The sequence below is a fragment of the Hyla sarda genome, chromosome 1, assembly GCF_029499605.1.
Source record: "Hyla sarda isolate aHylSar1 chromosome 1, aHylSar1.hap1, whole genome shotgun sequence".
Taxonomy (NCBI): domain Eukaryota; kingdom Metazoa; phylum Chordata; class Amphibia; order Anura; family Hylidae; genus Hyla; species Hyla sarda.
Genome location: NC_079189.1, coordinates 15073682 through 15145770, shown reverse-complemented (window position 1 = coordinate 15145770; position 72089 = coordinate 15073682). Strand labels below are relative to the sequence as shown.

Sequence of the window (72089 nt, the reverse complement as noted above, 5' to 3'; positions counted from 1 at the left end):
TAGACCCAAGACCAGACTAACTCTTATGTAAACCCCTAACAGACTACACCTTATATAAAAGAACAGACTCCCACTTAGTACAGATCCCAGACATGTCTTAATACATACCTAAAACCAGAATAATCCTTAACACAGACCCCAGATCAGACCACCTCTTAAAGTGGTACTCTGAAGTAAAACTTTCTTTTCAAATCAACGTATGCCAGAAAGTTAAACAGATTTGTAAAGTAATTCTAGTTAAAAAAAAAAAAAAAGTAAACCCTTCTAGTACATTTCATCTGCTGTTTGTTCCAGAGGAAGTTGAATAGTTCTTTCCTGTCTGACCACAGTGCTCTCTGGTGCCACCTCTGTGCATGACAGAAACTGTCAAGAGCAGGAGAAAACCCTCATTTTGAAGCTCTCCTGCTCTGGAAAGTTCCTGACATGGACAGAGGTGTCAGCAGAGAGCACTGTGGTCAGACTGCAAAGAAATTCGAAAAGAAAAGAACTTCCTCTTGAGCATACAGCAGCTGATAAGTACTGGAAGGATTAAGATTTCTACAAATTTACAAATCTGTATCTGTTTCCTTTTCTTCCACATAATAAATGTGACCTCAACTACATCTCTCATCATGAAGAAAACACGGACTTTTCTTGTTGGTCTCAAAATATGTCGAGCAATGAGAAAAGTAAAATAAAAAAAACTATACAAGTCGTGTTTTTTTTCATGTGACTCAGGGATTTCTACTGAAGAAATTGGGGGGGGGGGGGGGGGGATGCCAATGCAAAACCAACACAGCAGTTTTAGTGCAGTTTTTTTTTACCTTTTTAGAAAAACTGAAGCTGAGCCCAAAAACCACAGAAAAACTTAAAAGAGGAGTAAAAAAAGAAATACCAAAAGAAAAAAATGGCAAGTGGGTTTGGCGTTTCAAGACTTTCAGCTGTGTTATTTTTTTTTTCTTTAAAAATAAAATAGTGGAACCTAAAAAAAAAAATGAATGAATTTCTGAATAATTTTTTCAGAATTTCAAAATTTTTCTATGCAAACATCTATTAACGAAGGGCCTAAAAGGCCAAATAAGAAAATGGCAATACTAATACAGACAATTTGGGGGGGAATGACAAAAACTGCGTCATGGAAGAGAAAAATGAGGGGCAGTTTTTTGGTGACTTTTTTTTAGGCAAAACAAAAGTTGTGTCTGTTCATAACCGGACATGTAATATTAACCCTCCCCCCCCCCCCCCCAAAAAAAAAAAAAAAAAAAAAACAATAGAATTCTGCCAAAACTAAAACCCACTATTTTTGAAAAAACACCACAAAAACTGCAAAATAACAGGGCAGTTTTTTTGTGGCATTTATTTCAGGTAAAAAAAAAAAAGCCAGAAAAAAAAAATAAAATAAAAATAAATAATAATAATAAAAAAGAACAACTGGAAACCTTGCCTTCTGGTGTTTTTTATTTATTTTTTATTTTTTTATTTTTAATACCTGTAGAAGTTTATGGGAGCAAAAATGCTAAAGAAAAAAAAAATTAAAATAAAAAAGGCAACACACCAAATCAAGAGCAGGCTGTGATTATGAAAAAACAAAACAAAAAAAAACATCAATAAAGGGTTAAAAAACAAACACACCGCAAAAAGCCATGTAGGTATGGCATATCATATTTCTCTACTGACCCCCGCCTAAGGCTGGGTTCACACTACATTTTAATCAATACCGGCCCGTATGTAATGTATTTCAATGAGCCGACCGGAGTCAAACACTGACTGGGGTCGGCTCATTTTTGCCCCGTATACGGTTTTCCCACCGGACCTAAAACTGTGGTCTACAACGGTTTTAGGTCCGGTTAGAGAACCGTATACGGGTCAAAAATGAGCCGACCCCGGTCAGTGTTTGACTCCGGTCGGCTCATTGAAATACATTACATACGGGCCGGACGTGGCTGGGATACGGGAGCGCCCGGTTTTCGCTCCCCTCCAGCCGTATACGGTCCCGTATTGCTAAAAATGTGATGTGAACCGGCCCTAACACCTGGTCGTAGAGTTTTTGGCTGAGTAAAAAAAAAAAAGTAATGCTGTGTTAAAGGGGCACTCCGCCTACAGACATTTTATCCCCAACCCTAAAAGATGTCTGATTGTGGGGGTCCCCCCACTGGGACCCCCGCGATCTCCGTGCAGCGCCCGGCATTCTAAACATTATGTTTAGAACGCTGAGTTCTGGCGGCCGGAGATGTCATGCCACGCCCCCTTCATTCATGTCTATGGGAGGGGGCATGACGGCCGTCATGCCCCCTCCCATAGACATGAATGAAGGGGGTGTGGTGTGACGTCATAAGGGGGGGGGGGGGGTTCACGTCACGTCTCCTGCTATTGGAACCCAGCATTTTAAACATACTGTTTAGAACAGGGGTCTCAAACTCCCGGCCCGCTGCCCATTTGCAGCCCGTACCAGGGACATGCAGTTCCAGGTGCCCCGTCACTAAACTGCTGGAATGCCGACGTCCTGTGCAGCGGGTGCGATGACGTCACTTATGGCGTGCACCTCCGCCAGGAAGTCCCCGCAGGCAGATATAAGTAGCGCAGTCCATGTGGGGAATCTGTGCTACCTAATGTGGGGAAACTATGCTACTTAGTGTGGGGAAACTATGCTACCTAGTGTGGGGAAACTGCTACCTTCCTAATGTGGGGAAACTGCTGCCTACCCAATGCCCCACCCCCAGCAGTAGCACCCCCATCATCCGTCAGCTCATGCTATTACCACAGGGGGTAGGGGGAATGGGGGGGGGGGTTCCTGGTGGATGATGAGGGGCGCATTATGGGGGCATTATATGTAAGGGGCGCATGCGGCCCAGCCTCACCCAGCCGCTACCTCCAGTGGCCCCCAGATAATTTGAGTTTGAGACCCCTGGTTTAGAATGTTGTGTGCTGCATGGAGATCGCGGGGGATCCCACCGGTGGATCCCAGCAGTGGGTCCCCGCAATCAGACATATTCCCTATCCTATGGTAGCCCTTTAATTTTAATACAAAAATGTCATGTTTTTAGCCATCAGGTCATCATTTATTTTTGGTGCAATTTTTACATTTTGAAATATACAAACATTAAACAAAAAAAATAATGTTTTGTTTTGTTTTGCCAATAGGAGAAGTGTTTATTTTTTATTTTTTTTTAATTAAAAACCACAATTCTTATTTTTTTTATTTTTTAGATTTATTTATTTATTTTTTTTACTTTTTTTTGTTTTAGTCTTATTTTGTAGCATACTTTGAGGATCAGTTCATATTTTCGCCTTGGTTTCTGTATACTGCCGCACTGCTGGACTGTGACGCGGTGAACACCGCCGACAGCCGGAGGATCTTACTGACTAATAATGGGATCCACTGGATCGTGTAGGGAAAATCATTGAAATAGTGAGGCAAATCTGAACAAAGCTTCGGGGTCAAGGACATTACGTGTGAAAATCGATCAGAAATCAGACTACACATCAAAGTTGGCTGGAAAATACAGAATATTGGATTTTATTCAAAAAATAAGGGTCGAATTGTAGAAATGTAAAAAATGACAAGAAAATATAAACATTGTAATACTTTAAAAGATAAACTAAAATTTGTATTAAAAACATAAAATAATCTGACAATAAAGTAGATGTCAGCTGACTATAAACCTAGTTGTAGCGAACACAGCGTTCTTAGTACAATGCTGCCCCCTGGTGTCCATATGCAACTATTATACCAAATGTAGTCCCCTGTTAAGCAGAATTTTTAGAGATTATATTGCCACCTTGTGGTCATGAGTGGTAGCGTTATGGTCTGCAATGTTCTATCCTTTATTGCATTCACCCCTCAAATAAGATACATGCAACGTTTCAACTTATTATTTATTGAGTGTATATATTGTATAATATAATGTATCAAGTGTAAATAATGTATAATATAATGTATCAAGTGTAAATAATGTATAATATAATGTATCAAGTGTAAATAAGGTATAATATAATGTATTATGTAATATATTTAGTGTATATAATGTATAAGATAATGTATTAAGTGTATATAATGTATAATATAATGTATTAAGTGTATATAATGTATTATGTAGTATACTTAATATATATAATACTATATAATATAATGTGTCAAGTGAATATATTGTATAATATAATGTTATAATATAATGTAATAAGTGTATATATTGTATAGGATAATGTATAAGATAATGTATTAAGTGTTAATAATGTATAACATAATGTATTAAGTGTATATAATGTATCATACAATGTATTAAAGGGGTACTCCCCTGGAAAAAAAAATTAAATCAACTGTTAAGCAGAAAGTTAAACAGATTTGTAAATTACTTCTATTTAAAATTTTTAATCCTTCGAGCACTTAACAGCTGCTGTATGCTCCACAGATGGTTCTTTTCATTTTAAATTTCCTTTCTGTCTGACCACAGTGCTCTCTGCTGACACCTCTGTCCATTTTAGGAACTTTCCATGTCAGGAGCAAATCCCCATAGCAAACCTCTCCTGCTCTGGACAGTTCCTGACATGGACAGAGGTGTCAGCAGAGAGCACTGTGGTCAGACAGGAAATAACTTCCTGTGGAGCATACAGCAGCTGATAAGTACTGGAAGGATTAAGAATTTTAAATAGAAGTCATTTACAAATCTGTATAACTTTCTAGCACCAGTTGATTACATTTTTTTTTCCAGTGGAGTACCCCTTTAAGTATATACAATGTAGGCATATACTTTGTTCTAGTTACAGGACTGTGTTTGAGTCTTTAGGTAATAGAGGGGGATATTATTTGGATCCCATTTCCCTCCTGTCACCTAGTACTCTTGAAGTTGTTTTCATTCTAAGCTATTTACATTATCATGGGGTTTGGTCTACCTGGGGATCACCTGAGAATAAATATACTATGAGCACCTCTGTATAGTCACACTGGGGCCATAATATCACTAGGGTCTTCTGCTGGTGTTCCAAGTCCAACCTGAAGGGGACAGTCTTATTAAAGTGTACCCTCTGTAGAACCTTCATCAGGTGATAGAGACTTATATATTGTTAACTTTATTTTGTCATGATACACCAGGATACAGCTAGTATACAGATGGATCCTGGTTAAATGCTGCAATCAGAGCAATCGTGGCCCTTTACAATTTTTGGCACACATCCATGATGTCTAGTGGTCCGATCAGAACCCCTGCATATGCATTACATTCATCTATATGAGCAGTTAAAGGGGTATGCCGGTGGAAAACTTTTTTTTTTTTAAATCAACTGGTGCCAGAAAGTTAAACAGATTTGTAAATTACTTCTATTAAAAAATCTTAATCCTTCCAGTACTTATTAGCTGCTAAATACTACAGAGGAAATTCTTTTCTTTTTGGAACACAGAGCTCTCTGCTGACATCATGACCACAGTGCTCTCTGCTGACACCTCTGTCCATTTTAACCCCTTAAGGACTCAGCCCATTTTGGCCTTAAGGACTCAGACAATTTAATTTTTACGTTTTCATTATTTCCTCCTCGCCTTCTAAAAATCATAACTTTTATATTTTCATCCACAGACTAGTATGAGGGCTTGTTTTTTGCGCGACCAGTTGTCCTTTGTAATGACATAACTCATTATATCATAAAATGTATGGCGCAACCAAAAAACACTATTTTTGTGGGGAAATTAAAACGAAAAACGCAATTTTGCTAATTTTGGAAGGTTTTGTTTTCACGCCGTACAATTTCTGGTAAAAATGACGTGTGTTCTTTATTCTGAGGGTCAATACGATTAAAATGATACCCATTATTATATACTTTTATATTATTGTTGCGCTTAAAAAAAATCACAAACTTTTTAACCAAATTAGTACGTTTATAATCCCTTTATTTTGATGACCTATAACTTTTTTATTTTTCCGTATAAGTGGCGGTATGGGGGCTCATTTTTTGCGCCATGATCTGTACTTTTTTTTGATACCACATTTGCATATAAAAAACTTTTAATACATTTTTTATAATTTTTTTTTTAATAAAATGTATTAAAAAAGTAGGAATTTTGGACTTTTTAAATTTTTTTTCGTTCACGCCGTTCACCGTACGGGATCATTAACATTTTATTTTAATAGTTCGGACATTTACGCACGCGGCGATACCAAATATGTCTATAAAAAATGTTTTTTACGCTTTTTGGGGATAAAGTAGGAAAAAACGGACGTTTTACTTTTTTATTGGGGGAGGGGATTTTTCACTTTTTTTTTACTTTTACTTTTACATTTTTTTACATTTTTTTTTACACTTGAATAGTCCCCATAGGGGACTATTCATAGCAATACCATGATTGCTAATACTGATCTGTTCTATGTATAGGACATAGAACAGATCAGTATTATCGGTCATCTCCTGCTCTGGTCTGCTCGATCACAGACCAGAGCAGGAGATGCCGGGAGCCGCACGGAGGAAGGTGAGGGGACCTCCGTCCGGCGTTCTGAATGATCGGATCCCCGCAGCAGCGCTGCGGGCGATCCGATCGTTCATTTTAATCGCGAACTGCCGCAGATGCCGGGATCTGTATTGATCCCGGCACCTGAGGGGTTAATGGCGGACGCCCGCGAGATCGCGGGCGTCGGCCATTGCCGGCGGGTCCCTGGCTGCGATGCCCGCGGTTATGCTTAGGACGTAAATGTACGTCCTGGTGCGTTAAGTACCACCTCACCAGGACGTACATTTACGACCTGCGTCCTTAAGGGGTTAAAGGGGTACTCCCGTGGAAAACGTTTTTTAATTTTTTTTTTTTAAATCAACTGGTGCCAGAAAGTTAAACAGATTTGTAAATTACTTCTATTAAAAAATCTTAATCCTTCCAGTACTTTTTAGGGGCTAAATACTACAGAGGAAATGCTTTACTTTTTAGATTTCTCTGATGTCATGACCACAGTGCTCTCTGCTGACCTCTGTGTCCATTTTAGGAACAGTCCAGAGCAGCATGTGTTTGCTATGAAGTTTTTTTCTCTCCTGCCCTGGACATTTCCTAAAATGGACACAGAGGTCAGCAGAGAGCACTGTGGTCATGACATCAGAGAAATCTAAAAAGTAAAGCATTTCCTCTGTAGTATTTAGCCCCTAAAAAGTACCGGAAGGAATAAGATTTTTTAATAGAAGTAATTTACAAATCTGTTTAACTTTCTGACACCAGTTGATTTAAAAAAAAAAAAAAAGTTTTCCATGGGAGTTCCCCTTTAAGAACTGTCCAGAGTAGGAGAAAATCCCCGTAGCAAACATATGCTGCTCTGGACAGTTCCTAAAATGGACAGAGATGTCAGCAGAGAGCACTGTGCTCGTGATGTCAGCAGAGAGCATTGTGTTCCAAAAAGAAAAGAATTTCCTCTATAGTATTCAGCAGCTAATAAGTACTGGAAGGATTAAGATCTTTTAATAGAAGAAATTTACAAATCTGTAACTTTCTGGCACCAGTTGATTTAAAAAGAAAAGTTTTCCACCGGAGTACCCTTTTAAAATACTGAGTTAGGTAACAGAACCTAACTGAAGGTGTCTCCAGCTGTTGCAAAACCACAACTCCCATCATGGGGCCAGACCGATGGACGAATCTACATAGTTTCCCTCTGCTGTGGTCGCACTGGATTGAAAAATACTGCAGTATTACTATAACAGATTGCCAGAGTTATGTGAACCAGGGATAATACACTTTGCAACAAGGGGGGCTCCACCTATATAAATGTATAAACAAGGGTGCTACTAACATATGTGACACAAAGAGAGCTATTACTGTACAAAGAGCAAAGCACAACATGGGAGAGGGGCCATGAACCCCCTCTATCCCGTCTTCCAATATCATTCATAAATGGTGACTGCTAGTCCTAGATGACCCAATCTGCCCTGATGTTAGTTAATAAATGCACTGTAGTATGGACAAAGCATCTGAATATAACAAATGAATAAATTCATCAATGTAGTAATCACCACATACATCTACGGCATAAAACAAGTTGTAAACAATATAGCAAACCACAAATGGAGGAACAGCCAGGTGCATGGATGGATAGGAGGGGACACCACAGGCCCCACGCATTCCGTCACTGGTGGTGACTTCCTCAAGGGTTTTCATTCGGTATATTCAGATGCTTTTACAGTGCATTTATTAACTAACATCAGGACAGATTGGGTCATCTAGGACTAGCAGCCATCATTTATGAATTATATTGGAGGATGGGATAGGGGAGAGAGGGGGTCCAGGGATAATACAGACGTCTAGAAAAGGGAATACCAACCTGTTGCTCTCCAAAAGTGGCAAAACTGCAACTCCCCAGACAGTCAAATGCATGATGGGAGTTGTAATTTTGTGCTAGCTGCAGGTTAGAGACCACAGTTCCTCAAAAGAAAAGTTTGTTTGGTACAAGTTTGCCCGGTCTTCCTACCTAAACCTTGTGGGAGAGGAAAGGAACAATGACTCTTCTGTCCTAATATCTCGATCTCATCCTCATATCCCGTCCTCATATCCTGTCCTTATATCACATCCTCTTATCCCGATCTCATATCCTGATCTCCTATCCCGTCCTCATATCTCAACTTCATATCCCGACCTCATATTCCATCATCATATTCCATCCTTATATCCTGTCCTCATATCCTCACCTCACATCTGACCTTATATCCAGACCTCATATCCCATCCTCATATCCCGTCCTCATATCCCATCCTCATATCCCGACCTCATATCCCATCCTCATATCCTGTCCTCATATATAGTCCTCATATCTACTCCTCATATCCCGTCCTCAAATCCCTATCTCATATCCCATCCTCATATCTCATTCTCATATCCCGTCCTCATATCCCATCCTCATATCCCATCCTCATATCCTGTCCTCATATCCCATCATCATATCCCATCATCATATCCCATCATCATATCCCATCCTCATATCACTTCCTCATATCCTGTCCTCATATCCCATCCTCATATTCTGTCCTCATATCCCATCATCATATCCCATCATCATATCCCATCCTCATATCAGTTCCTCATATCCTGTCCTCATATCCCATCATCATATCCCGTCCTCATTTCCCATCCTCATATCCTGTCCTCATATCCCATCATCATATCCCATCCTCATATCAGTTCCTCATATCCTGTCCTCATATCCCATCATCATATCCCATCATCATATCTCATCATCATATCCCGTCCTCATATCCTGTCATCATATCCCATCCTAAGGTGGGGCTGAGCTGTGATTAGTAGATTGTAGTTGAAGGACCTGTGATGTGGGTTTATCAGGTAAAAAATAGTTTTTTCAGGCTTTAGCCAAAGAAAAAAAGGCCCCAAATTTAAGGGGTGTGGCTTGTGGGAGGGGCGTGGCTTGTAAGCTGGACTGACACACTCACCAGGAGATGCAGAGGGGAGCTAGTTCCTGTAGTGGAGCTGATACCAGAAGTCACTAAGACTTGTATGGGACTTTAGACAAAAAAAACACCCTCGCAAATGGGGAGTAGGGTAGGGTTCATTTAACTATCCTATATTTTTAATTGACATGTAAGTAACATTCATATCACGTTTCATCGAAATATCTCCAGCCATTTAGAAGTTATGCTGGAACAAACATATTTATATATACATATATACATACGTACACACACATTTGGGGAGATTTATCAAAACCTGTGCAGAGGAAGAGTGGTGTAGTTGCCCATAGCAACCAATCAGATTGCTTCTTTCATTTTCCACAGGCCTCTTTAGAGGCCTGTGGAAAATGAAAGAAGCAATCTGATTGGTTGCTATGGGCAACTGCACCACTCTTCCTCTGCATAGGTTTTGATAAATCACCCCCATTGTCTCAGATTTACCAAAGTGTGTGTGAGTGAAAAACTGTTCTGATTTTTCCTTAGGAACCAATCACAGCTCAGCTTTTACTTTACCAGAGCTGAGATTGGTCGCTATGGGAACATCTCTTTAGTTTTTCACATTTTGATGAATATGGGCCATTGAGTTTTATATATATATATATTTAGAAAGAGAGAGAGATTTTTTTGAAGCATCCATTCATGACCTTGTGTTTGGTCAGTCGGATGGAAAACTTTCCCAGTTCCTCAGCTGTTCGGCCATCTTGGGAGTTGTAGTTTTGTAACCACAGTAGATCCGCAGGTTGGAGATCACCATTCTGGAATGACTTTATCATCCGACCATTTAAAAAATAAAATGTTGTGAGCACTTGTGTCTGGCCGGCCGGAGGGGAATCATAAAGCGATCTTTTTCTATTCTGTATTTGCTGCACTTTGTAGGGAACCGGATCACAGTGGAATTTACGAGGGAAAGACGATCGCTCTCCTACAGTACATCGCTCTAGAGGCCGCAACACGTGGTCCCTGAAGCAGGTGTTTCCTCAGCGGGGGGGGGGCAGCCGAGGGACTCAATAAACACAGTAATCTTTATTTTGTGACATTATAAAATGGTTAATTGCTCTTATTAAGCTAAGCGGCCATTCACCGAGATACGGCGGACTAGAAAGCCCAGGTCAGGTGCATCGTAAAACTGACTTCACTTAAAGAGGCCTGATGGGGAGAAGGACAAAAGGCCAGGAAAGTGACCCGGGTAGCAGATGCATCCAGGAAGGAAGAGAACAAGTCAGAAGACAAAGGCCGATCTCCAAGACGACTTCCCATGGATCAAAACAACAAGTGTGACCTTCAAACAAGCGTCTTAGGTCTTCTCCGTTCCTCCATTGAGTGGACAGTTTTACATGCGCAGGTAACAACCTCCAGACCAGACTGAAACTGAGGAACGACCATGAACCAATACTAGAGGAGACCACACAAGATGAGCTGAAGGGACAACATAGAGTCCTAAAGCCCCTTTATTGTAACCACCATCTAAGTACTTATTATTTCACCAATGGTGCAAGACGTAAATTCCATCACCAACGAGCAGTGCTGTATCTGGCTAGATCTTTGTTGGTGGACTTAGCAAAGTTTTTAGGGTGCTGAGCACCATTCACCTGTCCATAACACAAGGACATCTACTGTGATGTGCTGCTGGAGGCCGTCGTGCCTCTGACTGACTAATCCTCCATTCTGTCTGTTGCGCGTGGGTTCATTGACCACATGGCAGGCTGATCACACAGACAGTGGTTTCGCATAGTAGCGAGCGCAACTTCCAGCCTTGTAGGCTGGAAGAAGCGCACGCTACTGCGGGAAACCACCGGCGATCGCCTCGGAGCGCCCCACGCCAGATCTGAGCTTCCCGTCCTCCAGTAATTCTATGTAGGAACTCAAAGAATCAAGTGTGTATGTCTCCTAGCACCATCGCCAGGCTCGGCCACTGATTGCATCCACCTGCTTTGCTGGTCGTTGTTGTTCACTTTGCGCCGAGGAATCTCTGTGGAGCCGCCTGTAGCCCTTCTACCACACACATTTTGACAGTTTCATGAAGTCTTTCCAGTCAATAGTTGGAATGATAAACTGAGCAGTCAGTGAAGTCAAGAACATTGGTGGTTTGACTGGTGGGGAAGGGGGTGCATATTGCCCCCAGTCTGGTCCCTCATTGTCTATTCAGGGCCATGGCTGACAAACAAGCAGTTAGGGGAAGGGGGGCTCTCCTGGGAATCTAAACCACCTTTCCTGGATTTCCAGGCTACTAGGTTTGCAACTGTCTCTGTGTTGTTAAAGGGGTATTCCAGGCCAAAACTTTTTTTTTATATATCAACTGGCTCCGGAAAGTTAAACAGATTTGTAAATTACTTCTTGTTACGCCGAGCGCTCCGGGTCCCTGCTCCTCCCCGGAGCGCTCGCGGCGTTCTCCTCTCTGCAGCGCCCCGGTCAGACCCGCTGACCGGGAGCGCTGCACTGATACTGCCGGCGGGGATGCGATCCGCATAGCGGGACGTGCCCGCTCGCGGGTCGCATCCCAATCTCCTCACCTGTCCCGTTCCCCAGCTGTCATGTCCTGGCGCGCGCGGCTCCGCTCTCTAGGGCGCGTGCGCCGGCTCTCTAAGTTTTAAAGGGACAGTGCACCACTAATTGTGGCCTGGCCCAATCAGTGTAATTAGCTTCCCTGCTCCATGCCTATAAAAACCCACTTCCCCTTCCTGTCCTGGCCGGATCTTGTTGCCTTGCGCCAGTGAAAGCGTTTTGTGTATGTCCCAAGCCTGTGTTCCAGACCTTCTGCTGTTGCCCCTGACTACGACCCTTGCTGCCTGCCCTGACCTTCTGCTACGTCCGACCTTGCTCTTGCCTTGTCCTTCTGTACCACGCCAGTCTCAGCAGTCAGTGAGGTTGAGCCGCTACCGGTGGACACGACCTGGTTGCTACCGCCGCAGCAAGACCTTCCCGCTTTGCGGCAGGCTCTGGTGAATACCTATGGGGATATTCTCCCATCATGCACAGCTCCCGGGACGTGACATCATCATTGAGCAGAAAACTTCAGAAGCTAATAACTATTGAAAGGGCTAAGATTTTTTAATAGAAGTCATTTACAAATTTGTTTAACTTTCCGGAGCCAGTTGATATATATAAAAAAAGGTTTTGCCTGGAATACCCCTTTAAGATGCAGACACAGTTGAAATAAAGCACGCAGCGACTGTGTCAGCATCCAAAACTTCCCATAGTTTCGATTTTGGGGACACTATGCCGCGAGGAAAGAGCAGAGCTGTGGAGGAACAGTGTGAAAATGTGGGGCCTAACTACTATATGGGGACACAGAGGCGGATCATATACTACATGGCAGCACATAGGTTGGCCTAACTACTATATGGCGTACAAAGGGGCCTCATACTATATGGGGCACAGAGGAGGTGTTTCTACTGTGTGATGTCCTTAACCCCCTAATGACTGAGCCCTTTTTCACCTTAAGGACTCAGCCCTTTTTCGCAATTCTGACCACCGTCACTTTAAGCATTAATAACTCTAAAACGCTTTTACCGAATATTCTGATTCTGAGATTGTTTTTTCGTGACATATTCTACTTTATTTTGGTGGTAAATTTTTGGCATTACTTGCATTCTTTCTTGGTGAAAAATCCCCAAATTTCATGAACATTTGGAAAATTTAGCATTTTTCTAATTTTGAAGCTCTCTACTTGTAAGGAAAATGGATATTCCAAATACATTTTATTTTTCTTCACAAATACAATATGTCCACTTTATGTTGGCATCATAAAATCGACATATTTTTGTTTTTTGAAAAAATTAGAGGGCTTCAAAGTAGAGCAGCAATTTTCAAAAATTTCATGAAAATTGCTAATTCTGAAGGGACAGATGTTACAGAACTACAACTCCCAGCATGCCTGGGCGGTCTAGGCATGTTGAGAGTTGTAGTTTGGCAACTGTAACAGTGGTCACCAAACTGTGACCCTCCAGATGTTGCAAAACTACAACTCCCAGCATGCCCAGACAGCCTTTGGCTGTCTGGGCATGCTGGGAGTTGCAGTCTGGCCTTCTTAGTGGTTGCCACAGTAAAGATCACTTTACTTTCACTTTCAATTCCCCCCCCCCCCCCCCCACCATTGATTCCCTACCTGAGCCGTGATCTCGTCTGGATGTCTGCGATGATCTCCGGGTCCCACGCATCTGGTCCTCAGGTAAAGGCCTCCATCTTCACCATCGTTCACCATCGTTCTGCCCGACATCCAGGGGTGGGCAGAACGGGGGTTTCCATGGCAACCCCCTGTCCTGCGCTGCCATTGGTCAGAACTCAGTTCTGACTAATGGCAGGGGATAGGAGGAGATCGCAGCACTGCGATCTCACTCCTATCCCTTAGGATGATCGGGGCTGTCACTGACAGCTCCGATCATCCCTATTTTCTGGGTGATTGGGTCACCAGAGATTCAGAATTGGAGAAAATCGCATGTCTGAATTGACATGCGATTTTCTCCGATCGCCGACATGGGGGGGTCTCAGGACCCCCCTCAGCGATGTACCGGGATGCCTGCTGAATGATTTTAGCAGGCATCCTGAACCGGTCCCCAACCGGCTAGCGGCGGGGACCGGAATTCCCACGGGCGTATCCATACGCCCTCAGTCCTTAAGGACTTTAAAATGGGGGCGTATGGATACGCCCACCGTCCTTAACAGGTTAAACTAAATGGGGTCTAGATGTGGACCTTACTACTAAGTGGGGCAAAATGTGGGGTCTAATTAATAAATGAGGACACATAGGGGACCTCATACTATTTAGGTGCACAGAAAAGTACCTAATACTATATTGGGCCACAGGGTTGGCCTACCTACTAAATGGGGGCAGAAATGGGCACTATAACTATGTGGTGTATTACACATGGGAGCTTTGTATAGAGGTGAGGACAGTGCTGGAACAAAGAGCCTAACATGTTTTTCTGTCAGATTCTGTGGAGATAAGTTGTGGCCAGAAGAAAAGACAAAGGTGAAGAAAAATAAAAGTTAACAATGCCAAACAAAGAATATGTTACCTGTGACCACTACACGGTCACTGTTTGTTGGGCTACATTTCTCCTTGTATACTGGTAATATGTATGGTGATAATATTCTTCCTTGTATACCTGTATTATTGGTAATATTGGCCTCAGTATACAGGATTTGGTCAGTAACAATGTGATGGTAATATGTATGGTGCAAGAATTTAGGTGCACTACTGTGGTAGATGTATACAATGACATTGGCTATCCCTCAACACTGATGTTAAAATCGAGACATTCGCCAGTGTATCCTTATATGAAGGACTTACCAGAGCCCGCACACCAACGCCAAGGTTTCTCAAATGGCACGGGACCTAGCGCTAAACCTACCTGTGCGTGATAAGCAAAACAGGGGCCAGTGGGCAATTACAGCAGCATTAGGCCGACTTACAGCCTCCTCCCAGTTACCTCCAGTGTGACTATGCACACATACAATGGGAGGGGGAGACAGACTACAAGCCCCACCTAAATTGGCTGGTATGTGTGCCGGCCTCACAGGTGAACCTTAATGCTACCTTAATAGTGATCAAGGTGCATTAAATGTGGAGTTTATAAACCTTCAAGTTTTAGATTTAAACAACAACAAAGACGTGGTCTCAAATGGCAGGAGGTGCTCAACCCCAAATGTAGTTGTGCATATATGCTGGGGGAGCAGATTCTGCCCTTGTGGTCCATTGCTAAGGGTGATCCCCAGCATAAAAATGCATACAATGGAGGATGCCTGCAACAGACTACAAGTGCCACAATGGCATCCTACACCAGATAAGCGGTATGGATGTGTAACAATTAGAATAATACAATGCAAGAATTTAGGTGCACTACTGTCGTCGATGTATACAATGACATTGGCTATCCCTCAACACTGATGTTAAAATGTATGGTGATAATATTCCTTCTTGTATACAGGCATTATTGGTAATATTCATCTCAGTATACAAGATTTGGTCAGTAACAGTATGATGGCATTGTGTATGATAATAGTCCTCCTTGTATACTGGTATTATTGGAAATATTGATCAGTAGACATGATTTGGTCAGCAACAGTATGGTGATAATATGTATGGGAATAATATTCCTCCTTGTATACTGGTATTATTGGTAATATTGGTCTCGGTATACAGGATTTGGTCAGTAACAGTGTGATGGTCATATGTAAGGTGATAATATTCCATCTTGTATACTGGTATTATTGGTAATATTAGTCTCAGTCTACAGGATTTGGTAAGTAACAGAAACTTTCGGTTTCCCCGTTCTGCCCACCCACAATAGGCGGGGCAGAACGGGGAAACCCACGTGGACTGGCGCCAGAGTCCACTTACCGCGGTGGAGGCGACGATCAGCGGCGGGAATCAGTGGCAGCAGAGGACGGCGATGCGGCTCCCTGGATCCTACGGAAGACGGTGAGTTGCCTAGCAACGTCTGGAAGGCTGCAGTTTGAGACAACTAGCCCTCCAGATATTGCACATCTACAACTCCCAGCATGCCCAGACAGCTGTTTGATGTTTGGGCATGCTGGGATTTGTAGTTTTGCAGCAGCTGGAGGGTCACAGGTTGGAGATCACCGTAAACCCCCGCCAGTGCGAATGTACCCTAAAAACACTACACTACACTAACACATAATAAAGGGTTAAACACTACATATACACCCCCTTACACTGTCCCCCCCTAATAAAAATTAAAAACATATTGAACGGCAGTGTTTCCAATATGGAGCCTCCAGCTGTTGCAAAACAACAACTCCCAGCATTTCCGGACAGCAACTGACTGTCCAGGCATGCTGGGAGTTTAGCAACAGCTGGAGAATACCACTTTGTCCACCCCTATGCAATCCCTAATTTAGTCCTCAAATGCGCATGGCGCTCTCTCACTTCGGAGCCCTGTCGTATTTCAAGGAAACAGTTTAGGGCCACATATGGGGTATTTCTGTACTCTGGAGAACTTGCAATACAAATTTTGGGGGGCTTTATCTCCTTTTACCCCTTATGGAAAGGAAAAGTTGGGGGCTACACCAGCCTGTTAGTGTAAAAAAATTAAAAAATGTACACTAACATGCTGTTGTTGCCCAATACTTCTAATTTTCACAAGCGGTAAAAGGAAAAAAAGACCCCCAAATTTATAACGCAATTTCTCCTGAGTAAAGAAATACCCCATATGTGGGCGTAAAATGCTCTGCGGGCGCACAACAAGGCTCAGGAGTGAGAGCGCACTATGTACATTTGAGGCCTAAATTGGTGATTTGCACAGGGGTGGCTGATTTTACAGCAGTTCTGACATAAACGCCAAAAAGAAATACCCCATGTGACCCCATTTTGGAAACTACATCCATCACGAAACATAACAAGGGGTATAGTGAGCCTTAACACCCCACAGGTGTTTGATGAATTTTCGTTAAAATTTGAATGGGAAAATGAAAAAAAATAATTTCACTAAAAGGCTGGTGTTACCCTAAAGTTTTCATTTTAACAAGGGAAAATAGGAAGAAAGTCCACCAAAATTTGTAACCCCATTTCTTCTGAGTAAGAACATACCCCATATGAGGATGTAAAGTGCTCTGTGGGCGAACTACAATGCTCAGAAGAGAAGGAGCACCATTGGGCTTTTGAAGAGAAAATTTGTCTGGAATTGAAGGCCACGTGTGTTTTACAAAGCCCCCATAGTGCCAGAACAGTGGACCCTCCCACATGTGACCCTATTTTGGAAACTGCACCCCTCACAGAATGTAATAAGGGGTACAGTGAGCATTTATGCCCCACAGGTGTCTGACAATTTTTCATTTGCACAGCCCACTGTTCCAAAGATCTGTAAAACGCCAGTGTTGTGTAAATGCTCACTGCACCCCTTATTAACCTTTTAAGGATGCCGGGCGTATGCATACGCCCTGCATCCGAGTCCTTAAGGATGTGGGGCGTATGCATACGCCCGTGGGAATTATGGTCCCCGCTGCTAACCGGCATCCTGGCACATCGCCAAGGGGGGTCAGCCAAAGGCTGTCTGGGCATGCTGGAAGTTGTAGTTTTGCAACATCTGAAGGGTCACAGTTTGGAGACCACTGTTACAGTAGTGCCTAAACGGTAGTCCTCCAGATGTTGCAAAACTACAACTCTCAGCATGTCAAGACTGCCCAGGCCCAGGGAGTTGTAGTTCTGTAACATCTGTCCCTTCAGAGTTTGCAATTTTCTTGACATTTTTGAAAATTGCTGCTCTACTTTGAAGCCCTCTAATTTTTTCAAAAAACAAAAATATGTCCATTTTATGATGCCAACATAAAGTGGACATATTGTATTTATGAATAAAAATAAAATGTATTTGGAATATCCATTTTCCTTACAAGTAGAGAGCTAGAAAAATGCAAAATTTTCATGAAATTTGGGGATTTTTCACCAAAAAAGGATGCAAATAACGCCGAAAATTTACCACCAGAATAGAAGAATATGTAGTAGAATATGTCACGAAAAAACAATCTCAGAATCAGAATAATCGGTAAAAGCTTTTTCGAGTTATTAATTCGTAAAGCGACGGTGGTCAGAATTGCGAAAAAGGGCTCAGTCCTTAAGGTGAAAAAGGGCTGCGTCTTTAAGGGGTTAAATTTTGTCAGGGATCTAGTTTCAAAAATGGGGTCACATTGTGGGGGGGGGGGGGGGTCAACTGTTCTGGCACCACGGGGGCTTTGTAAATGCACATGGCCCCTGACTTCCATTCCAAACAAATTCTCTTTCCAAACGCTGAATGGCGCTCCTTCTCTTCTGAGCATTGTAGTGCGCCAGCAGAGCACTTGATGTCCACACATGGGGTATTTCCATACTCAGAAGAAATAGGGTTACAAATTTTGGAGGTAATTTTCTCCTATTACCCCTTGTAAAAATGTAAAATTTGGGGGGAAAACTGCATTTTAGTGAAAACATTTATTTTTTATTTTTATTTACACATCCAACTTAAACATAAAGTCGTCAAACACCTGTGAGGTGTTAAGGCTCCCTGTACCCCTTGTTACGTCCCTTGAGGGGTAAAGTTTCCAAAATAGTATGCAATGTGTTGTTTTTTTTGCTGTTCTGGCACCATAGGGGCTTCCTAAATGCTATCCAAAAGCCGAATGTGACTCCTTCTCTTCTGAGCATTGTAGTTCGCCCGCAGAGCATTTTACATCCTAACATGGGGTGTTTCCATACTCAGAAGAGGTGGGGTTACGAATTTTCGGGGGCATTTTCTCCCATTACCCTTTGTAAAAAATGGTAAATTTGGGGAAAAACTTAGTGAATTTTTTTTTATTTACACATGCAAAAAAGTCGTTAAACACCTGTGGGGTGTTAAGGTTCACTGGACCCCTTGTTACGTGCTTTGAGGGGTGTAGTTTCCAAAATGGTATGCCATGTGGGGGTTTTCAGCTGTTCTGCCACCATAGGGTCTTCCTAAATATGACATGCCCCCCAAAAACCATTTCAGAAAAACTCACTCTCCAAAATCCCATTGTCGCTCCTTCCCTTCTGAGCCCTCTACTGCGCCCGCCGAACACTTGACATCCACATATGAGATATTTCCTTACTCGAGAGAAATTGGGTTACAAATTGTGAGAGGATTTCTCTCCTTTTACCTCTTGTAAAAATTAAAAATCTGGGTCTATAATAACATGCGAGTGTAAAAAATGAAGATTTTGAATTTTCTCCTTCACTGTGCTGCTATTCCTGTGAAACACCTAAAGGGTTAACAAACTTACTGAATGTCATTTTGAATATTTTGAGGGGTGCAGTTTTTATAATGCGGTCATTTATTGGGTATTTCTAATATGAAGGCCCTTCAAATCCACTTCAAACCTGAACTGGTCCATGAAAAATTCCGATTTTGAAAATTTTGTGAAAAATTGAAAAATTGCTGCTGAACTTTGAAGCCCTCTGATGTCTTCCAAAAGTAAAAACATGTCAACTTTATGATGCCAACATAAAGTAGACATATTGTATTTGTGAATCAAAATATTATTTATTATCTTTTTTCCTTACAAGCAGAGAGCTTCAAAGTTAGACAAATGCTAAATTTTCAATTTTTTCATCAAATTTTGGAATTTTTCACCAAGAAATGATGCAAGTATCGACAAAATTTATCAGTAACACAAAGTAGAATATGTCACGAAAAAACTTTCTCGGAATCAGAATGAAAGGTAAAAGCATCCCAGAGTTATTAATGCTTAAAGTGACAGTGGTCAGATGTGCAAAAAATGCTCTGGTCCTACAGTGAAAATTGGCCTGGTTCTTAAGTGGTTAATTACTGTTATTTGGTAATTTTATGATTTATTTAGAGATATATGTCATTATGTTGTAAAATATTTAGTTCTATACCCTATTAGACAGAATTAAACAGTGCTGTGTGCTTGTCCCCTTCGGGCTAAATTTTTCCAGCCCTCCTCTGGTCAACAAAGAGCAATACTGTTGTTTCTTATTGCACGTGGAAATTGGGAAAGACTTACCTTCCCCCCCCCCCCCCCTATAAGTATGGTAATAATAATAAACACTGTTAGGGAAAATAATCCCCGCTCCTACACCCAGGGCGAATGTTCAATTAGATTTCAGTAGAGACTGGTGATGTAAATACAACAACCCATTCATGTGCACCAGGTAGGTTCCATCATCGGGGTCAGTTTACTTTCTATTGCTTTGTTTATGTTTTTGTTAACCATTCGTTTACATTAATACCTTTCAAGGTGTTGAGCTAACAATACGGTTGACTGTAGGAATAAGGGTTTACCACATTCCAAGCTGTAATTATTGGGATGAAAATTCTAGAACATTTTATTTGATCTCCGATTACATTAGAAGATCTGATTGCTGAATCCTGGGATTCTGATTACATGTTAGATCTGATTGGTGAATATCATCTATTTACATCTTAGATGATCCGATTGGTGATTCCTGTGATATGATTTCGGGAATCTAAATGATAAATTCTGTGGTCCCTGATTACAGGTTAGAGGATCTGATTGCGGAATTCTGCATTTTACACTTGAGGAGAGCTAATTGGTGAAATCTTTGATCTCTATTCTTATTATGTTGCGTGATTGTTGTATAGGAGTAAATGTATTTTCCTTGGCTATATCTATCTCTCACAAACGTAATAACTATGTTCATCTATATGAGTAACTGCGAGATTTACTGTATTATTGGACAGGTGGGACATTATACTTGCTTAAGAAATGTTAATGTACCCTTTTTTTTATATTGTCTACCTTCTTCCTTTTTTCTATTGTAAACTTGAAAAAAAAACCTTCTACTGTATAAATAAACAGTTATATAAAAAAAGAAGAACTGATTTTATATATATATATATATATATATATATATATATATATATATATATATATATGATTGGTGATATCTTTGATCTCTGATTATATATAGGAAGATCTAATTTGTGAAATCTTTTATCTCTGATTATAGATAAGATCTGATTGGTGAAAACCATGGGCGTGCACAGCCTGTTGCATTAGGGTGTGTACCCTAAAGCACAAACTCACGTCACGTGCGTATATATATATATAAATATATATACAGTATATATATACACATAGTTAGTATAGTTCCCCCACATTAGGTGCAGTATAGTTTCCCCCACATTAGGTGCAGTATAAGTCCCCACACATTAGGCTGGCAGTACAGTTCCCCCACATTATGTTGGCAGTACAGTTCCCCCACATTAGATGCGCAGTACAGTTCCCCCACATTAGGTGTGCAGTACAGTTCCCCCACATTAGGTGTGCAGTACAGTTCCCCCACATTATGTTGGCAGTACAGTTCCCCCACATTAGATGTGCAGTACAGTTCCCCAACATTTTGTGTGCAGTAAAATTCCCCCACATTAGGTGTGCAGTACAGTTCCCCCACATTAGGTGCAGTATAGTTCCCTACATTAGGTGCAGTATAGTTCCCTACATTAGGTGCAGTATAGCTCCCCCACAGACATACAGCCTTCAGCCATATACAGTGTATGGCTGGAGGCTGTATGTCTGTGTACTGCCCCACTTCAGTGTTCTGACCATCGCTCATCCGGTCCGATGACCCCAGGGACCAGGGTCACGATCTACTGTTATGGCCTATAGGCCATAGCATTAGGTCTCAGGGGAGGAGCGGTGGTTGGAACACCGAAGATGACTTTCAACTTACCATGCGTGCGCTCGCGTCATCCTCCTCCTCGATGCGCTGCTCCACTGTTCCTATGGGTGTACACACGGGACATCAGTGACATCCCTGCGTGCGCTACCTTCCGGCAGCTTCTGCATTTTTAAAGTTAACGCAGGGCCACAGAAAGGTAACTGGGACATAATTGTGTCCTGAAAAGATCTTTCGGGACACAGGGATGTCCCGAATTAGACACCTAGCACACCCTGTGCGCAAGCCTATGGTGAAAACTTTGATCTCTGATTATATATAAGAAGATCTGCTTGGTGAAATCTTTGATCTCTGATTATAAATTAGAAGATCTAGTTGGTGAAATCTTTGATCTCTGATTATATATAAGAAAATCTGATTGGGGAATTCTATGATTTCCAGTCACATGTTAGAGAAGCTGAAATCTCAGGTTCAATGTCCAAGTGTGATGGGGCCAACTTAGCTTTTTTGCTTTCTATGCACCACAATGCTAACCCATAGGACTACCCCTCTGTTATGTAAACCTTTGGTATATAACTAGTAAAAATTTAACATTTGGTTTTGTTAGTTTTGTTTTGTGAAGCACATTTTTTATTCTGTTTTGTGTGTGTTTTTTAAATTTGTGATTCTGAACTTTTTAATATTTACACTACAAAGTGTTTTTGTTAAGTTTAGGATATTTAATTTAGTGTAAATTGAATTCTTGAATAAATATCTATTTGTTACAAAATGCATTGAACCTTCTAAACTGTACCTATTTTGAGTTTGAGGCACCCTGGCCCTGCCTGGGAGATTTGTGGTAGCCATAGGTGGTCAAGAAGCTGAAAACAGCTTTAATATGTGAGATTTGTTTCCATAACTTGAACAGGGCTGGGGGACCCTCGATCTTGGGATCCTTGTTGGTCCCAGAGGTGTATCAGACATTTATGGCATATCCTGTAGGTATGCCATAAATGTCCCAGATAGGAGTACTCCTTAAGGCTGTACTAACAATTTCTTAAGGTTATGACGAGATTATACACAGTATAGGTGACAAGTTTTGATCTGTGGGGGAGGCAGGCACTTCGACTTCTGCTAATCATAAGAAATGGTTCCCCTGTCCACTTATGAAATGGAGTGATGTATGAGTATGCACACGTCCACACCATTGACTCACTATGGGACTGCTAACTATAGTTGAATGCTCTACTTAGAGAAGGTCCTGGTGGATAGGAGACAATTTATCATCTTGGAGTAGCCCCTTTAACTTAATGGGTTATCTGGGGATAGAAAATCATCCCCTTTCCACAAACTTGGATTAAGTGATCATGAGGGATCCATTCATCAATATAAAGCCCATATTCTACCTCGGCGCGCTCCGGCCTCCACCTACCGAGACGCACTGGTCTCTGGAGTGAAGGCCAGCTCTGCCAAACACCTGTCACAGCGATGTCCTGTCCACATGGAGTAGGCCATCACTTCTAAGACCAGTTTGTCTCAGTAAATGGGGGCCAAAGTCCTCTGAGGTAGGAGACAGGCCCCATTTTGGAGATCATAGCGGATCCCTGTGGTCAGACCCCCCCCCCCCCCAATCATACACTTCTCCCCTATCCTGTGGCTAAAGGGATAAATGTTATTCCCTGTATAACACTTTAACATAGGTATAATTTTTTTACTATATGATAGTGTAACATAATGGGTCTTATCATTAGAGACAATTCTTGAATCCAACTAGACACAGAATACACAAGACAAAGTAGTTAGACAGCCATTACAGGTTGGCCATCAGGTTTTCTGTCTGTAGTGAGACTGTCCCATCAAATCAGACACTTAATACACACTGAAATGAAGGACTTTTGTAGAGAAAACATCTTCCCTGACCCACCTATGGAGTTCTTCATGGCCTCAAGGCTCCTCCGTCCTAAAGGATCTTCCCATCAATCTAGACGCGCAATACACACTGGCCAGAATGTTCCATCTGCAGAGAGGGAGAGAGGATATTTCCATAAGCATCAAGCAGAGAGAAATTCGAGGCTTTGATAATGAGCATTTGTAGGGCCAAATAAACCGAACCAAAAGGGCTATTGTGGTGCTATTGAGGAGACCACAATGGAAAATGTACCTCTCAAAGTTACCCGGCTTCAGGATGAAAGAGCTTCAATACCTATTTGTTGAAGTGTTTTGAGAGGTTAACTAATTCACTGCTTGAGAGGGGCTTCCAGCTGGGAACCTAACAGGTTAATCACTTAATGCAGAGGAGTAGAAAGCCTACGTTTCAGAAGACCATTCATGGTCCAGATTAGAAAGGTTTTGAAAGAATACAAGATAAACACTGAATGCCGTGGACATGTAAAGCTTATTAAAACTATGAAAAACGTTTTTTAACTAAAAAAATTATAAACATTAAACACTTATCCCCTATCCACAGGATGGGGGCTAAGTGTCAGATATTGGGATACTGACCTGACTCAGGGATCACGTAAGTCCTGCCTCGTAATGGAGTAGCGAGTCACGTATGTGCGCCATTACTCCATTCATTGTCTAAGGAGCTGCTGATAAATGTTTTGAGTTAGAATGCTCCAAAAAAAACCTCTATTTTTTACTTTTTGTTACCTTTCATTTATATAGAATTTATATTTTTCTGTTCTATTTTTTTCATTTTGTATTATAGTATTCTTTTTATACTAAAACTCCAATGCTAATAATAAAACAAGAGGTTTTCCAGGAAGAAATATCAAGGGCCTATCCTCATGATGAGCCATCAATATCTGATTGGTTGAGGTCTGGCTCTTGTAGGTGGCCCAGTCATTCCATATCTTTTTCATTGGTTACCAGGTAGAGCTCTCCATGGGTTTGGTACTAAGTGTATCTGATATTGTAGCTCACTCCCTCTGACCATTCAAGTAGACTGAGTAGCAATACCAGACGCAGTCAAAAGTTGTGTCTGGTAAACAATAAAGTTGGAACCATTGACCCGGCACTCCAGAATTCATCATGAACCAAAGTATTGGCCATTAGTTTTGGAATCTCACTTTATGTTATCCAATCCTACCTGTATATATTTGAAATGTAACAGAAATTCATAGCAAAAGTTACCGTAAAGCACAACTGCTGATGGTTTGGGTGGCCGATATCAACCTCAGTTTTTCTATGAAACGTGCACATTAAATGGGTTATCCAATGGATTGGGGATAACTATCTGTGAGGGTCCAACCATGAAGACCTCAGCCGATCAGGACAATGGAGGTGAAATGGAGTGGCAATGCACTTTCTCGATCTCTATTCCATTCACTGTCTATGGGGTTTCCGAACATTGCCAACATGTTCATAAGTGCTTTAGATGGTTAGTGGAGCAGTGGCCGGACACTGCACACTGTAACTCCATTCACTCAGGAGATATTTGACCTTTGATCTCATGATTGTTGGAGGCCCCCACGTTGGACCCTCACAGATCAGCTAGTTATCCCCAATCCTGTGCATCTATCTGAGCCAGAAAATCTCCAGCCAATTGAAAGTTATGCTGGAACACGCACACACACACACACACACACACACACACACACACACACACACACACATATATATATATATATATATATATATATACACATATATATATATATATATATATATATATATATATATACACATACGTTAAGTTTCATTTAGATACATATATTTCACATACAACCTTTCTGTTTGTGTAACCAAAATGTATTTTCCCCAAATATATCTTCTTCCTGCAATGTTGACAATGGGGCCGCAGCTCTGTCATATTGAAATGGACTTTTCACACCTATGACATTAGCCCGAAACTCTTAAGGAATTTAAATTTGAATGGTTCTCACGAATAATCATTTACTTATCACAAATTTGTGTCACTTACAAAGGGTTAATGTGAAATTTTCGGCAGCCCGATGTTGGGGATTGAGGGTCATTAAATGTTTTTAAACAAAAATGATCTAGAAGTGAGCTAGTCAATTATAATTTGGTTAGAGTTGCAGTTGAGGTTTATGGTACTCTGGTGGAATTACCGTTAGGTATGAAATAAAGATGACATTTAGGATGATAGCAGCTACAATACAACAGAAGCTTAAAAACTCATTTCCTTATCAGTAAGTACCTGAGTTCTTTGCATTGTCCGATCTCCCTTCCTAAACCTTGTGGGAGAGAAGAAGCAACAATGACGCTCTTGTCCTCATATCTTGTCCTCATATCCCATCCTCCTATCCCATCCTTATATCCCGTCCTCATATTCCGACCTCATATCTTATCCTTATATCCCGTCCTCATATCCCTTACTCATATTCCGTTCTCATATCACATCCTCATATCCTGTCCTCATATCCCGATCTTATATCCTGTCCTCACATCCCAACCTCATACCCCATTCTTATACCCTGTTCTCATATCTTGTCCTCATATCCAGTCTGTATATCTCGTCCTCATATCTCGTCCTCATATCCCATCCTCATATCCCATCCTCATATCCCGTCCTCACATCCTGTCCTCATATTCCAACCTCATATCCCATCCTTATATCCCGTCCTCATATCCCTAACTCATATTCTGTTCTCATATCACATCCTCATATCCTGTCCTCATATCCCGATCTTATATCCTGTCCTCACATCCCAACATCATACCCCATCCTTATACCCTGTTCTCATATCTTGTCCTCATATCCAGTCCATATATCTTATCCCCATATCTCGTCCTCATATTCTGACCTCACACCTCGTCCTCATATCCTGCACTTATATCCTAACCTCATATTTTATCCTGATATCCCGTCATCATATCTTGACCTCATATATCGTCCTCATATCCCATCCTCATATCCAGTCCTCATAACCTGTCCTAATTTCACATTTTCATATCCTGACCTCAATTCTCAACTTCATATCTAGTCGTCATATCTCAACCTCATATCCCGTCCTCACAACCCGTCCTCGTATCCTGACCTCATATCCCATACTTATATCCCGTCCTCGTATCCTGACCTCATATCCGATCCTCATATTCCATTCTCATATCCCGACCTCATATCTTATCCTCATATCCCTTCTTCATATCCCATCCTCATATCCCGTCCAAGTATCCCATCTCCATATCTTATCCTCATATCCCATTCTCTACACTAACTATTCTTTGCACCTGTCCCAGCAGCCAGAGAGTGCCATGATCAGGGGATGTAGCGGAGTTCCCATAGACTTGCATGAGACTTCAGACAAAACCTCACACCCTTGCAAATAGGCTTGGGTTAGGGTTGATTAAAATGCTGTTTTTAATTGACATACACGTAACATGTGACCAAGTTTTATAAAATTATCTCCAGCCATTTGGTAGTGATGCTGAGACATACACACACATGTATATACGTACATACATAGGCACACATTCTGTACATACATACGTTGAGTTTTATATATATTTATAGATAGATTTCCCATACAATGTTCATGTATCACATAAATTAATAAGTTAAGTTTTATTCACTTTTCTACTAGTTTGACTTTTGAAGCAGCTGGAGGCCCCCCGCTTTTTTTGCCCTCTTTTTCATCACATAAATCACACATTGCAAATCGCACATTGACCATTCTGTTTGTGTGAGCATAATGTAGGCACCGTATATCTGTCTTCACTTCCTGCAATGTTGACAATGGGGCCGCAGCTCTGTCATATTGAAATGGGCTTTTCACACCTATGACATTAGCCCGAAACTCTTTAGGAATGGAGACATTTAAATCTGAATGATTCCCAACTATGATCATTTACTTATCACAAATTTGTGTTGCCTAGAAAGGGTTAATGTGATATAGAAGGTGAATGGGTTTGATGGTGCCTTGCTTTATGTCAGGGTCTATTTGGCCAAATACATCTGCTTCCTTGAAGCTCTGGCTGCCCGGACATGTTAGTAGTTTTGTGATATTTGGAGGCGTCCTGATTGGGAAACACTAATATAGTGGTATTCTCCCCTTCTAGGTGCACCATACAAGTGCCCGCTACTCCATTATTCTAAATGTAGGTACTACGAGACACTGATAGAGCCCAATGCCAGTAACGGAGGAAGACGTGGTGAAAGACACAGCAACAGAAGACTCAAGCGGCAGTGTGGTGGAAGGGAGCAGGAAGACGACCACTGAAAATGGTGGGCTATCGGAATATAACACAGAATGGGAACATTTTGGTCCTTTCAATGGCCCCAGATGCAAAATAGCGGTTGAAATGCAACGATACCAAGATATCAAAGAATGATGTAACCATTTTTCCCTGGTTGACCCCATAGTCATATTTGCCATAGACATTAATAGGGTTGACCGGTTTACGAAACCCATTCTTCCATACTCTATTAGGTGGGGTTCAGACTGAGGAATTTCCAAACTTAGAAATTATGCTTGGAAATTCTGGTGCAGCAGAATCCCATTGCTGTCGAGGAGATTCCGCTGCACAGTCCACACTATGGACTGACAGAATTGACAGACTACTCATGGAATAACATGTAGTGCAAGTCTGCGTGGTCATAGTGCCGATTCAGTCAGTGCAGGGCGCCCTCAGATCCTGGCTGGAGAATTCGCAATGTGAAGCTAGCCTTAGGGTATACTGAGTTAATAGAGGTGGGTCCCTGTTGAGGATTCTCATGGAGAACCATTATGTTCTGGAGGACCTATCTTGAAATAACTCATTGATATAATAGGGAACTAGGTAATACTTATTTTCTCCTGTGGTGGCACTGCAGGGAAATTGAACACTTACTGCCAGATTTCTCCATAGATGACAATTGATCACTGAAGGTCCCAGCAGAGGAACACTTTGTGATAGGATGACTGTCAAGAGACCTTTCTAATAAGTAGGAATTCTCAGAAGTAGACAACCCCTTCAGATTTTAGGTGTTATACATGTGGGCAACTTTGTAGATAATAGTCATGATTCTTCTACTCAATCAGATCTAGGGCCAGTTAGGTCCCAAATGACTAACCTACACGGACACCTTGACAGGACTCCTTATTTGGAGGTATTCAGACCAGACGGGGAATCCACATACTACTCTACCCAGACTGTCTGAGCGAGCAACCTGCCCGGTAGCTGAATGCTTTGCTAATGACATTCATTGCCTGTAATTACTCATCAGTCCCACTGAGACCAACATTCTCAATAACAAAAGTCAATGGTCTCCTGTCCCCGAGGAGGTGTGAGAAAAAAAGATATTGAGGGAAGTGAGGACCCAGTGCCATTATCTTAATTCATGGAGATAGTGATTAATGACTAAGCAATCAAAGGTAGTAGGGGAAGTCGTTGCCTATCTGTAAAAGGGTGAGAAATTGACGCCGATTTTGGAAATCCGTGCCTAATATCTCTTCAACACATTATCACCTGGGTTCAATTATTTTAGCTAATTTCTGTATTAATGATGTGCCAAATAGCAGAGATCCCTAAATAACCCAGTTAGGCGCCTTTCACAAAACCATCTCAAAAATTCACCACACTCCCGACATTTACACAGGTGGTGACGGATAAGAGAACAGATACTCCTAACACCGGCTCTTGCACTGGTGTGCACTATTTTGCAATTTACACAGATTTTTTACACAGGAAATGGAACAGTCTACATAGGACCAAAAAGTTTAACAGTCATAATTCATTCAATTTAAGGTGGCCATGCACATTAGAGGAAAGTTAATAAAAATAGTTTATTCTGAAATCAATGCAAAAACATTGGTCCATCACATGAGTTTACACTTACACGGGGGTCCATTACAGTTCTGTTAAGGACTGTAATAGTTGGAAATGCGTAACACTTGTTTATTGGACCAATATTTTACATGTTTTATGCAGAGGTCCCCAACCCAGTCCTATAGGCCCAGCCACAGTCTAGGATTTGACATTTTTGCTGTTATATTCCAATAGAGTAACTAAAAAAAAAGAAACACAAAATGTTGGTGGGCCTTGAGGACTGGTTTGCAGACCCATGTTTAGTGGATGAACAAAATCTTTTAGAATTTTTACCAAAATGCTGGTTTTCTTCTGGATCTACTGTAAGTGGTAGAGCAGTGAAGGAAAGGTAGTTGCTTCACAGATACTTGTGTTCTGAAAGGTTAACTCACTAGTCTTAAATCACTAGTCCATCCTTAAAGGAGTACTCCACCCCTAGATATATTATCCCCTTTCTAAAGTATAGTGGATAACATGTCTGATTGTGGTAGAGTGGGGGATGGTGGGGTGTCAGGCCGCTAGGACCCCCCTCGATCTCCGTGACTCGATCTTGTGCACTATCCTTTGGATAGGGGATAACATGTCTAGCGGCAGAGTACCCTTTTAAGCTGCCCATATATGAGAAAACCAATCCTTTTTGGAATATTTTATACATGCTTGCAATAGACCCATCACTGAGATGATGACAGTTCATGGGTGGGGTCATCTGCTCAATTTATGCTTGTAAGATGTGATATGGACAAGATCAGTTAATAATTATGAAATCATCCTTTTGGAATATTGACTCTTGGATTGTTCATTATTAAGGTGGCCAGAAACATTAAATTAACTTTAGTTGAGTAAGATTATTTTAGCGGGACTGGCTTACTCTCTATGTATGTCCCAACTATCCCTTGATGGCAGATGTCGGCAGGAGACAAGTATCGGGCTGTGGCTTTTCTTGGGGGGAATAAGCTGATGTCTTGAAGTGGTTTACTTCCCTCACCCCTTTGAGAATTCTCTGCCATGCATGCTGTATGGAGGGTTGGGCTGTAAAGCTGTTGGACAAACAACATTTTGGCCAACAGCTACATGAGTACCCCTTTAAGTCTTACTAAAATTGCTGCTTAATGCACAAACAGATTTTTTGCACTTCAGCTAGTAAAATATTATTGGAAATTACTATAGTTATGATGTTTTAGGGAGTGTTCCTTGGAATTGGGCGATCGGTTAGTAATTTTCATCCCCATTCATATTTACATGTATAAAATTCTTAGTGTAATCAATAAACTTGATTAGATCTTTGAACCGTCTCTTATGTTAAAGGGGTACTCCGCTGCTCAGCGTTTGGAAAAAACTAAAGTGCATGGCCACCTTATTTTTGTGTGTGCAGCTAGCTGTACATGAGCAGAAATTCATTACATCCTGCCCTTTTATTATAAGAATTTGTGTTTTTGATTTTGTGTAGTCAATAAAAAATATTCCAAGGGGCAGAGAAGGTCCTACCAGCATGTACCTCCTGACTGGGAGCAGAAAAGGTCCTGCCTGCTCTGTACCCCAGCATCTAGCCCTTATTCCCTGCCTGTCTTGGAATTCATGATCGTTTTGTGTGTGAATCAATATCTGCACGTGTATACCAATAGCTCAAGGATATTGTTGCAACTTCGCCGACATTGTTCAACTATTGTTAATTTCATACAGGCATGGCTTTTCCCTCACGTGATGATCATAACTGGCACCTGTCCCCCCCACTTCTCGGAGGGTATACTTTGAGACAAGCGGGGGGTAAAGGTAAGTGCCGGTGAGAAGAACAGGTAGGACCATTCACAGGCCCTCAGGTGTTACTTGATGCTCCTGGCACGAATGCAGAATCTATGCAGGACCCACACCCATCATGGGCCCTTCATAATACTGATGTCTTTTTATGTTATAGAAGAGTCTCAGATACCTTTGAGGCACCATGACCTGGACGCAACCACTGTCTCTGCACACCCTATACCTACACCCCTTTAATGGTCTTCAACATGCCTCAAATGACTATTCATGTTCATACTTGTGGGAATTGCTGCCATGCTAAACAGGGAGTCAAACACAAATACTTTAAGGCTTTCATAGGGAAATTTGCAACACATTCACAAGTGAAGATGTTTTTTTTTATTTATTTTCATGACTTGGACTATAGAAATCTCTATTGTGTTCATGTAACCTACGATTGTGTATTCATACTCTCAGGCTTATAGCTGAGGTGTCTATGTATATGACATCTTCTCACCTCTGGTGGTGTCCACAATGGAGCTGTCCTATTGAAATGGACTTTTCACACTTCCCGACATTGGCCTGAAACTCTTCAGGATTCGAAAAATTTGAATCTGAACAAATGCAAGAATGTGTGGGACACTTCCATCTACTTACCTCCCATTTACATCCTTTAGTAAGGGTTAATGTGTAATTTTTGGCGGCTCAACATGGTGATTGGGGGTCATTTATAATGTTTTTAGACATAAATGACAAAATAAGTGATGGTATCTTGGGGACACCTCGATAAAGACAAGATGTTGGACTCTGTGTCAGGTTCTTTTGTCAAGTTCATCAACTTCTCAACCTGATGAAATACATACATGAATATAAGAAAAGAAACATGGTGGTCTGGGCCACCGCAACCAGTCAGGTGGTAGCATTTTTGTCTAAATTGTCCAAATTTTTAAATTCTACCACAAAATATTTTGACTTTGTAGTTGTAAATCTTTTTACAAAAAAAGAAGTGTATTATCACCTGACACAGAAGGGAATGGTGTTTAATTTGTGTCCTAAACCACAGTAAATCTGCAGTATTGAAAGCTGAAATTCGTTGCAAAAATTCGAGCGTATGCCCCAGGTTCATGCTGCAGATCTGCAAACAATTTGTCCTACAGAAAAAACTACCAATATCAAAATAATTCTTTATTTTTATGAATTTTATATGTATTAATGTATATTATTTTATATCTATTTATTGTATTATCTTTTTAGATCATTTTATATTTCTTTAGTCATAGTGGGGAGATTTATCAAAACCTGCCCAGAGGAAAAGTTGCTGAGTTACCCATAGCAACCAATCAGATTGCTGCTTTCATTTTCAGAGGCCTTTTCAAAAATGAAAGAAGCTATCTGATTGGTTGCTATGGGCAACTCAGCAACTTTTCTTCCGGACAGGTCTTGATCTCCCCCATTCTTTATCTTACCTAGTAATCATATTTTGCACTTTTTTCAATGTATTTATTTCTTTACATATGTTTATTATATTATCTTTCTATGCCCTTTTAGATATTTTAAAATCTAACATATTTATATCATTTTACATTTCTTTATGATATTATTCGTTATTTACATCATTTGAATGTATTTATTTACATTGTTTCGCTGGAATTATCATAATGTCCTTTTCATATAATTTTACATGTTGCTTAGGTGCATTTATTGTTTCATCTATTTATATTATTTAACATTTCGTTTAGAGGCATCTATTACGTTTGTATTGATTTAGATTTACTTGCTAGAATATGTTATTTTTAAATATTTTTGAAGTATGTATTTCATTATGCGTTAATACTATTGTAGATTTATTTAGCTATACTATTTTATATCATTTAGATATATTTATTACATTTTCAATTTGCATTATTTTAGATTTATTTTGGAATGTTATTTTATATAATTTTGCAGCATTTCTTACATTATCTATTTATACTATTGTCAATTTATTTAGCTATTTTATGTTATGTTATATAATTCAGAGATATTATTTTAGATTTATATAGATATTATATGCAATACAGATGTATTCATTACATTTTCTATTTATATTCTTAAAGATTTATACAGATATATGATTTTATATAGTTTAGATGCGTTTCTCACATTATCTATTCACATTATTTTAGATTTATGTAGATATGGTTATTATATAATTTATATTTGATTTATTTAGATATATTGTTTTATATAGTTTAGATGTATTTATTACATTTTCCATTTATATTCTTAAAGATTTATACAGATATATGATTTTATATAGTTTAGATGCATTTACCACATTATTTTACATTTTATTTAGATATGTTTAGTATATCATTTATATTTGATTTATTTTCATATTATTATTTATGTTTCGTATAGTTTAAATATATTTATTACCTTATCTAGTCACCTTATTGGACATTTTATTTAGATACAATTATTATAGAATTTTTATTTGATTTATTTAGATGTATTATTTTATAGTTTAGATGTATTCATTACCTTATCTATTTACATTATTTTAGACTTATTTAGATATGTTAATTGTATAATTTATATTTGGATCTATTAAGATATTATTAATGTTTCATATAGTTTAAATGTATTTATTACCTTATCAATTCACATTAGTTTAGATTTTATTTAGACATGTTTATTTTTTAATTTATAACTGACTTATTTAGATATTATTATTTATGTTTCATATAGTTTTAATGCATTATTACCTTATCTATTTCCATTATTTTAGATTTATTTAGATATCTTTATTATATAATTCATATTTCATTTATTTATAAATTATTTTTATTTAGTTTAGATGTATTTATTATATTATCTGTTTACATTATTTTAGATTTATTAAGATATATTTTTTTATATAGTTTAGATGTATTTATTACCTTTTATTAACATTATTTTAGACTTATTTAGATATATTATTTTATATAGTTTAGATGTGTTCATAACCTTTTCTATATACATTATTTTAGACTTATTTAGATGTATTTATTATATAATTTATAGTTGGATCTATTTAGATATTATAATTTATGTTTATCACACCTTAAGAATTTCTACCTATAACCGTCCCCTCGTCCTTCCTGGGTCGTCCCCTCCAGGATGTTTGTACGTTTTTGGTACACATGATTATCTGACTGTGTACTCTTCCTAATAGCTGTGTGTTTCTTCATGGGGATGTCAGAGAAGGGGAAGCTGTTTGAAAAGCTGCAGCGGTGGCTTCATAGACCCGGCCCTGGCAGCGTTTGAACTTGTTAAACAAGAGAGAGATGAGAACATACAGCCAAAGAGATGAGGACAATAGGAAGTGGTTTGAGTAAAGTTTGCTGAGCTGTATGGAAGGGTCTTACATGACAAGAAGGAGAAAGTTGTGTGTAATGAGACAAGGAGAACTCCGAGAGGAGGGGGCCGCTGCCTTTTCATCCTGAGCTTTTCAAGTCCGTAATTAAGAACTAATTATTGCAAAGCTGGACGGCAATGGAAGGCTTTCATCTCGGCCTTAACCATTTCTGTGGGACCCAAGGCACCTGCAGCTGAAAGGGTTTCTGGGATTATCAGGGCAAAACAGAGTTTATCACAATAAAAAGAAAATATCCATTGGGTTACTCAACCTATTCTTTAGTGGAGAAGGAAGCTTAAAGGCTCTAGAGGTCATTAAGATGGGGACAAAACTCTCCAGCCATGTCTGATTCAGTCATTTTGCCTAGAGATGAGTGAGCCAACCCAGTCTAGCCCAGAATGGTAGGGTAACAAGGGCTAGTTGAACTTTCTAACATTGCCATTGCTAGGGTGAGCCCTAGAACGGCAGTAATAATAGCAGAAGGGATCACATGGCATTTTAGCACCTAAATGAAAGAAGGAAGCACTAGGAACATTGACATGACTTCAGAGTAGCCCAGCATACCTTGCCACTATCAGCAAGATCACATGACCCCAGGTTATCCAATCATTGCTATGCAGTATGTGCCATACAGCTCCCAGGCCAATGAGGACACAGCATAGGAGTTGGGCCAAGAAGCTAATAAATCCCTATGCACTCCTTTGCGGACATCATTTTAGAGAGAGAAAACTGAAAGAGACAGCACGGACTACTGATCCCAGAAACCTTCACAATTCCTATATAATTCCAAAGAAGGCTGAACAAAGCATCACTCAGTGGGCTGATCTCAGACAGTGACCTCCTGTTACCTGCAGTGTTGTGTCCAGTTGGTGCACTACAAATTCCAGCCAGCAGTGAAGGAGCCCGCAAAAGCTATCATATTACAAACAGAGCAATGCTTTGATCAGTGTACTGACCTCAGACAGTGACCTCCTGTCACCTGCAGTGTTGCTGTGTCGAGTTGGTGCACTACAAATCCCAGCCAGCAGTGAACAAGCTCATAAAAGCTACCACATTACAAGCTAAACAAAGCATTAATCGATGACCTGATGTGAAACAGTGATCTCCTATCACCTGCAGTAATATGTCTTTACAAATCCCAGCAAGACATACAAGCCCAAAGGGATAAAATATATACAAAATCCGCTAGCGCAGAGTTTTTTTAAACAAGCTGTTAGTTACCATGGGTTACCGCATGTCGGCATAACTTTGACACTCCCTTAAAACCCCTTTAAGTGAACTTAAATACATTCCTAGGTGACCCTAGCAGTGTTTCACAGGGCTTTAGAGCTCTTAGGTAGTGTTATACATGTGTTTTGAGGGTTATTTCTTTGCAGGTTCACAGAGAACCTGTTTGTCGCAAAACAAACTTTTTCACCAAACATTCGGAGATAGAGGACTAACGGAAGTTAACACAGAATACCAATATCATATCCAACAATTCATAATTGAGCTAAAAGAAGAAAAAGAACAGGTGATATATAAAATTTTCAAAATCAGAATTTTTTTTGGGACCAGTTCAGTTTTGAAGTGTATAAATGACGCCATTATAAAAACTAGGGATGTCCCGATACCAATTTTTTTAAGACCGAGTACGAGTACCGATACTTTAATTCAAGTACTCACCGATACCAAGTGCGAGTACTTTTATTTTAAAGGGAATCTGACAGCAGGGTGACGCGGTTTCTGGCGCTGTTTACCGTATGATGTGGGTCCTTGTTGTGTACAATGGAGGCGGCTGCTGTAGTATGAGCCAAGATTTCTCTCTTCTCCATTGGACAGAACAGGGAATTTGCATTGGCGGTGAAACCGATGACCACCTGGTGAGCAGCGGTAGAAACCGGGTCACCTGCATCTACCTATAAATTGAAGTTAGTGCAGGTGACTCTGCTGTAAGATTGCCTTTAATAGTAGGGAGTATCCCCCTTTAGACATTAGCAGGGCCCCCCTTTAGACATTAGCAGTCCCCCCCCTTTAGATGTTAGCAGCCCCCTCCCCCTTTAGACATTAGCAGGGACCCCCTTTAGATATTAGCAGCCCCCTCCCCCCTTTAAACAGCAGGCCCCCCTTTAGACAGCAGGGCCCCCCTTTAGACATTATCAGGCCCTCCCCCCTTTAGACAGCAGGACCCCCCTTTAGACATTAGAAGCCCACTCCCCCTTTAGACAGCAGGGCCCCCTTTAGACTTTAGCAGGGCCCCCTTTAGACTTTAGCAGGGTCCCCTTTAGACTTTAGCAGGCCCCCCTTTAGACTTTAGCAGGGACCCCTTTAGACTTTAGCAGGGCCCCCTTTAGACAGTAGCAGGGGCCCCCTTTAGACATTAGCCAGGCCCCCCCTTTGGACATTAGCAGGGGCCCCCTTTAAACATTAGCAGGGCCCCCCTTTAGACATTAGCAGGGGCCCCCCTTTAGACATTAGCAGTCCCCCCCCTTTAGACAGCAGGACCCCTCTTTAGACATTAGCAGCCCCCTCCCCCTTTAGACAGCAGGGCCCCCTTTAGACTTTAGCAGGGCCCCCCTTTAGACTTTAGCAGGGCCCCCCTTTAGACATTTCCAGGGGCCCCCTTTAGACATTAGCCGGGCCCCCCTTTAGACATTAGCCGGGCCTCCCCTTTAGACATTAGCCAAGCCCCCCTTTAGACATTAGCCGGCCCCCCCTTTAGACATTAGCAGGGCCCCCCCTGTAGACATTAGCAGGGCCCCCCTGTAGACATTAGCCGGGCCCCACCTTTAGACATTAGCAGGCCCCCCCCTGTAGACATTAGCAGGGCCTCCCTGTAGACATTAGCAGGGCCCCCTTTAAAGGGGAGCCCTGCTTATGTCTAAAGGGGGCCCTGCTGTCTAAAGGGGGGTCCCTGCTAGCTGTCTAAAGGGGAGTCCTGCTAATGTCTAGAAAGCTAGCAGGGACCCCCTTTTAGACAGCACGGCCCCCTTTAGACATAAGCATTGCCCCTTTAGACATAAGCAGGGACCCCTTTAGACATAAGCAGGGACCCCCTTTAGAGATAAGCAGGGACCCCCTTTAGAAAGCTAGCAGGGACCCCCTTTAGACAGCAGGGACCCCTTTAGACATTAGTAGGGCCCCCCTGTAGACCGCAGCCCTCACCCTTGTAGACAGCTCACCTGGAGCTGTCTGTCCTCTGTCGGCTGCTGTCGCTCCGCTGCTCCGTCCTCTCCCCTCGCATCATGGCGATCTATGGAGGAGCATGTGACATACACGTCACTCTGCTTCCTCCGTAGCGTTACGCTGGGCGTAGAGGAGGAGGAGTGATGTGTGTGTCACATGCTCCTCCATCGATCGCCATGATGCAGACGGGAGAACCGGTAGTGAAGATCGGGACACAGAACGCATCAAGACACAGTTTTCTTCACTACACCGGGCAGCGGAGCGGCAGCAGGTATCGGACATGGTATCGGGGACATTGAACGAGTCCCCGATACCGTGGAAATGGCCAGTATCGGCCCCGATATTAGTATCAGTATCGGAACATCCCTAATAAAAACTGCAGCCCTCAAAGGATACAAAATTACATTCAGAAAGTTAGTTAACCCTTTAGATGTTTAACAGGAATAGCAGCAAAGTGAAGGGGAAAATAAAAAATCTACATTTTTTTTACACTAAAATCTTCTTGTATGCCCTGACCGGCCAATGGCAGGGGATGGGAGGAGGTGGCACCCCTGCCACCTCACTCCTATCCTTTAGGATGATCAGGGCTGTCTCTGACAGCTTCAATCATCCCTATTTTTTGGGTCATCGGGTCACCAGAGACCCAATCAGCCCGGAAAAGCTGCGATTCTCCGGTCAGAATTGACCTGCGAATCATGGCGATCGCCGACAAGGGGGGGGGGGGTGGGTATCTCAGGACCCCCCAGGGGTTTGCACAGGGTGTCTGCTGAATGATTTCAGAAGGCATCCCGGGGCGGTCCCCGCCCGGCGAGTGGTGGGGAACGGAATTCCCACGGGCGTACAGGTAGTGAGTGCTTAAGTTACAGGACGTTACGACGTAACTGTACGCCCTTGGTCCTTAAGGGGTTAACTATATAAATAGCAAAAAGTTTAAAAATGAAAGTGTTGGCCCTTTAAAAAAAATGATGAGGAAGAAATTATAGACAGGGATCAGGAAAAAGCAAATATATTAAACAAATTTTTCTCCACTGTATTCATACAGGAAAATAAAATGGCAAGTGAAATACAGCGAGATAAGGTAAACTCCCCAGTACAGGTCACCTGTCTAACCCAGGAAGAAGTACAGGTCACCTGTCTAAGCCAGGAAGAAGTACAGTGCCACCTTCAAAAAATCTAAATAGACAAATCAGCAGGTCCAGATGGCATTCACCCCCCCGTGTTCTAAAGGAATTAAGTAATGTAATAGACCGCTATTTTTTATATTCAGGGACTCTATAGTGACAGGGAAGGTTCCCCAGGACTGGCGCATGGCAAATGTGGTGCCAATATAGAAAAAGGGGTAAAAAAGCAACCCGGGAATTGTTGGCCTGTTAGTTTAACCTCCGTTGTATGTAAATTGAGGGTTTTCTGAGGGATGCAATTCTGGATTATCTTAATAAAAATAAATGTATGACACCATATCAGCATGGCTTTATGAGGGATCAGTCCCGTCAAACTTACCTGATCAGCTTTAATGAGGAGGTGAGCTCCAGACTGGACCAGGGGCAATCGCTGGATGTCGTATATCTGGATTTTCCCAAAGCATTTGATACGGTGCCACATAAAAGGTTGGTACATAAAATGAGAAGGATTGGGCTGGGGGAAAATGTGCTGAAGTGGGTAAGTAACTGGCTCAGTGATAGGAAACAAAGGGTGGTTATTAATGGTACTTATTCTGATTGGGTGACTGTTACTAGTGGGGTACTTGGGTCTTGGGTCCTATTCCATTTAAAATATTCATCAATGACCTTGTAGAGGGGTTGGATGCTAAAGTAGCAATATTTGCAGATGATAATAAACTCTGTAGAGCGGTCAACACAATAGAGGACAGTGCACTGTTACAAATGGATCTGGATAGGTTGGAGGTTTGGGCTGGGAAGTGGCAGATGAGGTTCAACACTGATAAATGTAAGGTAATGCACATGGGGAAGAAAAATACGGGCTGGGATTATGTATTAAACGGGGGCAGACTTGTGATGACTGATGTGGTAAAGGACTTGGAAGTCTTAGTTAATAGTAAATTTAGCAGTAGTGACCAGTGTCGGGCAGCTGCTGCCAAGGCAAATAAAATCATGGGGTGCAGCGATAGGGGCATAGATGCCCACGACAAGGAAATAATTCTACCGCTGTACAAATCACTAGTCAGATCACACATGGAATACGGTGTACAGTACTGGGCACCAGTGTACAAGAAAGATGGAGCTGGAGAGGGTTCAAAGACGGGCAACGAGGGTAATACGGGGTATGGGAGGACTACAGTACCCAGAAAGATTATCAGAATTTGGGTTATTTACCGTAGTTTAGAAAAAAGAAGGCTTAGGGGAGACCTAATAACTATGTATAAATATATCAGGGGACAGTACAGAGATCTCTCCCATGATCTCTTTATACCCAGGACTGTTTCTATAACAAGGGGGCATCCTCTACGTCTAGAGGAAAGAAGGTTTCTACACCAGTACAGGGGTTCTTTACAGTAAGAGCAGTGAGACTATGGAACTCTCTCCCGGAGGAGGTGGTCATAGTAAACTCGGTAAAATAGTTCAAAAGGGGTCTGGGTGCATTTTTGGAGAATAATAACATTACAGGTTATGTATACTATATCTATAGGGACAGAAGGTTAATCCAGGGATCTATTCTGATGCCATATTTGGAGTCGGGAAGGAATTTTTACCTAGAGTTTGAGTTTTTTTTGCCTTTCTCTGGATCAACTCAGTAGAGACTCATTAGGGTTATAGGTTGAACTCAATGGATTCTGGTCTTTTTTCAACCTTATGAACTATGTTACTATGATGAGACCCCGAACTTCCCAGTAAAATGAGGCAGGGGATGTGCACGCTTAGCTTGTTCTCTCCCAGCTCTGTGTCACGTGACCAGCATGGCATCAAAATGTATGTGTATGGGACAGTCCTGCTCGTATACCAAGCATTCGACGCATACTCAGTACTTAGCTGGAGCCCCTTTGACAGTGATTCTGGCCTCCAGTCTTCTTGGGGATGAGGCCACATGGTTTACACACCTGGATATTTGGGTATTCTCAGCCATTCTTCTCTGCAGATCCTCACAAGCTTTGTCAGGTATCTTTAGAGATAATTTATTGGGTTCAAGTCAGGGCTCTGGCTCGGCCACTCAAAGGCATTCACAGAGTTGTTCCTAAGCCTGACCAGTCTCCCCATCTCCACAGCATGATGCTGCCCCCACCCATGCTTTACTGTAGACATGGTATTGAGCAGGTGATGGGCAGTGTTTGGTTTCCTCCAGACATGATGCTGCCTCCACCATGATCACTGTAGGGATGGTATTGGGCAGGTGATGGGCAGTGCCTGGTTTCCTTCAGATATGATGCTGCCCCCACCATGCTTTACTGTAGGGATGGTATTGGGCAGGTGATGGGCAGTGCCTGGTTTAGTCCAGACCTGAGTCTGTCCCCACCATGCTTCACTGTAGAGATGTATTGGGCAGGTGATGGGCAGTGCCTGGTTTCCACTAGACATGATGCTGCCCCCACCATTCCTCACTGTAGGGATGGCATTGGGCAGGTGATGAGCAGCGCCTGGTTTCCTCCAGAAATGATGCTGCCCCTCACCATACTTCACTGTAAGGATCCTGTTGGGCAGTGCCTGGTTTCCTCCAGACATGATGCTGCCCCTCACCATACTTCACTGTAGGGATGTTATTGGGCAGGTGATGGGCAGTGCTTGGTTTCCCCCAGACATGATGCTGCCCTTCACCATACTTCACTGTAGGGATGTTATTGGGCAGGTGAGGACAGTGATGGGTTTCCTCCAGACATGATGCTGCCCCCACCATACTTCACTGTAAATATGGTATTGGGCAGTTGATGGGAAGTGCCTGATTTCCTCCAGACATGATGCTGCACCCACCATGCTTTACTGTAGGGATGGTATTGGGCAGGTGATAGGAAGTGCCTGGTTTCCTCCAGACATGATGCTGCCCCCCACCATGATCACTGTGGGGATGGTATTGGGTAGTGCCTGGTTTCCTCCAGATATGATGCTGCCCCCACCATGATCACTGTAGGGATAGTATTGGGCGGGTGATGGGCAGTGCCTGGTTTCCTCCAGACATGATGCTGCCCCCACCATGATCACTGTAGGGATGGTATTGGGCAGGTGATGAGCAGTGCCTGGCTTCCTCCAGACATGATGCTTCCCCCACAATGATCACTGTAGGGATGGTATTGGGCAGGTGATGGGCAGTGCCTGGTTTCCTTCAGACATGGTGCTTAGAAGTGAGGCCAAAAACATTCATCAGACTAGAGAATCTTGTTTCTAACAGTCTTTTTTTTTCTTTTACAAAAACCTACAGGGATTTCATGTGTCTTTTAACTGAGAAGAGGCCTCTTTTTAGTCACTCTGCCACGTGTGGAGTACTTCAGTCATGGTTGACCTTCTGGAAGTTTCTTTCTGTACAAAGAATCTTTGCAGTGACCATTGGGTTCTTGGTCACCTCTTTTATTACTTAGTTTTTTGGGGCTATAGGAACATTCCTGATTGTTCCAAACCTCTTCTATTTAAGAATTATGGAGGCCCCTGTGCTCTTGAAAACTGAGCATCAGAAATGATATTGTCCTTTTCTCCGGATCTGTGCCTCTGTACAATCCTGTCTCTGAGCTCTACAGGCAGTTCTTTCCACTTCATGACATGGTTTTTGCTCTGATATACATTGTCAGCTGTGAGACCTTATATAGACAGGGCTGTGTCTTCCCAAATCCTGTACAATCATCTATATTTACCACAGGTGACTCTAACCAAGGTGGAGAAACATCTCAGAGATGATCAAGAGAAATAGGAGGAGCCAGATATAAATGTCATATGCCATAGCAAAGGGTATGAATATTTATCTACATGCTTTTATAATTTTATTAATTAATTTATTTTTCAATACATTTGCAAACATTTCTGAATTTTTATTTGCACATTCTTAGTATGGAGTATTGAGTGCAGAATGATATGGGGGAAATATAGATTTTTATTTTTATTTTAGGCAAAGACCGCAACATTACAACATGTGGAAGAAACAAAAGGGTATGAAGACTTTCTGATTGACACAGAATGAGGAGTGAAGCCCCTTGTTCAAATTTATAAGAAATATACAAATGATATTCCAATAAATAATAGTGTCATATAATGCCAAATAAATAAGCAATACACAAATGAAATTCCCATAAATAATACTGCCATGGAGTTCTCATTTACATTTTAATAATTCTTTATTATCTATTTACTGGCAGATTTTATTTTGCTTTTGGGGTTTCTATATGTGTGATCCTAGATTGTTTTACAATGTTTCCTCCTACTATACTATATATCGGTGACTTTATAGAACCACAATGCATCATGTTATTCCGGAACTGAATTTACGCTAATTGATACATTCTGCCCTAGTATATGAAGATCCCACTTGTTTCAGTTTTTTTTAAAACAAAAATGTCCAGATTACTGATTGGCATTTTGACTGGCTGATACAGAGCCGTATGACTGGCAATGCAGAGCGGAGGCTTGTGATGCCACGGCCATGCCTCCTGTCTATGGTAGGGGGTTTGATGCCTCTTCCCATAGATTTGCATTGAGTGGGAGTGGTCGTTATGTCACAATCGGGGCAGGGCCGGGACATCACGAGCAGCAGGGAGATCGCGGGGGTCCTCAGCGGCAGGACCAGGGCCAGATTAACAAAGGGGCTGATAGAGCTGCAGCTCCAGGGCCCTACCTTAAAATAGGCCCAGCTGGCCCCCCACCCAAAAAAGAAAAAGGGGGGGCCGAAATATAGGGGCGTGGTGTCAGAGACTGGGCGTGGCAACACAGAAGGGGTGGAGCTTGCTATTCACGTGTCAGGAATTTTCAGCATGGGCTGGACACTTGTAAAGGTTAGTAAAGTTGAAGTGCACCATGGTGGGAGTTATTGTTTGGTGTCAACTGCAAAGCCATAAGCAATATCAGAGCATGCTGGGAGTTGTAGTTTGTTACTAACTGCAACTCAACTCCCAGCGTGCCTTGACACAGCCTATAGCTTCGCAGCTGACCAACCCAAAACTAAAACTCCCAGCAAGTTGCATTATATGGTAGTATAGTATAAGTCATAGTGCAACATGCTGGGAGTTGTAGTTTTGGTTTGGGTCAGCTGCAAAGCCATAGGCTGTATCAGGACATGCTGGGAGTTGCAGTTTTGGTTTGGGTCAGCTGCAAAATCATAGGCTGTATCAGGACATGCTGGGAGTTGCTGGGATTTAAATCTGTAGCTTCAAATCTGCGTATTAAAAACGCAGCAAAATACGGCATGTGTGACCCTACCCTTATAAGGGAAAACATATTACCACTATATGGTCCTGTAAATAATCACTTTTATGGTATACAGATCCTATGTACAGCCTGTATATACCTCAATATGGTCCTGTATATATAATCACTTATATGGCATACAGATCCTGGTATCTACCTCTAAATGGTCACTGTATGAAGGAATAATAGTCTGTGTGCAGTGGTTTTATTCAGTAACAGTACAGTCACTGTGTGATGTATAGTGTGTTCCTGATGCATTAGTATTATTTGGCCCTTGTATTATTTGTATACTGGTGTTATTGGTATTGTTAGTCTGTGTATAGTGATTTTTACTCAGTATGGTGTTGTTATCCAGTCTTTGTGTGGTGGTATAATATGTTCCATGAATACTGTTTTTGGTAACATTGGTCCCGATACTCTGGACTAATTTGATCATTAACAATATGATGGTAATAGGAAGGGTGATAATATTCCTCCTTGTATACTGGTATTATTGGTAATATTGCTCTCAGTATACAGGATTTGGTCAGTAACAGTATGATGGTAATATATATGGTGATAATATTCCTCCTTGTATACTGGTATTATTGGTCTCAGTATACAGGGTTTGGTCAGTAATAGTATGATGGTAATGTGTATGGCAACAATATTCCTCCTTGTATACTGGTATAATTGGTCATGGAAAATTATCTTAAGTATCATGCTGAAAAACTTGTCTCCTACCCAAAGCACCTCCAGCGATCTTCTGTACGGGGCCCCGACTAGTCCACTTAATGCTCTAAAATAATGGCTATGGGGACATTTTGGTTGGTGTAATTTTATAGCTAACTACCTATCTACCTGGCTACCTACCTAGCTAACTAACAACCTACCTAGCTACCTACCTTCATCACATTGTGTGTATTGTGCTTTGCTGCACATGATGTAAGTAAATAGAGTTACACTGCAACCCACAAATGGCTGCAACCCATATGATGGGTCGCGGCCACTTTTAGGACCATCAAACTCTTCAGCACCAGCCCATGGTGCTCTTAAGAGAGGGACCCCCACGATCGGGGATAAGATGTCTGTTACGCCGAGCGCTCCGGGTCCCCGCTCCTCCCCGGAGCGCTCGCAACATCCTCGCTACTGCAGTGCCCCGGTCAGATCTACTGACCGGGTGCGCAGCGATACCGCCCCCAGCCGGGATGCGATTCGCGATGCGGGTGGCGCCGCTCGCGATGCGCACCCCGGCTCCCGTACCTGACTCGCTCTCCGTCGGTCCTGTCCCGGCGCGCGCGGCCCCGCTCCCTAGGGCACGCGCGCGCCGGGTCTCTGCGATTTAAAGGGCCACTGCGCCACTGATTGGCGCAGTTGGTCTAATTAGTGTGTTCACCTGTGCACTCCCTATGTATACCTCACTTCCCCTGCACTCCCTCGCCGGATCTTGTTGCCATTGTGCCAGTGAAAGCGTTTCCTAGTGTGTTCCTAGCCTGTGTTCCAGACCTCCTGCCGTTGCCCCTGACTACGATCCTTGCTGCCTGCCCCGACCTTCTGCTACGTCCGACCTTGCTCTTGTCTACTCCCTTGTACCGCGCCTATCTTCAGCAGTCAGAGAGGTTGAGCCGTTGCTAGTGGATACGACTTGGTTACTACCGCTGCTGCAAGACCATCCCGCTTTGCGGCGGGCTCTGGTGAATACCAGTAGTAACTTAGAACCGGTCCACTAGCACGGTCCACGCCAATCGCTCTCTGGCACAGAGGATCCACCTCCTGCCAGCCGAATCGTGACAGTAGATCCGGCCATGGATCCCGCTGAAGTTCCACTGCCAGTTGTCGCCGACCTCACCACGGTGGTCGCCCAGCAGTCGCAACAGATAGCGCAACAAGGCCACCAGCTGTCTCAACTGACCGTGATGCTACAGCAGCTACTACCACAGCTCCAGCAATCATCTCCTCCGCCAGCTCCTGCACCTCCTCCGCAGCGAGTGGTCGCTTCCGGCCTACGACTATCCTTGCCGGATAAATTTGATGGGGACTCTAAGTTTTGCCGTGGCTTTCTTTCGCAATGTTCCCTGCACTTGGAGATGATGTCGGACCAGTTTCCTACTGAAAGGTCTAAGGTGGCTTTCGTAGTCAGCCTTCTGTCTGGGAAAGCTCTGTCATGGGCCACACCGCTCTGGGACCGCAATGACCCCGTCACTGCCTCTGTACACTCCTTCTTCTCGGAAATTCGAAGTGTCTTTGAGGAACCTGCCCGAGCCTCTTCTGCTGAGACTGCCCTGCTGAACCTGGTCCAGGGTAATTCTTCCGTTGGCGAGTACGCCATCCAATTCCGTACTCTTGCTTCCGAATTATCCTGGAATAATGAGGCCCTCTGCGCGACCTTTAAAAAGGCCTATCCAGCAACATTAAAGATGTTCTGGCCGCACGAGAAATTCCTGCTAACCTGCATGAACTCATTCATCTAGCCACTCGCATTGACATGCGTTTTTCCGAAAGGCGTCAGGAGCTCCGCCAGGATATGGACTTTGTTCGCACGAGGCGTTTTTTCTCCCCGGCTCCTCTCTCCTCTGGTCCTCTGCAATCCGTTCCTGTGCCTCCCGCCGTGGAGGCTATGCAAGTTGACCGGTCTCGCTTGACACCTCAAGAGAGGACACGACGCCGCATGGAGAATCTTTGCCTGTACTGTGCCGGTACCGAACACTTCCTGAAGGATTGTCCTATCCGTCCTCCCCGCCTGGAAAGACGTACGCTGACTCCGCACAAAGGTGAGACGGTTCTTGATGTCAACTCTGCTTCTCCACGCCTTACTGTGCCTGTGCGGATATCTGCCTCTACCTTCTCCTTCTCTACTATGGCCTTCTTGGATTCCGGATCTGCAGGAAATTTTATTTTGGCCTCTCTCATCAACAGGTTCAACATCCCGGTGACCAGTCTCGCCAGACCCCTCTACATCAATTGTGTTAACAATGAAAGATTGGACTGTACCGTGCGTTACCGCACGGAGCCCCTCCTAATGTGCATCGGACCTCATCACGAAAAAATTGAGTTTTTGGTCCTCTCCAATTGCACTTCCGAAATTCTCCTTGGACTACCGTGGCTTCAACGCCATTCCCCAACCCTTGATTGGTCCACAGGAGAGATCAAGAGCTGGGGTACTTCTTGTTTCAAGGACTGTCTTAAACCGGTTCCCAGTACTCCCTGCCGTGACCCTGTGGGTCCCCCTGTAACCGGTCTCCCTAAGGCTTATATGGACTATGCTGACGTATTTTGCAAAAAACAAGCTGAGACTTTACCTCCTCACAGGCCTTATGACTGTCCTATTGACCTCCTCTCGGGCACTACTCCACCCCGGGGCAGAATTTATCCTCTGTCCGCCCCAGAGACTCTTGCTATGTCTGAATACATCCAGGAAAATTTAAAAAAGGGGTTTATCCGCAAATCCTCCTCTCCTGCCGGAGCTGGATTTTTCTTTGTGTCCAAAAAAGATGGCTCCCTACGTCCTTGCATTGATTACCGCGGACTTAATAAAATCACGGTAAAGAACCGCTACCCCCTACCTCTTATCTCAGACTTCTTTGATCGCCTTCAAGGTGCCCACATCTTTACCAAACTGGACTTAAGAGGTGCTTATAATCTCATCCGCATCAGGGAGGGGGACGAATGGAAAACTGCATTTAACACCAGAGATGGACACTTTGAGTATCTAGTCATGCCCTTTGGCCTGTGCAACGCCCCTGCCGTCTTCCAAGACTTTGTTAATGAAATTTTTCGTGATCTCATATATTCCTGTGTTGTTGTGTATCTGGACGATATTCTGATTTTTTCTGCCAACTTAGAAGAACATCGCCAGCATGTCCGCATGGTTCTTCAGAGACTTCGAGACAATCAACTTTATGCCAAAATGGAGAAATGTCTGTTTGAATGTCAATCTCTTCCTTTCCTAGGATACTTGGTCTCTGGCCAGGGACTACAAATGGACCCAGATAAACTCTCTGCCGTCTTAGATTGGCCACGCCCCTCCGGACTCCGTGCTATCCAACGTTTTTTGGGGTTCGCCAATTATTACAGACAATTTATTCCACATTTTTCCACTATTGTGGCTCCTATCGTGGCTTTAACCAAGAAGAATGCCAATCCTAAGTCCTGGTCTCCCCAAGCGGAAGACGCATTTAAACGGCTCAAGTCTGCCTTTTCTTCTGCTCCCGTGCTCTCCAGACCTGACCCATCTAAACCCTTCCTATTGGAGGTTGATGCCTCCTCAGTGGGAGCTGGAGCGGTCCTTCTACAAAAAAATTCTTCCGGGCATGCTGTTACTTGTGGTTTTTTTTCTAGGACCTTCTCTCCGGCGGAGAGGAACTACTCCATCGGGGATCGAGAACTACTGGCCATTAAATTGGCACTTGAGGAATGGAGGCATCTGCTGGAGGGATCAAAATTTCCAGTTATCATTTACACCGATCACAAGAATCTCTCCTATCTCCAGTCTGCCCAACGGCTGAATCCTCGCCAGGCCAGGTGGTCGTTGTTCTTTGCCCGTTTTAACTTTGAAATTCATTTTCGCCCTGCCGACAAGAACATTAGGGCCGATGCTCTCTCTCGTTCCTCGGATGCCTCGGAAGTAGAGGTCTCTCCGCAACACATCATTCCTCCTGACTGTCTGATCTCCACTTCTCCAGTCTCCATCAGGCAAACTCCTCCAGGGAAGACCTTCGTTTCTCCACGCCAACGTCTCGGGATTCTCAAATGGGGTCACTCCTCCCACCTCGCAGGCCATGCGGGCATCAAAAAGTCCTTGCAACTCATCTCTCATTTCTATTGGTGGCCGACTCTGGAGACGGATGTTGTTGATTTTGTGCGGGCCTGTACTGTCTGTGCCCGGGATAAGACTCCTCGCCAGAAGCCTGCTGGTCTCCTTCATCCTCTGCCTGTCCCCGAACAGCCTTGGTCTCTGATTGGTATGGACTTTATTACAGACTTACCCCCATCCCGTGGCAACACTGTTGTTTGGGTGGTCGTTGATCGATTTTCCAAGATGGCACATTTTATTCCTCTTCCTGGTCTTCCTTCAGCGCCTCAGTTGGTAAAACAATTTTTTGTACACATTTTTCGTCTTCACGGTTTGCCCACGCAGATCGTCTCGGATAGAGGCGTCCAATTCGTGTCAAAATTCTGGAGGGCTCTCTGTAAACAACTCAAGATTAAATTAAACTTCTCTTCTGCTTATCATCCTCAATCCAATGGGCAAGTAGAAAGAATTAACCAGGTCCTGGGTGACTATTTACGGCATTTTGTTTCCTCCCGCCAGGATGACTGGGCAGATCTTCTACCATGGGCCGTATTCTCGTACAACTTCAGAGTCTCTGAATCTTCTGCTAAATCCCCATTTTTCGTGGTGTACGGCCGTCACCCTCTTCCCCCCCCTCCCTACTCCCTTGCCCTCTGGTTTGCCCGCTGTGGATGAAGTGACTCGTGATCTTTCCACCATATGGAAAGAGACCCAAAATTCTCTTTTACAGGCTTCATCTCGCATGAAAAAGTTTGCCGATAAGAAAAGAAGAGCTTCCCCCATTTTTGCTCCCGGAGACAAGGTATGGCTCTCCGCTAAATATGTCCGCTTCCGTGTCCCCAGTTACAAACTGGGACCACGCTATCTGGGTCCTTTCAAAATCTTGTGCCAAATTAATCCTGTCTCTTACAAACTTCTTCTTCCTCCTTCTCTTCGTATTCCCAATGCCTTTCATGTCTCTCTCCTTAAACCACTCATCATCAACCGTTTCTCTCCCAAACTTGTTTCTCCCACTCCTGTTTCCGGTTCTTCTGACATCTTCTCCGTGAAGGAGATACTGGCCTCCAAGACGGTCAGAGGGAAAAAAATTTTTTTGGTTGATTGGGAGGGCTGTGGTCCTGAAGAGAGATCCTGGGAACCTGAGGACAACATCCTAGACAAAAGTCTGGTCCTCCAAGAAGAGGGGGAGACCCAAGGGGGGGGGGGGTACTGTTACGCCGAGCGCTCCGGGTCCCCGCTCCTCTCCGAAGCGCTCGCAACATCCTCGCTACTGCAGCGCCCCGGTCAGATCTACTGACCGGGTGCGCTGCGATACCGCCCCCAGCCGGGATGCGATTCGCGATGCGGGTGGCGCCCGCTCGCGATGCGCACCCCGGCTCCCGTACCTGACTCGCTCTCCGTCGGTCCTGTCCCGGCGCGCGCGGCCCCGCTCCCTAGGGCGCGCGCGCGCCGGGTCTCTGCGATTTAAAGGGCCACTGCGCCACTGATTGGCGCAGTTGGTCTAATTAGTGTGTTCACCTGTGCACTCCCTATGTATACCTCACTTCCCCTGCACTCCCTCGCCGGATCTTGTTGCCATTGTGCCAGTGAAAGCGTTTCCTAGTGTGTTCCTAGCCTGTGTTCCAGACCTCCTGCCGTTGCCCCTGACTACGATCCTTGCTGCCTGCCCCGACCTTCTGCTACGTCCGACCTTGCTCTTGTCTACTCCCTTGTACCGCGCCTATCTTCAGCAGTCAGAGAGGTTGAGCCGTTGCTAGTGGATACGACCTGGTTACTACCGCCGCTGCAAGACCATCCCGCTTTGCGGCGGGCTCTGGTGAATACCAGTAGTAACTTAGAACCGGTCCACTAGCACGGTCCACGCCAATCCCTCTCTGGCACAGAGGATCCACCTCCTGCCAGCCGAATCGTGACAATGTCTATGAACAGAGAACCCCTTTAAGCGCCCAGATGCAGGGGAAAAAAAAGGCCACTGTTTTTTTTTTAAAAGGGCCACAAAAATTGCATCTTGGGAGTGCAAAAGGAGGTGTCAATTTTTTGTGGCCAAGAAAAAAAAAGCCATAAATAAGTTGTGTGAAGACATAACCTAAGGTATCTGCTCTGTCTCTTTGCAGCACCAAGATGGGGACTTGCTCCTCACCAGCCTCGTAGTTTGGTTCCACAGCACATAACACCTACGTGGTAAGTGAATGTCTCTTCAGCTGTGTCAGTGTTTGGAGAGCAAGAATATTGGAGTGGGAGATCTGACGGCTCTGGGGAGGGAAGTGTCACCTTACTAACTATGTGGACACCTCTGCATAATCTGGGGGCAGATCCAATAATGAAAGAACATGAGTGTGACTCTACACCTCACTTTCTTCTCTCCCATTAACGTCAGTCTGCCTACTTAGAAAACATTGCGCTCCTTACGGATGTTATACAAATATTGACCTTTCACTGAAGCCGGGTCCTCAGGATACTTATAAAATGGTTTGTCAATGTCGTGCTACATTTGTAACTTTGCTCAGAAACATAGCACCTCATATGTTACTGGAAGTCGTTCTCCTTCCTGGAGATAATGCCAGCCCTACGTACTGCTGGGCTTAGGTCTGAGCCATTAGCCACCAAAGGCTTCTAGAGGCTAAGTAATATCTCAAAGTAAAACCTTTTCACAGAGGGGTAAGGTTGGTCGTGTTTTACTTTTGATTAAAGGAGCAAAGTTTTAATTCACCTGTGAATTTCTGAGAATGAACTTCAATATTGTTGACCTCTCTCATTCCTTTAAGGAGATGGGGTTCAATTCAAAAATTAACCCTGATGGTGTTCAGCCTGCTATAAATACATGTGTTCTATAAGAGGAAAAGGAAGGTTTAACAAGTCTTAAATATTATTAAACCCTTGGAAGTGATTGATAACTCCTCATCAATATTGGCCTGGACATCATATGGTTCCATCAATGGTGGCCTGTACATCATACGGTTCCATCAATAAAGGTCTTGACATCTTATGGTTCCATCAATGGCGGCCTGGACATCATACGGTTCCATCAATGGTAGCCTGGACATCTTACAGTTCCCTCAATGGTGGCCTGGACATCTTATGTTTCCATCAGTGGTGACCTGGACATCTTACGTTCCTATTAATGATTGCCTGGACATCGTACGGTTCCATCAATGGTGGCCTGGACATTTTACGGTTCCATCAATGGTAGCCTTGAAATCTTACGTTTCCATCAATGATGGCCTGGACATCATACGTTTCCATCATTGATGACCTAGACATCTTACGTTTTCATCAATGATGGCCTGGACATCTTACGGTTCCATCAATGATGGCCTGGACATCTTACGGTTCCATCAATGATGACCTGAACATCTTATGGTTCCATCAATGATAGCCTGGACATCTTACATTTCCATCATTGATGACCTGGACATCTTACGGTTCCATCAATGATGGCCTGGACATCTTACGGTTCCATCAATGGTGACCTGGACATCATATGGTTCCAAAAATTATGGCTCGGATATCTTATGATTCCATCGATGATGACCTGAACATCTTACGGCTCCATCAATGGAAGCCTGGACATCTTATGTTTCCATCAGTGGTGACCTGGACATCTTACGTTTCCATCACTGATTGCCTGGACATCATACAGTTCCAAAAATAACACCATGTAGGGCAGGTTGAACTCTTACTAAAGACATTGCAGACTTGTGACAAAATGCAACAATGATGTCAGACATAGAAACCTCACGTTGGTCTTTCATCGTCATTTCTTCATCCGCCTACCCAACAAAATAACCAGATAATCCATATATTGCTTGATAAGTAAATGTGTAGAAAATGTTACAGTAGACATTGATCTCAAGTACGCAAGCAATTTTACATATGTCATATATTCTAAGAGAGTGTTTTCCAAGTGCGATCCCCCCAACAGGTCATGTTTTCAGGATTTTCTTCACAGTCTTTCACAGGTGATAGGTGACATTGTGGTGATGCTGTATGCACTGATCATAATTATATAACCTATAAAAGGACTAAGGAAATCCTAAAAACATGACCTGTTGGGGGGACTTGAGGACTATGCTTCGGAAACACTGTTCTAAGATTCTGCTTCAGTATTACAGTATTCCAAGAATGCGCCATAAATGTGCCATGGTCAATTTGGACACCTGTTGATAATATGAAGTGTTTCTACACCCCATATGATTGTTTGTTCATTGGCTTGTCCCTGCCCCTTTTGCCTGTCCGATTATCTGGAACAAACATTTCTAGAAATGCTCGTGTGCCCGATAATCGGTCCGTGTCTTGAGAGATTGTGAGTTCTTCACCCTTAACCCTTGCAGGGAAGGGTGGACTTTCCCAAAAGGAATGCAAAGGTTGCTGCCCTTGAAGTAGTCAACGCAGGAGACCAAAATTATAGGTAGACAGGCAAAGGTCAGGACAGGTGGTGTTTCTTGAAAAATGCTCGGGGCTAAAAAACTGTTATTTTAGTACAGAAATCAAGCAATGGACCAAGGCAAGTGGCTGACAGAAGAACATGGTCAGAAACTGGCCAAAAATAATAGTGAAGGCAAAGATCTTTACATGGGTAAGGAAACAAAAGTGGGGCACCAAGCAGAGGAAGCAGGAATAAGAAAGCAATGGGAGAGAGTAGGCTGCCGGACACTGGTAATGGAAGGATGGCCTACCTACTTATCTACTTACCTCATATCTATCTATCTATCTAATATCTATCTATCTATCGCTTATCTATCTAATATCTATCTATCTATTTATTTATATATCACATTTACCTATTTATCTACAATATATATCTACACAAACTATTTTAACTATATGGTCATCTCAAAAGACAAGGGGCAGGTAAGAGGTAATAGACAGCTTGCATTTCATTTTACCCTGTAGTAAAGACCAGTCTTGAGAGGTAGATCCAGATTTGTTCCTTTCACTTTCCTTTTCCATAATTGTCCTGGACACACTTTACAGTTCCCTCTGACCTTCCTAAGTAAATGAAATCTCCTTTGTTTAACATTAGTGCTGGAGATCCTGGCCTGTGCAAACCAGATATCTGTGTGCACAGTACCGGGGGCCCCGCTCTGTGTATGGGTGTTCATTGCCTTACAATCCCCTCTGACTCTTGCCCCGAGCCGTGGACAGGCAGAGGTCAGCACACTGAGATGTTTGCAGATGTCTGAGCCTCGGCTTGTTTTCCCTGATGTCTTATTTCCTCCCTAGTAAAAGGGAAAGAAGGGTTTGACTTCTTTTGAATGTGTCTAAATCCCCCATTCGCCTCCTGCAGGGCCATGGGCCGAGGTGTGACTTTTCCCAGCTCATTAGAAGATGGTGTTAAATTTTAGGCCTTAAAATTAATGGGCATATGAATGTCATCAAGTGCGCATAGACCTGAGCAGGTAGCACGGTGAGGAAGCCTTGTGTGTGTGTTTACATGCCTGATTCAGTATTCACTCCAATGTTTGTAAAGGATCACAAGCTACTCATCAGATTTAATGATAAAAAAAAAATTCTAATTTTAATTTATTTGCCTAAAAGTGATCTTCACAACCAGAACTATGTGTCTCCATATTAAAAGGGGCATATGTGCTGGCATAGAGAAGTGTGGCAGTGGTCTCATGCCCTAATGGAGATACATACATACCTCTGGGGGTACCTATTTTTTTTTTTACTACAGTCACATGGTTGGAAGGGGTAGTGATGAGGGACACCCTGTAGTAGCTATCTATACCTATACTAATCTTCTTGTAATTGTTAAACTTGTGAGCATTTGGTAACCAAATAATTGACTATATGTGTCGTAATCGGGTTCTCCACTTTGGCCATTAGTCATTTGCTAATAGTGGTCCCTGCCGGGACCCCAAATGATCAGCTGTAACCTGTGGGGAAACGCCAGCAAAGAAGACAGTAAGCCTTACATGATGTCCATTCATATACATACACTGGCCATGGAGTGTGAGATAGCATAGGTCCCCCACTCTGGCCAAGAGATGGAGATGCTGAACAGAGGATCCCCAGCACCTGCTGGTAGTATTAAAGGGTATAGGTAATATTAATAAGTTCAACATACCATTAATACCATTAAAAAAAATATTTTACCCATGTGTTAGAATACTCCTTGTCCTTTTCATATGTGGGCTCTGGGAGTTATGGTAATTTGCCTGGTGGACTAAAAACCAATAGCCCGCAGATCAGGTCCAATGTTGAGTGACCATTGAGACTCAATAATCTGATCCACAACAAACGCCCCTCGGTAATCAGTCATTGGTGACAATAATGCCCCTCATCTGTCAGTTACAATGGCCCACAGGCAAATCTCCACTGAGAACCACAGAAGTTGATGACTCTTGACTTGAAGTGTACCTGTCACCTGAGAAAACTTTTGACAGGTCCGAGAGATACGTCAAAAGTTTTGATCGGTTGAAGTCTGAATGTCCGATTGCTAGAACGAGCCTGGAGAAGAGCACTTGGCTGCTGAGGGGTCCCTCGCACCATAGTCTGTGTATGCGACTAAGACAAACCAATGACTTGCATTGTGAGTTCGTCTCGATCAAGTGGAACAGAGCCGGGAGTACAGACACTAAGCCCAAGCCTTCTCCTAGCTCGTTCTTCTGATCGGTTTGGGGGGTTGTCTGAACACTCAGACCCAGACCGATCAAAACTTTTGACAAGTCTCTAGTGCACATTTAATGTAATAGGTTCTACAGGTAGGGGTGGTACAACTTTCCCCATATTCATGGTTTTGACCAATAGTTGCCCAGAAGTTGACAACCTCCTCATGTAATCTAAAATGATAAATATTGATATTGTTTTTATTCTTTAACTATTTAAACTACAATATTATGGAGATGTCTTCACAGCTATATGTTACTAATGACAATTCAGAGTATTCCCAGGCCCAGTGTGATGGGAAAGGTGATTTTGTAAAAGGCTTTATTGATTAGTTAATGGGATGATCATCAACAAGGTCAGGTAATGAGGTGATAGAGGAAAGGGATGGGTCTGGGCCGTGTAATTCAGCAAATTAGACCCCTAATGGAATGTGCTAATAAGGCCAATGTGTAGATGGGTGGCCACAGTCATTCTTACAGCTCAACTTCAATATTATAATTTCTTTGACTGATATAGAAAAATACCAAAAAAGTAAAAAAAAAAAAAAAAAAGAAACCTTATGTTTTAACATCTCTAGCATTTGTTTATGTCAAAAACTATTTCTATTGTATTCTTTATTTAAATTAATAGATGGTAAAATGGGCTGTAGTTGGAACATTTTATTGGGCCTCATAGGTGAAAAGTTCTAAGGACAAATATGTCCACTGAAACCAGTCTGAGCTTTAAGGCTCTAAAAGGGAAATATGCAACTTTCACAAACACACCAGACTCATTTTATTAGTGGCAAGAATTAAAATCTTAAGTTAACAGGTCTTGATCATCTGCTCATCTGAGTGTATGACATTAGACCCCAGAGGTGCATCTGATGGCTTATTGTCCTAGTGCAAACTTTCAGTTTTGGTTCCAGTTTATCACCACTACCTACGGCAACACCACATTTTGCAGGAAGCTGTAATTAGGCTTCAATGAGGCCTAAATTGAATTTAACCCCCAAGCCAGATCCCAATATTAGTTCACACCTCAGATCAGACCCTTATAGGGGTACTCTGCCCCTAGACATCTTATCCCCTATCCAAATGATAAGGGGGATAAGATGTCAGATTGCGAATGGTCCCAGCATCCGGGCCCCCCGCGATCTGGCATCGTATCCCTTATCCTTTGGATCCCGGGTCAGCACTTGTCGATCTGAACAAGGAAGCCTGGAAGCCAGGAAGCTTCCTTGTTCGTGACATCACGCCATGCCAAGCCCCCTCCATTCATGTCTATGGGACGGCAAGTACAGGGAGGGCGCAGGCCCGGAGATCGCGAGGGGTCCCAGTGTCCAGACCCCCTGTCATCTGACATCATATCCCTATCCTTTAGACAGGGGATAAGATGTCTAGGGGCAGAGTACCCCTTTAAATGAATTCTGATCTGGGACCAGATCTGAAAATTAATTCAGACCATGAAATTAGACCCAAAAATTTAGTTAGACCCCAAAAGGAATTTCAACCCCAGACAAGACATTTTAATTAATCCTAGAGATTATTCTGGGTCCTGTTGTTGTGAACTCACATCAGAATATTCAGACCTGAAAAAGGATTTGACCTAGAGGTGAAGACCAGTTGTATATAGAGACGTTAGTCACAACTAAAACACAACTAAATGGCTATTTTAACTTAGCACCATATGTCTTTATACAAATCCTTGTCACCACAGAACAGAAGTCAGAATCGGACCATGCCTTGCCAACCTTTACATTCTATTAACCAAATTACCAATAAGGTTATGATTTGGTGAGCTCAAGGGAACCAAGTGTTACCCAACCATTGAATTGGTCAGCTCATAGGAACTAAACAAGTGTTACCCAACCATTGGCTTGGTTAGTAGGGTTGGGTCAGACTAGATGAGGACTATTGAGGTCAAGAAAGGAATTCAGAGATACCTTTGTCTGGGGGGAATCAAAGGTCCCTCTGGCACATGAGTACACACCATGGCAGGATGCTCTTTTTGTGTTGGCCTTCCTGTTTGTGTTCTCCAACCACTTTGTGCTATTATAGTGATACTGGGCCCTTAAGAAACTATCCAGAGCTAAATACTTGCAAAACTGTGGTAAAGATAGGACTGAACTTGAGGACCCCTGTGGAGCACTTGCATTATCTCACCTCTGCCATATTTACTTATATCCCTTTTCTCACATTTTTCCCCCTATCCAGAGCTGTGTTCCTTGTGTTATACTGTATCTGCACAAGTTTTTCCTGCTCGGCGGAGATTACAAGGTGCCACAAATCTCTCCTCCACGTACAAGTGTCAGTATGGGTTTACGAAGTGGACTTCTTCCTCTGCGACTTGACTCATTGCTCATTCCGCCCCATATGTCATTTTATTTTACTATATTGTTCTGCAACTGTGCACATTGATCAGGTAACGAAATGAAGCCTTATTAACAGACCCGGAGGACATCATAAAAATCTTTCCTTGGAAGAATTTACACCTGTAGTTTTACTACTCGCAAATGTTGCCCCTTTCTAGCAGCGGAATCTGATAGGACTGAAACGTAAGAAAGTGAATTATGGATCCCAAGGCAGAGCCGGTCCTCCCTGGCTAGCTGTTAACATGGCTGCTGGTTTGCATCGAAATACTGGACACCGTTTCTTCATGTATTTCTCTTTGCCTGCCGTGAACCTTCTGCTGGAGTCAATATAAAAGCTCAGGAGTATAAATGGTATTAGCGTTAGGGCAACCGGTCATTCTGGAGCCAAATACCTTCAAAAACTTAGAAGAACAAGAATGATGTGTCTATTGGATGACCTTTTTTAAAAAATATATTTTCCTTATACTGTTGTCCCTTCCTCCATCCCCGATAGATATCTTTATCAGGTTTATGTGATAAAGTCAAAAGTTTTTATCGGTGTTCACAAGAATGAGTGGCCGAGTGATTCTCTCCCCACTTTGTATCAGACCTGGACATCGGCCCCATTTAGTAACATTGTAAGTCCATTCAGGTCACGTGATACAGAGCCAGGAGAGGACCCTAAACACCCACTTGCCCTGACTCCTTCTCTTGATTCTCTTGATTGACCCACAGATCAGAATTTTTGATATGTCTGACATATCCCAATTTTTTTTTTTAAATGGCAGTGCCCATTACGGGCCCTATCACATGGGATGATTTTTGGCTGAAGAGGCCAATATCGCCCTGTGTCATAGGGCCGGCAATAAACCGACGAGCAAACAAGTAGCTTTTACGTTGGCCGATCGCCTTTCTTTTGGCCGCACATGTCCTCTTATAATAAAGAATGTGCAGCCAACAGATGATAAAAGCAAAGGGCCACACAATCAATCCATCGATTTGTTAATGTGGCCCTACCAGCTGAAATATCGAGCCCTGTAAAAGGCTTTGTAAATGAGCGCCAAAGTTTGAGAATATTCCTTTTTTTAGGGCCAAAGCTGCCCCATCCAATGGGGCCCAAAGACTGCAAGAATTTAGAATTTTTGAGTGCAAAGGATCACTTGGGGTTTACATTAACTATGTTAATGACAGGGGAACCATACTCTACAAAGGGCTAGTCAACTCCTGCAAACCTGGATCGGCGAAAAGTATCTGATCGGTGGGGTTCTGACTCCCGCGACCCTCCCTGGTCATGAGAACAGGCCCCTGTGTGAAGGAAGCGGTGGTCAAACATGCTTTCTGCCATTCCATTCACTTACTAAGAGTCTGATGTGAAGAACCATTCTGTAAACTTTGTCAGTCTCATAGCAAGTAAATGCAGAAGAAGTCCACATTCTTCATTCATGTGAGAGGACAAGGAGTCCCTGTTCTCGTGATCAGTGGAGATCCCAGCAGGCGGACCCCCACCGATCAGATACTTGTCACGTGAATAGGTGATAAGTTTTAATCTTGGGATAACCCTTTTAAGGAGCTTCTGGTTGACCTCTATTCAAGTGAGGCAAAGGGTCCCCCAGCGATTTTCTGAGTTTTCACAAGAGATTATTAATTCATGTTTCACCCGCTGAACCCTCAATGACTAAATGGATGGAGAAATGGGTGACTGTGCACTCAGGGTCTAAATGAGTAGCGTAGCAGAAAGCCATAACTTGACTTGCTCTTAGTTTACCCCATGGTTTGGGTGGAGAGGTTAGGTCCGACGATAAAGCAAGTAGATTGGCACTTATTTAAAGGAACCTTAACAGCGGTCAATTGTTGGTGGATAGGGAGCAAATAATAGTTCATACTTATGACCCTTTATATTGCCAATATCATTTCATTATCATTGGAAAAACATCCCACTGATATTTGTTTTGCAGAATAAAATCATCCGACAAATGATGGGGTTTTACACAAGATGACTAGAAGTGAATTCTCAGTCTAATGGTTGTTTGGTCAGTGCAAAAGGCTCTTTAGTTTTTGTCTGTATCTACTTCATGAGCTACTTGAGACCAATGCCATTAGGAGATCTTACTGTTATCAAGGGAGTGAGGGGGGACTTGGTTAGATTGGTGGTACATATAACATAATGCCAGGACCACAGGTTTCAAGGAGAACATTGCCCATCATACTGCCTCCACCACCTTGTCTTCTTCCCATAGTGCACCCTGGTGCCATCTCTTCCCCAGGTTAGTGACGCATACACACTCAGCCATCCACATGATGGGAAATGTAATTCATCAGACCAGACATCTTCTTCTTTAGCTCACGTGCCCAATCTAGGCACGTGGTGGACAAGGGGTCAGAATTGGGTCTTTCACTGGTCTGCAGGGCTCCATACACAGCAATCTGCAATATCCTGTGTGACCTAAATCTTTCTATCATAACAAGCAGTAATGTTTTCAGCAGTTTGATTTACAGCAACTCTTCTGCAAGATCAGACCAGACAGGCTAGCCTGCGTTCCCACAAACATCAATGAGTGTTGGTCCACCATGACCCTACCCCCATCACCGGTTGTCCTTCCTTGGAGCAGGTTTGGTAGGTACTTACCACTACATTATGGGAATATCCTACAAGACTGGCTATTCTGGAGATATTCTAACCCAGACATCTAGAAATCACATTTTGGCCCTTGTCTTTGTCACTCAAACCCTAATACTTGCCTATTTTTCCTGCTTCCAACATAAGTATCAAGAACTGACTGCTCACTTGCTTCTTAATATATCTCATCCCTGACAGATGCTATAGTCACAGATAATCCATGTTATTCACTTTCCTATTTGTGTATATCTATGTGACCAGCTGCATATAGGGTCCTCAATGTCTATATATAAAACCCTGACCCTCTATTACACGCGGGCCGTCACACAGTGGTCTGTATATGTAGCGGACTCATAACTCCAGAATTAGTGATTTCATCGCCCCACTGTGCCCCGGCCAGGGAAGCCCCATTATAAGAGCGGCTGCTTAATCGTTTGAACCTGTTCACACAACAGTTTATCTCAGTAATCTGCTTGTTTTATAATCCCCTTCTGTCTCCTTGTACCTCTCCTGGAAATCAACTATGCAATGTTGCACAAACTCCATAAAGTGTTTAGAAAACTTTCCCAGAGCATTTGACATTCCATGCCGTAATCCTTTTCTCCCCAACCATCGTGTCTCTTCAAAGTAGAGAAGCCTATGGTGCTCCTGGCAGCCCCGCGTATTGCCATTAGCCAGCCAAAAGCTCATTGACTCATCTTGGGCATTCTATTATGGGAATCGGCTCATGCCAATAGGGCAAGCAGCCAAACACGTGAAATTAGCCTTATTATAAAGTCTATTGAATGTGTGGGCAACATGACAAGACTATGACTGAACTGATATAGTTATGAGGAACCGGTTCTGTCAATGTAATCTGACCGGCTTCTATGAGGAGGCACGTTCTAGACTGGATCGGGGTAATCCTATATTGTGAATGTTCCAAAGTATTTGTAAGTGGGTAAGTAAAGTGGTTAGGTAAATGAAACTATAGAACAACCAGTGTCATGCAGCTGCTGCAAAGGAAAAGGGATAATAAGGGGCATCAAAAGGGGCATAGATATACATGAAAAATAAATAATACCACTGTACACTGTCCACTTGTTTGTGCATCAGGGTACACAATTTTGGCGCAATGGCCTTAGTAAATCTGGGCCATTGGGTACAGTTTTGGGCACCAGCATATAAGAAAGACATGGAGCAGGTTCAAGGATGGGCAACCAAAGTAATACAGGAGGTGGGAGCACTACAGTGCTCAGAAAGATTATCAGAATTAGGGTTAATTTGGAAAATAGGTGGATTAGGGGCGACCTAATAACTATGTAAATATATCAGGGGGCAGTACAGAGCTCTCTCCCATGACCTATTTATACCCAGGACTGTATCTATAACAAAGGGGGCATCAGCTACATCTAGAAGAAAGGTTTCTAAACCTCCACAGACGGGGGTTCTTTACTGTAAAAGCAAATGGGGGAGATTTATCAAAACCTGTGCAGAGGAAAAGTTGACCAGTTGCCCATAGATTTGCTTTCATTTTCTAGAGACCTTATTTTTTATTTATTTTTTTAAATGAAAGCAGCGATCTGATTGGTTGCTGTGGGCATCTGGGCAACTTTGTCTCTCCACAGGATTTGATAAATCTCCCCCAGTAAGACTATGAAACTCTCTGCCATTGGAAGTTGTTGTAAGCTGGTCATACACTTTCGAATGCTGTCAACCAAATGTTTATGTGTCCTTTATGAAGAAGGGAGGGGTAAGCTGCTGTCAGACAGCTCGGGCAGCTGTTTCTCTCTCTCCCAGAACAATAAGGTCAGGAAGTTGAAATCCAACATGCCCAACCCTTCTCTCCCCTGACATCATCTGTTGGTGGAAAGTCTGGAGGCTTCTATATACTTTAAACAGTTGTCCAAACCCTCCAAAGTCTCCGGGTTCGGCAGAATTTTGTCTAAAGTGTTTGGGCACCTTTAGTGAACTTACTGAAAGGATTTGTGGACCTGGATAATAGGAGTGTAACAATATTACAGAGTTAGCAGAAGATGGAAAAGGATTTGAGAGATGGAAGGAGATTTTACCTAAAATGAGGAAAATTGTCTCCTACTTCTGGATCAACATTACTAAAATGTGTTGAACTGGATGGACTTATGTAGTAATTTTTTATCCTTATAAACCACTGGTATGTTACTATGTTATTGACTATGCACTATGAACCAGTTATTTTACACATCTCAATCTACATCTTCATCAGTTGTTGCCCTTAAGGCTACTTATTCCGCAATTCTCAACACATAAAAAAATACATAAGAATTCTCTGAAATCACCATTACTCATGGTATGGCATGTGCCTAGTGGTCCTATAAATGGGCTATAGGAAGATGATTGGACCTCAAGGCACGGCGCACGTTCTAACCATTCACCACCCATCTGTATACATTGATCCTCTTGGGATAAGACCAATGACATTATGGGGGCTTCATAGTAAGCTTTCTGTGGGCTGCGGTACCATAAAGTTATCATTAAGGATGCCTTTAGTGGTGCCCATGATAGAGGACTGGTGGCTGGGAAGCTTGTTTTCTATGTTCCCTAGGAAATCACTGTACCTTTCACCATTACAAACTTTTTATTTTTACTTCTTCTGATCCCACTGTCAGCTGTCCTAAAAATGTGACACACATGTTCCCCCCCCCCCCCCCCCCGAAACAGGATGATTGACGAGGGGGTTGTCAAAAAAGAGAAGGGAAGGACATACATACCATGGGAGCATAAAGGCAACTACAAATGCTAACTATGGGGCCCATGAAAAGGATAAGTTAAAGGGATACTCCAACTTATAACACTTATCCCACATCTACAGGACATAGGGGTCTAACTGATGAAGTCTGACCTCGGAACAGAGTGCCAAGTTGTGCATGCCCGCCTCGACTCCATTCATTGTCTATGGAGCTTCCAGAGAAAGCCCGGAGCTACGTAGACAATAAATGGACTAATTGCTCCTTTCTGACATGAGACTTGGGAGCCCGTTCGGTTCTCAAAGATTGCGGGGGAACCCAGCAATTGGATAGGAAATGGAGAAATGTGATGGGTTGAAATACCCTTTATACCCTTAAAGTTTACCTTACCCTCTTTCTATGGGTTTTTGGCCACCAGGACATTTACCCTGTCAAACAATAATAACCAGGTTTAGGCTGTTGTAAGCTTCTACAATGGATGATACAGCGGAAGGCAACATTTAAGAGCAGAAACTAGAATCAGGGGAACCAACTTATGGTTTTTAAGGTTCCACATAAAACTTCTGCCATACCAGGGGTGATATAAAGAACTATGGTGCTCTATAGCTAAAATTGTAATGAGGACCGACCACGCCATGACCGGATTTATCACTAAAGTCCATAAAAAGCTTAGAATTGTTTTGTTCTCCATAATTCACAGCCATAATACACACAGTAATGTCACAGTAAAGGCATAATACACAGTGATGTCACAGTACAGGGATAATATACACACTGATGTCACATTACAGGGATAATATACACAGTGATGTCACAGTACAGGGATAATACACACACTGATGTCACATTACAGGGATAATACACACAGCGATGTCACAGTACAGGGATAATATACAGTGATGTCACATTACAGGGATAATACACACAGTGATGTCACAGTACAGGGATAATACACAGTGATGTCACAGTACAGGGATAATACACACAGTGATGTCACAGTACAGGAATAATACACACAGTGATGTCACAGTACAAGGATAATATACACAGTAATGTCACAGTACAGGGATAATATACACAGTGATGTCACAGTACAGGGATAATACACAGTGATGTCACAGTACAGGGATAATATACACAGTGATGTCACAGTATAGGGATAATACACACAGTGATGTCACAGTACAGGCATAATACACACTGACGTCACATTACAGGGATAATACACACAGTGATGTCACAGTACAGGGATAATACACACAGTGATGTCACAGTACAGGGATAATACACAGTGATGTCACAGTACAGGAATAATACACACAGTGATGTCACAGTACAAGGATAATATACACAGTGATGTCACAGTACAAGGATAATATACACACTGATGTCACAGTACAGGGATAATACACACAGTGATGTCACAGTACAGAGATAATACACACAGTGATGTCACAGTATAGGGATAATACACACAGTGATGTCACAGTACAAGGATAATATACACACTGATGTCACAGTACAGGGATAATACACACAGTGATGTCACATTACAGGGATAATATACACACTGATGTCACATTACAGGGATAATATACACAGTGATGTCACAGTACAGGGATAATATACACACTGATGTCACATTACAGGGATAATACACATAGTGATGTTCCAGTACAGGGATGATATACAGTGATGTCGCAGTACAGGGTTAATATACACAGTAATGTCACATACAAGGATAATATACACAGTGATGTCCCAGTATAGGGATAATACACACAGTGATGTCACAGTATAGGGATAATACACACAGTAATGTCACAGTACAGGGATAATACACAGTGATGTCACAGTACAGGGATAATATACACAGTGATGTCACAGTATAGGGATAATATACACAGTGATGTCACAGTATAGGGATAATACACACAGTGATGTCACAGTACAGGGATAATATACACAGTGATGTCACAGTATAGGGATAATATACACAGTGATGTCACAGTATAGGGATAATATACACAGTGATGTCACAGTATAGGGATAATACACACAGTGATGTCACAGTATAGGGATAATATACACAGTGATGTCACAGTATAGGGATAATACACACAGTGATGTCACAGTACAGGGATAATATACACAGTGATGTCACAGTATAGGGATAATATACACAGTGATGTCACAGTATAGGGATAATATACACAGTGATGTCACAGTATAGGGATAATACACACAGTGATGTCACAGTATAGGGATAATATACACAGTGATGTCACAGTATAGGGATAATACACACAGTGATGTCACAGTACAGGGATAATATACACAGTGATGTCACAGTACAGGGATAATATACACAGTGATGTCACAGTACAGGGATAATACACAGTGATGTCACAGTACAGGGTTAATATACACAGTAATGTCACAGTACAAGGATAATATACATAGTGATGTCACAGTACAGGGATAATACACAGTGATGTCACAGTACAGACATAATACACACAGTGATGTTACAGTACAGGGATAATACACACAATAATATCACAGTACAGGGATAATACACACAGTGATGTCACAGTATAGGGATAATACACACAGTGATGTCACAGTACAAGGATAATATACACAGTGATGTCACAGTACAGGGATAATACACAGTGATGTCCCAGTTCAGAGATAATACACACAGTGATGTCACAATACAAAGATAATACCCAGTGATGTCACAGTACAGGGATAATACACAGTGATGTCACAGTACAGGCATAATACACAGTGATGTCACAGTACAGGCATAATACACATTGATGTCACAGTACAGGGATAATACATACAGTGATGTCACAGTACAGGGATAATACACACAGTGATGTCACAGTACAGGAATAATATACACAGTGATGTCACAGTACAGGGATAATATACACAGTGATGTCACAGTACGGGGATAGCACACAGTGATGTCACAGTACAGAGATAATATACACAGTGGTGTCACAATACAAGGATAATATGCACAGTGATGTCACAGTACAGGGATAATACACAGTGATGTCACAGTACAGAGATAATACACAGTGATGTCACAGTACAGGGATAATACACACAGTGATGTCACAGTACAGGGATAATACACAGTGATGTCACAGTACAGGGATAATACACACAGTGATGTCACAGTACAGAGATAATACACACAGTGATGTCACAGTATAGGGATAATATACACAGTGATGTCACAGTACGGGGATAGCACACAGTGATGTCACAGTACAGAGATAATATACACAGTGGTGTCACAATACAAGGATAATATGCACAGTGATGTCACAGTACAGGGATAATACACAGTGATGTCACAGTACAGAGATAATACACAGTGATGTCACAGTACAGGGATAATACACACAGTGATGTCACAGTACAGGCATAATACACGGTGATGTCACAGTACAGGGATAATACACACAGTGATGTCACAGTACAGGGATAATACACACAGTGATGTCATAGTACAGGGATAATACACAGTGATGATACAGCACAGGAATAAACAGTAGTCACATAACAAAAGGACAAATGTTACCATTATATCATAGAAAAGAAAGCAAAACGGTGCGCACCTGGTGAAGATCGTCAGATGGGTAATATTGTTAGAAAACAAAGAAGGTTCGCCTCTTACCAAATGATGTTATCAGAGCACAATATCTGTATTCGGAAAATATAGTATTGGTCAGCCGCACACAGGTCCCACCGGTATAGTGGATCCAGTACCGGAATACAGAGCCAGAGAGACAGACATCAAAGGTCAGCAAACAGGGGCATCTTACTGAGCACTAGACCAGCAGGGATGGAAAGTACAAAGTGGTTTATTGTTTAAAATACATAAAACTTGTATTTTTGCACGATTATAGGCATTATTCAGAATTTTTTCTGGATAGTATTTCTGTATAAATTGGTCTTGAAGGACCTGGGATTGCAGTTTGAATGTAGATTGATTAGTGCAGTTCTTATGTATCCTTTTGTATTGCGAATATGGAATATTGGTTATCCACTTAAAATGGGCACTGTGAAAGTCCAAATAACTATTAGCGTCAACTTTTTTTTTGAAAAAGGTGGAAGTGGTGAATGAGTTCTCAATCTCATCATGAGAGATGCAGATGTCCATCACAATACATGGGGTTTGAAATTCACCCTAGAACACTTATCAACCCAGTATCAACTTTTTGGACATCTGCATCTCTCATGATGAGAACTCATTCACCACTTCCACCTTTTTCAAAAAAAAGTTGACGCTAATAGTTATTTGGACTTTCACAGTGCCCATTTTAAAAAGTGGATAACCAATATTCCATATTCACAATACAAAAGGTTAGAACTGCAATGATCAATCTACGTTCAAACTACAATCCCAGGTCCTTCTAGACCGATTTAGATAGAAACACTATCCAGAAAAAATTCTGAATAATGCCTATAATCGTACAAAAATACAAGTTTTATGGATTTTAAAGGGGTACTCCGCTGCTCAGTGTTTGGAACAAACTGTTTCAAACTCTGGAGCCGGCACTGGGAGATCGTGATGTCATAGCCCTGCCCCCTCATGACGTCATGCCCTGCCCCCTCAATGGAAGTCTATGGGAGGGGGCAGGACAGCCATCACGCCCCCTCCCATAGACTTGCATTGAGGGGGAGGGGCGTGATGTCACGAGGGGGCGGGACTATGACGTCACAAGCTCCCAGCTCCAGCGTTTAGAACAGTTTGTTCCAAATGCTGAGCAACGGAGTACCCCTTTAAACAATAAACCACTCTGTTCTTTCCATCACGGCAGGCCATCCCTGCTGGTCTAGCGTTCCATAAGATGTCCCTGTTTGCTGACCTTTGATGTCTGTCTCTCTCGCCATTATATCATAGCGCCCAAATAATGTACCACAAAAATGTCAATATGTAGGACATCACAGCATGTATAAAACATGTAATGATGTCACGTGTAAGCATTACACCTCGTATCCGATTCTAGGAATAATGAGGTGACCCATAGGAATAATACAAAAAGTAACATAACAGAGAGGTATTAATGTACACTCGCTACCCTGGTAGTTGGGCCCATATTATTTACCACGTACGAGTGAGCAAATCCTAAAAGAAGAAACCTGTTCTTCCCCGTTACATAAAACCACTTAGCTCCCTTTAATGCTCCAAAAACATCAAAGAGGAGATGATCGCGGCTGACATCCTCCCATATGAGATTATTTCAAAGCATTTCCCTTCACATTATTCCAGTCTCCAGCTCATGACCAGGGCTCGGATACACTCGGGGGGAGCTCAGATTTACCATATAGGATTTCTCTTGGCTACCTGAGAGGTTAAAGGGTCTGTCGTCCAAGCCCAATGTCCTGTCATGTAATCTTGTTAAATGGATGGAGGAGCTTTTCCTGGATTTGACTGGCAAAGGGACATCTGTCAGGTAGTCATGTCGGGATTTCGGCGTTTAATGGTGTTTGCGGATTCTTTTAAGTGCAAATCTAATTATAAAGCAATTTAGAACATCTTGAGTCCCAGGAAAGCATTGTGACACCTCGCGTCTTTCTGTTCTTCTCGGGACGAGACACTTCTCATATCCATGTGATCTCGAGAGGTTAAGGAGCTAATGTGTAATTATTATAAGGACTTCGCTGCCTCTTGTTTTATCAGTAAGGAGGACATGTGTACAATACATTACAAGATTTCCCTCATAATGAGAACGTGGAAACAGATTTTTTTCAAATTTAGTAAAAAGGAAAAAACTGAAATTTCGTATGGACATAAGTATTCAGATGCTGAATATAATATATGTGATATTTATCTCTGGCTCCTTCCATTTCTCTTGATCATCTCTAAGATGTTTCTCCACATTGGTTGGAGTCACCTGTGGTAAATTCACCTGATAGGACAGGATTTGGGAAGACACAGCATTGTCTATATAAGATCTCACAGCTAACAATGTAAATCAGAGCAAATACCAACTCATGAGTTGGGAAGAACTGCCTGTAGAGCTCAGAGACAGGGTTGTGTGGAGGACCAGATCTGGAGAAAGGGATAAAACATTTCTACTGCACTGAAAGTTCCCAAGAGAACAGTGGCCTCCATAATTCTTACATTGAAGAAGCTTGGAATAATCAGGACTCTTCCTAGAGCTGCCACCCCAACAAATTAAGTAGGGTCTTGGTAAGAAAGGGTGACCAAGTACTCAATGGTTACTCTGACTTAGCTTCAAAGATCCTGCATAGAAACTTCCAGTAGGTCGACCGTCTAGTGGAGCCAGCTTGTCTCTGCAGCATTGTTGGTCTTCCCTGAGTTTGGTGAATGGGGACTTCGATTCTGGACCTTTGCAGGTTCCTTATGGCCTGGAGGGGAAGGAGACATTTTGTTGAGTGGCCACTCTCCTTTCAGAAAAGGGCTAGCGATAGACCACATTCTAATACACTTTCTGGGTGATCAGAAAAATCAGTTTTGCTTCAGCATTTTTCTACCACACCAGAGAACAAGAATACTGTAGAGACGAATATATGCAAAGAAGGTCTGTGGTCTACTTCTACTTGCGATACCACAACTTCTTTTAATCATACTTTACTATAGACACCAAGGCAACAATGACTGTACACTTCAAACATCTCCTTAGGCTTCTAATCACCTGCCAGAGGCCAAAAAGTGCCATTTGGCCTCAGTTGGGTAGAAATATTATGGGCAACTCAACTATGCTATGGGCAACTCAACAACTTTTCCTCTGGATAGGTTTTAATAAATCTCCCCCATTGCGTATACTTTTTTTTCTTCTATTTTCAGTGGCATTGTAGACACTGTAGGCATCTGGTAAAAAAAAAAACTATAGTGTGTGATATGTGAGTAACATGCTTCCCTATGTGCCACATGTGCCACGGTAGGCCTATACCCTGGCATCTGTCAGAGGTATAAATCTTTTTGACGTCCAGTAAATGCAGTATGAATGCATTCCAGCTGGGACATGAATCTTTAAAGGGGTACTCGGCTGGAAAACATCTTATCCCCTATTAAAAGGATAGGGGATAAGAGGTCTAATTGCGGGGGGGTCCCATTGCTGGGGATCTTGGGTGCGGCACCACAGTCAACCGGTGCATGAAGCGAACACCCCTCAGTGCTGGATAACTGGTGACCACAGCCACCATATCTCCTCTATTCATGTCTATGGGAGGAGGCGTGACAGCTACGTTCTATTCGTCACGCCCCCAGTGGCAGGACCCCTGTGATCACACATCTTATCCCCTATCTTTTGGAGCTATCTCTCCTGTTCCCTGTGTACCCACGAACATTTGTTTGACCGACAGCTATCTCTCCAACAACTATCTCTGCTCTTTCCCGTGTACCCATGAATATTTGTATGGCTAACAGCTAACTCTCCTCTTCCCTATGTAACCATGAATATTTGTATGGCTGACAGCTAACTCTCCTCTTCCCTATGTAACCATGAATATTTGTATGGCTGACAGCTAACTCTCCTCTTCCCTTTGTACCCATGAATATTTGTTTGGCTGACAGCTTTCTCTCCTGTTATCCATATACCCATAAATATTTGCTTGGCCAACAGCTCTCTCCCGTTCCCCGTGTACCCATGAATGTTTGCTTGGCCGACAGTTATCTCTCCTGTTCCCCATGTACCCATAAACATTTGGCTTGGCAAAATGCTCAAGTGTTCCCAATAAGGAAAGAAGAAGTTAACTGCTGCCATACTCTAGTTGAAATCAATCAAGTATGATCCTTCTCTCTACTGACATCATCTGTCAAAGGAGACTGGGGAGGCCCCCATACACATTAGATGGTTGGCTGGTCCTGCCAAAGTTGGCAGGTTTCATTGTCTTTTGACTGAAGTGTCACAGTTGATATAATTATGGTGAGTGCATTAGGCATCACCACCAGTGTTCTCTGCATGGGATATCCCCAAATTATGACCTGTTGGGTGTACTTGAGTACTGCTTGTGGGAAACACTGGTGTATAGGGACCTTAAAGGAGCTCACACACTTTTTATACCTGTTGTCTGACTGTTCACCCTCTCGATCTCCCCATAGACATGGACACTTGGCACAGGTAAGCATTAATGTTTCATCTATGGGGAACTACGGGTAAGCCGTAGCCATACAGCTATGGCAGAAGCTTATGTCTCCCACAATAGAAAAACCAACATGTCAACATGTCTGACCCTTCTGTCCACGTACATCATCTATTGTAGAGTCAGGAGGCAGCCATACCCTTTAGACAGTTAACCTAAAGCACTGACTTGGTAGGATCTGCCAACTTCAGTCTAAGGTCTATGGGCACCTTAAGTATTGTGACAGATCTAATGACTTTCAAAGTTCTCCGGGAGTTTTTTTTATGGTATTCAAGCACACGGAGAAAAAAAAGTAGTCCAATGAAGGAAATCTCATGTTTGAAATGTATATAATCTATTATCTGTTTATGGTACCAGATGTGATGGTCTTCAGGTCCCATGACGTTTTGCCAAATTACTATTATTGTAAAGGAAAGGGGATTGCATGGGGGGGTTATTTAAACTTACGGACCCCTGTGGCTCCCCATTGTGCTGTGTGATTGTAAGGCTGCTAGGATTACTGTCGTACAAGATGCTATCTCACTTGTATCACATTCGCTCTTGTTTTCACTGAACACTCATATTTATATTATCAGGGGTCCAGAAATCCAGGATAACCATCTCTGATGTGATCAGGCCGTCCTGCTGCCCCCAACTTGTGATCCTTTTGTGGATGTCTAGCCCCAGGCACGGAGAGTCTGGGAACCTGCAAGGAAAATTCTCTAACTCATTAACATCCCAATTAAGAGGGGACAAAGCAACAGCAGCTCCAAGGAGCGAGTATAAGGAGCGGAGAAAGGGAGAAAAGATAATTAAAAGGAGCGGCGGGGATTATATCCCATCATGAATGCACTAATGCACTGGCAATGGGGAGCGGCCTTATAACTCCTAATTCATTTGACATTAAAGGTTTCGTTGTGATATCTTTTCCAATAACACCATAACAATATAGAAAGAAAAGAGGGGGAAAAAAAAAAACAGACGGGGGAGGAGAGCTAATATCGCTCTATAATGGTCCATGATACCCAACAGTATAGTAACTCTTTCCATGCTGGATTGTAGACATTTGTTAGATGTTTTTT

The 72089-nt window shown here is 42.5% G+C and overlaps 1 long non-coding RNA gene across 1 annotated transcript in view; it reads right to left on the bottom strand.

Annotated features, from left to right (window-relative positions):
- Positions 1–71164: 71164 nt before the first annotated feature.
- Positions 71165–72089, bottom strand: part of LOC130313343 (uncharacterized) — a 44926-nt gene continuing 44001 nt past the window's right edge. The window contains exon 3 of the long non-coding RNA XR_008861322.1: positions 71165–71713. This is a non-coding gene — a long non-coding RNA (uncharacterized LOC130313343). The remainder of the gene's footprint in view (positions 71714–72089) is intronic.